This window comes from Medicago sativa, chromosome 7 (genome assembly GCF_051527215.1).
Source record: "Medicago sativa cultivar Bolivia chromosome 7, Bolivia_mono, whole genome shotgun sequence".
NCBI classification, from domain to species: Eukaryota; Viridiplantae; Streptophyta; class Magnoliopsida; order Fabales; family Fabaceae; genus Medicago; species Medicago sativa.
This window is the reverse complement of record NC_140755.1, coordinates 49,520,317-49,592,405: the sequence shown is the minus strand read 5'-3', so window position 1 is coordinate 49,592,405 and position 72,089 is coordinate 49,520,317. Positions and strand designations below refer to the sequence as shown.

Here is a 72,089-nt window from a genome sequence, read left to right as displayed (position 1 = left end):
TGTATTGAAAATATTATGATAGGGAGTGTGTTGTAATCATTTCTTTTTAATGAGTCCTTAAAACTCATAAAATCTTTTGAAATCTTACAAATTCATGAAATCCTTTAAAATCTTATGATGTAATTCCATTGAAATCCATATTGAAAATCCTGATAGTCTTTTAAAATCATGAAAGTCGTTAAAATCCTACAAAATCTTTGAGATTTTTTTAAGCAAAAATTGTCCTTCAAAATCCTTATCCAATACACCCCCCGTAATAACTATGTAACGTGTACATGAACAATATTTTTTTTTTACTGGAACATGGACAACAACGTTGAGACTCGAGAAACAACTTCTGTAAAAAAGAAAATAACGAGAAGCAACTAAAAAAAATCTCAAGGCTGTGTGGGAGACAAAAAAGTCTCAAGGCTAGGTGTGAGATTGTTGGTAGGTACATTTTACACTAAAAAGTCTCACAAAATCCATTATTCACAACAATCCATTAAAATCCTTAGAATTTTGAATACCAATAGACAATTTTTAAGTTGTGTAAAATCTCAATTGAATACCACTGGATTTTATTGAACTCATTGAAAAATCCTAAAAATCCTAATTGAATACCACAAGAATGTTTTAGATTCCTTAAAAGTCTTGATTGAATACCTAAAGACTTTTTTAAAACAAAAATGTCTTTTAAAATCCTTTGAAATCTCATTTGAATACACCAATCCACTCTCATCATGCTACCATAAATTAAGCTACTTTCTCTTCCTTTATCTTTCAATCCCAATTACCCCCTTTTGGCTTGTGGGGCTTACAACACCAGATCAATTAAAAATACCTTTTTTTAGTGATCAACATGCATACATAACAATTAAAATGTTCATCTTAAAAAAAACAATTAAAATGTTAATTTTCCCTAAAAAATTTAAATGTTAATTTTTTATGTTAAATATAATTTAATTTATTATTATTTTATTGTAAGAACTTATTTAATTTATGAGTTAATTATATGGAATAAATAACACTCTACTTGCATATATCAATTAAAATTGATCATATGTTAGAGAATGTCCCTAGCCATGGTACTTATAAGACCTTTCTATTTCATCGATAAATCAAATTGATATTGGCGTGTTTGGCCCAACTTTTTTTATGGTTATAAGAACTTTAAAAATGAAGTAAAAGTTGTTTGGGAATTTTAGTTTTTTAAACTAAAATTATGCACTCCTTTTTTTTTTTTACAAAATGATATATTAAAAAAATTTCAAGAAATTGATTTGTGATAGAAACATTATATTTATGATAATTTATATCCATGCATTAAATTTTTATTTCATATTATAAATTCTTTTATGATCTATAAACAAATGAGTAAATAGTCAATTACCCCCCTGAAATTGTAAGTTTCGTCAATTACCCCCCTGAAATTAACAAAACTTCAATTACCCCTTGAAATTGCACGACGTTAATCAATTTACCCCTTCCGTCAAATTTTTTTGTTAGTCAACATGACGTTTTGCAAATACCCCCTAAAGTTTTGCACTTATATGCAAAATGCCCCCTAAACTTGAAAATTTATATTTTTTTTTCTTATCCTTAAAAGTGATTGCATTAACACTGAATTGTGGAGTATATTAGCTAAGTTTTAACGATATACAACCATATATTGACAGTATGGTAGAACAAATTGACAGTATTTGGTAAACCCTACAATAATGTTCAAAACACAAGAATATTTACAAAACAAACATAAAAGTATTTCTTTGTTCCAACATCAAATGTTGTTTTTTCTTTTTCAAGTTGTCCTTCACCCCATTAGAGATCAAAAGGATGGTGGTTATCATGTTTTTTTATTCTCTTAAAAAAACATAATGAAATATACATAATATAATATTATTACCATTCATTTGAATCCTAACAGAGGAAGAAGACCATGATTCCTTCAAGATCCTTTATAAAGTAAGAGAAGTAACAAGTTTATGTATTTTTTCTTGAAAGTGAGAGAAGTGTGTTGGTGGTGTGCACTGCTCACAATATAAAGGAAGTGGAAATTTTTGGTGTGGTTAAAATTAGCAATAGCAAAGCCATATATTTTGACACCTTGGTAATTCTTGATTATGTCAATCATATATTATTTATGTGCTTCATTATGTATGACATATATTAGTTTTCCATCTGACAAGTGTGGCTGTACTTTACTATGCTGACTTTCATATCATTAGACTCAAATACATGGTTAATGTTTGATCATTTAAGGGAACATATATGGTTGTATACCATCAAAACTTAGTTAATATACTCCACAATTCAGTGATAATGCAGTCACTTTTAAGGATAAAAAAATATATAAATTTTCAAGTTCAGGGGGCATTTTGCACATAAGTGCAAAACTTCAGGGGGGTATTTGCAAAACGTCATGTTGACTAACAGAAAAATTTGATGGAGGGGGTAAATTGATTAACGTTGTGCAATTTCAGAGGGGTAATTGGAGTTTTGTTAATTTCAGGGGGGTAATTGACGAAACTTACAATTTCAGGGGGTAATTGACTATTTACTCATAAACAAATATCATGCCAAAATTATAGATTTAAATTAAAATATTTATTATTTGAGATGTCATAATCACTACAACTCTTCAATTAGAAAAAACAAATCGATAATTATATTGCCTGTCTTATAAAAATACAATTGACAAATTGAAACTGTCCAAAAAAAATATATATTTCTAACAACTGTTACGAGTCTAAAAAAATATAAAGAAACTTTGAATGTCAAACAAATAGCAAAAGAAGAAGAAAAATATGTTGCCAGCGGGAATCGAAGCATGAGTGGGAAATGGCAAGGCGCATAAGTTTGTCCAAAGTTCAATTTGCTGACTTCTCCTTTTTATGTTTTTCTTCTTTAATATTAAGTCACTTCTTTTTATTAGGAACTTAAAATGAAATGTGTTTGGCCCAGCTTCTTCTTTAAAGAAGAAGAGAAGTTAAGATTAAGTCAGACCAAACACTACCTAAATATGTCAAACTCTATATTTAATATCACGCTGAATATGATAGAATTACGACATCGTGATACCAAACATACACAAAATAGACGATATACCATTAGGTAAGATTGACGAGTTAAAATTCTAGCATGAGTTAGATTGTAAGAAAACAAGCTAAAAGCTCATATTTTTTCCGACACGGTTCAATTATGTTGAATAAAAAAATCGGTCAAAGTGGTCTTGTGCCATTAAACGTTAGCATAGACAAACTAGGGTTGGCCCGTTTTTGTCAAGTTTAGGCTCATTTGTTGGATTGAAGAATGCTAGGGACACTATCTTATTGAGTGAAATTAATGTATGTCCCACCACTTGAAACTCATTTCTAAAGTGTGAGATCCAACATGATTTAAATCAATAAAAAAGTGAGTATTTGAGAGAGTGTTCCTAGAACTACCCGGAATGTAGGGACACTCTCTTTTCAACACTTTATTAAACACTTATTCTCTTATTAGGTGAAATTAATGTATGTTACACGGGTAATCAAAACCTATTTACATAATGCTAAATCGTAGACATCGAAGGCAAGAGGATTAGACCACAGACAATTCTAGAAATTTTTTAAGCTGACAACTCTTTCAAAAATGGATGCAAGTTGCAAAAAAGTTTCTTAAACTTGATTTCAAAATTGTTTTTTGCTGTAGAACTAAAGTCAAAAAGGACGGAAAATAATTAGCAAAGCTCGTTTATTTTGAGTTTTTCTATAAGCAAAATGCATTATATAAGCATAAGGGATATTCAAAATCTATTTACAAAGTGTTAAATAGTACACATTAATCTTGACCAAAATAAATAGTACACATTGAAGGCACGTGGATTAGACCACTAAAGAAAAGAAAGATTCCATGTATGCAAGAGATAAAAAAAAAAAAAAAAAAAGACATTGATGATATCCATTATTTAAAAATAAAATAAAATTAGAGATTGATTTCATTTTTTATTTATATTTGATTAATGATTTAGTTTTTAAATTAGGGGTACAAAATTAGTTTTTTTAATCCTTCCAAAGAAGTAGCTTTTTCTATTTATATTGCCCTTACACTTTTTTGTCATACTATAGTGTTATCGTAGAAGGGTCAATTTAAGTTTTGGAAAAATAATGATAACATTGATAGAGTTGATGAGTTTACAAACTTACAATGAAAACGACAATTTAAAACTGATTCTCGACAGATGATAATGTTGTATGTTGGACGTGTTATTTATGTTGATCACACACACGTACATGGGTTCCACTTGTGTAACATAGTGGAATTTATGTTATGCAACATTGTTCAATCAGTGTGTGACAAGTGGATTTTGTCCTCCTAACCTTTTAAATCGGTTAAATAAAAAAGCGATTTTAAAAGACTTTAGTTTTTGGAAAAAAGATATTTTTACTTTCTTTTTTATTCTTATCTTCATCCCTTAGGATTTTATTACTGGCTCTGATACCAGATTGGACGCAGAATCGCCAGCGGAATTTTGTCGAACTTGATTTAACATTTGTTCGATTTTAATTAACCCTTGAAATGGTTTTAAGAGTGTTTTAGCTCTTTCTCTTTGGGTGTTAGTAAGATTTTCTAAATCTTCTATTTCTCTTAATAAATCATCAATATATTCTATATGATAAGCTACAAATTCTTTAGAATGAAAAAGAATCTGTCTTAAGATAATTTTTCTATGATAAAACTCTATATCAGAGACTATGTTCTCTAATCTTTCTTTAAAGAGTTTTAATTCTGTTATAAGACCCAAACCAGACATTATAGAATTTTTTCTAATGATTGTTCAAATTCAATTAGTTTTTGAGATGACCATAACAGGGTTGTGGCTCTTTCTTTTTGTGTAACAGAAATATTTCTTGTTCCTTCTAATTCTTCTATCATTTCATCTATATATGAAATTTGTAAAATCATTAAATCATGAATTCCCCAAATTGTGTTCTTCATTTCTATTCTTAAGAAATTTTCTTCTATTTTGTTAACTAGGCTATCTAGTTTTATTCTGAATAACCTTAATTCATTTTTTATTGTTATTCCTGGCATTATAATTTTCTATTAATGCTAAAAGTTCAGTTTTTATTTCTGATAAGGTTTTGTCAAGCCTTCTCTTTTCATTACTATCTAATGAAGTTCTTGCTGGCAGAATCCTTGATTCACTAGTATTTTCTTCTTGTCTTAGAAGAGGTGTTCTCTCTATTGTCATAATAAATTTTGATCTTTTTAATGGTTTTAGAATTGGTGATTCTAATTTTATTAGTGGTGCAAATAGCTCATCTATTTGTATCTTTTCTTTTCCACTAAACTCTACACTATAATGAGAGTTACTTAATGCATAGTTCATTTTATAACTTATACTGAAAGGATGATTTCCTGGTCTCATAAGGTTTTGATCCTTAAGTTTATAATGAATTACTAAAGATCTGTTCAGATCTATATCATTTAGACTCAAGCCTATTGTTATACCCTAATTTTGGACCTAAAAAATACTTGTCCAGAATGTTTTTTCATCTCTGATATGTGTCTATTACTCTTGAAAGATTGTCAATTTGCTATTGTTTTACACTGATATTTTACCCTGCTTTATCTGCCAATTTTGCTATCTTTGTTTTGAAAATCTTTTCAATTGTGATTTTGTCTATGTTTTCTTGCATTTAAAAACCATCCAAAATGTTTTCCTTGCATTGCAAGTCATTGGAAAGTCCCTCTGATCAATTGCATATTTCTCTGCATTTTATTTCAATGTTATTTGCAAAAATTCATGAAAAAGGGCGTTTTAGTCATTTCCTGCATTCAAACTCATTTTAGTCCTTGGAAATTGTCTCTGAGTCTTTTTCAATTAGTTTGAATAAATCCCTGCTTTAATTCCATGTTAAAATCCATTTCAAAAATTGCATTTGAGTCATTTTGAGTCAGTTTAGTCCCTAGGGGCATTTTGGTCATTTCACATGCAATTTTGACAGAGAGGGGTTACTTTAAAGTACCTCATTTTGTAGTTGGTTCATTTTAGTCCTTTTTGTGTTTTTTTAATTGTTTCACTTTACGTTATTTTCCATTTTACATTTTTTACCCAATTTTATTTTTAATTTGCATTTTAGTCCTTCAAAGTTTTAAAAAAAATTGCATTTAAGTCCTTTTGGTTTGAAAATTGCTTTTTTGGTCCTTTTTCTTAATAGCAGAACAGTCCCTATTTGTGTCAAGTTTATTTTTTAGTCCTTTTTTTTAAATTGCAGTTTGGTCCTTGTACTTTCAAGAATTGCAGACTAGTCCCAAAGTTCCAAAAATTGCAGAGAGGTCCCTAAGGCAAGAAACTCAGCAAGGCCGAGTCTGTTAAGGTCCAAGCACAGGTGTCAAGTTTCTATTGGTCCAATGGTACACATGTCAGCTATATAAAGGATCCAATCATCACAATTCCAGGGAGATTTTCGCCAACTCATCAAAATCACAGAAACAGAATCACACTTTCTCTCTCTTGACAGTTACGATAAAAAACACAAAGAAACCCAGAAATTCATCCCCAATTCGAAAACCCTAAATCTCCAGAAACAACAATTCACAACAAATTCGATGAATCTTTCACAGTTCTCAGTGATTCAAGCATGAATCATCATCATTGAACCGTTTTTTCTGCAATTCAAGCACAAATTCGCCACTGTGAGTGACGAATTCATACGATCACAGAAAGGATCGAAGTTGAGAAGAAGAAAGATCGAAGAAGAAGAATCAAACCAGAGAAGAATAGGAAGAACTTCACCGATTTATTTTCGGTCTTCAACAACAACAAATCACTTACCAGAGGCTCAGAGAAGATTCACGAAGTTTTCCATCATCTTCTCGTTCGAATCTCCATTTCAATTCAGGTAACCATAAAAAACCTTCTCGTTTTCATTGCAAAAAGCTCAACGAAGGTCTGTAAGTACGAATAAACGATGAATCAAAGTAGATCGGTGACTTAGGAACCTTTTCCTTCGAAAAAGCTTTGAAAAGATTGAAAAAGATTTGAAACTGTAACTTCAAATGTAGATCTACAACGTTTCACCGTTTATTTTGCAAAACTAAGTTCATATTCGTAATCAGTGTGAAAAATAGAGTAAGTTAGGGTTTAGATCCATGTAGATCGGTGTTGTTAGGACTCGCCGGAATCTGGAATTCACGGCTGCGTTGATGAAGATTCCGATGAATCTTCATCTTCTCCAGCCGTTTCATTCCAGAAACCGGCGGCGAAGGATGAACGGGGAGGAGAGAGGTGAGAGCTTCTCTCACTAGGAGAGAAGTTAGAGAGAGAAAGAAGAGAGGAAAGTGAGGAAAACGGTGAAGTGAGGCTTATATAGACCTCTAGGATGTGCCTTCACCGTTGGATCTAGGTTTAGATGGAGCTGGATCAATCCAACGCTCCTGATGCGTTTGGATAGTCCAGATCCATCAAGGATCTTGGGCTTGGGCTTTTTTGTGCTGAATTTCGTCTTCTTGTTATATTTTTGCTATTTTAACACTGTTTCTTGATAATTACACCCCTGTGATACCAAAAACCTTTTAAAAAATTCCTAAAAAATGTTCGATCATTTTCTTGATATTTTTTGATGAATCTTGATGTGTTTACATGTTAAGCATTGATCAAAGATATGAGGAAATGATTTGTTCTTTGTTAATTCAATTCTTTTTCATTTTTAGTTAAAAATCTTGTTAAAAATTTCTAAAAAATCTTGTGAACTTTCTTGCAACTACTTTTGATACTTAAGACTTGTTTCTCATAATATTTTGACATGTTAAAAAAATGGATAAAAATATAGGTGGATTTGCTTGTGATTTTTGGTGCCTTTTGTTAATGTTTGTGAAGTTTTTTTTGTATGTTTTGATTCCAATATTTTGTCTCATGATGATTGATACTTGATGAATAAATTTTGTGATATGTTTGTCTTTAGTTTAGTGTATTTGGTACTATTTGTGATGTATGGTATTAGTTTCTTGTTTTACAAGTCATGTAAATAATTGTTTGTGAAAATAAAGTGCCAAATGTATCTAAAAAATGTATCATAACTCTTGACTTGAATATGTTCTTATAATTCTCGCATTATTGCTGTAATAAAACCTTTGGAAAATTGTCATGATATGAGGGTTATAGGTCATATGCTTGTTTGGATATTATGATAAATTTTAGGTATATTTTGCCACCTTTATGTTAAGAGTTTTGTTACTTTTTTGTCAAGTTTTTGCTACTTTGTTTAGTGTTCCTTTTGCTTATAATTTCTATCCTATTGTGCCTTATGCTACTAACCCTTTCATTTCATGTTTCATTCATCCATAAGCATCTCATCCTCCATCTTATATTCTTAGCTTTTATTTCTTGCACTTTGAATTTTGCCAAAGACTTAGCATGTAAAAACTTAGGGATTTTGTAATTCTCTTTATGCTTTTAAATTCTTGCAAGACCATAGCATGTAAACTAGGGCCTATGTAACGGACAATGGACTCTAATGATGTACACCGACACAAGCACTAACACATGCACACACATCACATGGATACTTTAGATGTATGCTTAGGGAATGTATGCCTTAGATGTATGCTTAGGAATCATGATACTTAGAAAAATCCTTTTTCCAAAAAATGTGAACAACTTCACTCAAATAATTTTCCAAAGAAACCTTGGGATCAAAATCCCATTGAATTTTCCCTTTTATTTTCTTAATAAATGATAAAACAATTGCTAAATACTTAGACCTTTTTTGCAAAGTAACTAATCACGCCTCACATTTTCCAAATCTTATGCCCTTGAGGCCTCTCTCCCTTATTCTTCAAAATTCCATTTTCAAAATTAAAATCAACCAACAAAAACAAAAACATTTTTTGGAAGAGAACTACATGGATTTTGATCCCTTAAAAGGGTATGTAGGCAAGAAGTCAAAACTTCTCCAATTCCAATAAAACAAAATTCAAACACCTTCTTCTCCCTCCAATTCTTAACCTAGCAAACCCTTAGGTGTAAATAACACTTTCAAATAGCATTTAGAAATAAAGTGCGCGCGTAGAAAGTAAAGACGGTTCCTATAGGATACTATAGTCGTTGTGGGTGCCTAACACCTTCCCATGACGAAAGCAACTCCCGGACCTCGATTCTCAAGGGTTTTTCTTATTTTTCCCTTCCCAAGAAAAAATGAGATATCAAAGGTTAAAAAGGTTCAAACTTAATCAATGTTTGACACCCGAAAAACCAAGATAAAACACCTATTTGCAGATTTATATCAAATTTTATTTTTCCACCTATTAAATTTCCTTCACCTTTGGTTATTAGTGAATGTTTTTTATCCATCCTAGCATCTTCTATAAGAAGTTCTAGTTCTGAGTTTATTCCTTTCATGAAGGTACTTTTTATTATTATTTGGATAGTTGATATATGAATATATCCTATCTTTTGTCTTTTTTCTAACGATAGATGTTTTAATCTATTACTAATTTGTTCTTCGTCTATTATAGATATTACAACAGATCCATCTGTTGATTCCATTGGTATAGGTATTTCTCCTACCATAATTCCATATTTTAATATATTTTTTCTGGATAATTTTTCTTTTATTAAAGAAAAAAATATTCTTTTGTTTGAAATTTTCTTCTGGTTTTAAGGTAAAATCTACCTTTTCTATATGATCTATTAATACATCTGCCATAAAACCAGATGAATCTTCTTTTTTCATGCTAAATTCCATTATGAAATGTAAATATTATAAAGTATTTAAAATTATACCTGACTTTGTCTTGGGTTTTCGATGATTCTGATCTTCCGATCTTTTGGACTTTGAAATAATCTTTCGATTATTGATATTGAAAACTTTAAAAATCTTTCGATTTGGTAATGACAACCTCAAATCCTGCGAAGCCCTTTCCCAACAATGTTTACAAACGAAGGTACTTACTTCATTGATTTAAGTTGTAATTTACAAGTGAGCATCGAGGCTCTTATTTATAGGCAGATGAGACTCACAAGTTGGTCACATGTCTCTATCTTGCCAGCTAAAAAGAAAAACAAGCAAAACACGCAAAGGAAAAAGTATGAGCATTATCACATAAGGTGATAAGATTTTCTATCTAAATGGACCCCATCTGACTCAGATGATAAGGTTCCATTATTACAATCTTGTTCCTACGGTCATCTACATGACGCGTGTTTAGGCTTTTTCTTTTGCCTTATCTTTGATTGTCGATATTTTGTCTTCTTCTGCCGACACTTTGTCATTTGCACACCATTTACAGATATGCCCTTTGTAGGTTGAGAAGTATTGGCAACACTCCTGTTGTACTTCATCTGGAATCCGGTAGAGACCATTTTCGAATCCTGAAAATAACTCTTCAAATTGAAGTGTTTGTTTGAGGTGCTCTGTAGAGACCTTTTTTCTTTGAATCACAGACCATGAAACAATAATCTGATACATATAAAACCTTGTAATTAATAATGGATGACCCATATTTAATTAAATAATCATAGAAACGCTTCATTTGTTGAACAAATGAGATTAGTGTCCATCCAACACTTGTTGCATTTGGTTCCAGATAGTTCTTGTTTGAAATTCCTACCTTTATGACTGTTCTTGGCTTTGCAGCCATCTGGTTGGTTTCTTCTTCGAACCATGGATATGTTTGTTCGAATTGGAGAAATATTTCTCTTCCTTTGGCAAGGAAATCATTAAATCTTTTTGCTGTATCACCAATCTCTTTTGGAAGATCAGCGAGTTCTTGAAATCTACAACCTTCTTTTTCCTCAAGATATACAGTCCTGAGCATTCCATAGTCATAGAATTCTTTAAGAAATTCCTTGGATATTCCAGGAACTGTATTAGCTTTTACCCCATATTTGGTATTAACTGGATAAAAACATTCAAGTGCTAGTTCTTCTTTAAAGTTTGCTAGCCATCTCCATTTTCCCATGAAGTCATCAATGGTTTTTGGCTTATTCCTCTCTTTTTGGAGATTTATAATAGAGCCTACTGAAACTTTCTTTTTAGACTCCATTTTTGATGGTTGACCAATATCTTTTGCTATGGTCATTTCCTTGTAGGAAGCCTTATAAGCTTCTTTTGCTTCTTCTATGGTTGGATAAGCTTTATGTCTGACATTTTTGCCATTAATGTGAAGACTTGCAATTGCCCAATTGCTGTAGATGCCTTTCATTGGGCCATCAAAGATGACATGTACTTTTTTCCCTAGTTGTTCGTTGACTGGATCGACGACAACGTTTGGTTGGTCTGAACCATTTTTTGGCTCTTCATTTTCTTCTTCGACCTTGTCTGCCCATGACTTTTTTGTATCTTCTTCTGATATAGAATCTGCTGAAGATATTGATGAAAAACTTTGTTGTTCATTCAAAGTCTTTTTTGTTGGATCTTCGCCTGTTGTTATTGTTGTTGTTGGTGGTGTTTCAACATTTACGAACTTAGTTAGTTCTTCAATCATTTTAATCATCTCCCCCCTCTCTAAAGAGAGCTGATTTATCTTTTGTTGATGAAGCTGGATCTGCTCATCTTTCTGTTTTAGGCTATTTTGAAGTACTTTTAGAGCTTGCTCCATTCTCTTGTCAGTGTATCTGCAAAACAGTTGTTTTCTGATTTTATTAGTTGAATATAAGGATAGAATTGTTGGATGCGCATTTGCCATCGAACAAGTCTTCCTTGTTTATGATCAACTTTTAAATTGTAGCGCCAAAATCCGCTAACATAAGTTGAATCTGTTCTTAATAAAAATCTTGATGGAATTAAATCCATTTTTCATTTTTCTAAAACTTTTAAACAAGAAAGGGTTTCTTTCTCGTTAATATGATATCTGGTTTCAGCATCTTTAAAAGATCCTGAAATATATCTACATAGTAGAAGTTCTTTATCCTTAAATCGGATGTTATTACTTGAATAATCAAGCCTTGAATCAGTCGAAACTGATTTTATATTTGATCGCCCTTTGGGGATATCTGATTTTAACTGATGGGTTTCGCCATCAATGATATAGGATTGTTGTGGGGTTGTGCCCTCAACATATCCATTGAGATCTAGTCCCAATTTTTGTTTACCATTAGGTAGAGCTCGTAAAACTCCTCCCCAAGTAAACTGATCTGCGTCCACTTCTACAACCAAAAAATCATTTTCTGTTGGGTTGTATAATTGTGGTAAAACTTTTAGTTTTTCTTTTATTGATTTTACAGCCTCAGTATCTTCTGGTGTCCATTTCCATGGTACCTTTTCAAATATCTTTTTCTGTAAAATTCTTCTGTCGTCTGCTAGACCTTTGTAGAATCCTTCATTAGCAATATAATTTAAACATCCCAAAAATCTTTGGATTTGTTTTCTATCCACCAATTGGTCTGGAAAAAGTTGAAGTTTTTCTTTTACATGTGGTGATAGATCAAGTTTTCCTCCTTCTCTTATAATAAGACCAAGGAATTCAATTTCTTGTTTTAAAAGTATTGATTTCTTTTCTGACAAAATAATACATTTGTCTTTAATTCTATTTAAAACAGTTATAACATCCTTAATATGTTGTTCCTTGCTTCCTTTGGTAAAAATTAAAATATCAGCGATATATACAAAACAAATATGATCAAGACCCTTAAGAGTATTGTCCATAAATCTTTGATATATTGATGGTGCTTTTTTTAAACCAAATGGTAAAACATTCCATTCAAAATGTCTTTCTGGACAAGTAAAAGCTGTTAAAGACTTAGTTTCTTCTGAAAGTCTTAACTGCCAATATCCAGATTTTGCATCTAAAGATGAAAACCAATTACATCCTTTAATTTTTTCGAAAACATAATCTTTTCGAGGTAGTTTATAAGAATCTCCAATGGTTGATTCGTTAAGCTTCTTATAATTTATTACCATTCTTGCTTTACCTCTTTTTATTTCACTGTGATTTCTGACATAAAAAGCTGGAGCTGAATGTGGACTAATTGAAGGTGTTATTAAACCCTTATCTAACAGTTCTGCAATTTCTTTTTTAAATTCCTCTTTGTCTTCTGGGGAATATGGCATTTTGTATAAAACTTTAACTTCTTTCTTTGGATCTTTAAGCTTTATTGTTATCAAATCATGTATTCTATTTTTTATGGAATCCAGAGGATTATCAGAACATACTTGTTTTAAATTTTGTTCTACCGTTAGGTAAAATCTTCTTTTTTCCCATATATTTCTTAATACATTTAGATTTCCTGAAATTGCTTTTAAAATTTCATTTTTGGTTATTATTTTTGTGGTAATAACTTCTCTTTCTTCTGGATTATTGACATTAAACCATGTTAATGATATTGTGTCAATTTTTTGGATAAATGGATTATATAACTTTAAAAAGTTATTTCCAATTATCAAATCTAATCCTGAATCAAGATTATATATTGATTTAACATAGAAACTTTTATGTTCAATTTTTATAAATACATTTTTCAAAACCTACCAAATTTTGTGTTTTGTTTTATCAACAATGATAAATTCTTTTGGTTTTTTAAGTTTTATCCATTGTTTGGAAATGGATGTTCTTCCAAAACATAGAGTTGCACCGGTATCGACCTAACCCATTATCTTCTTTTTATCAAGCGTTACTTGAATAAGAGTTGCATTAGGATTTCCGTTTTTAAGAATTTTTCTACTCATTCTTCTTCAGTAGTGTATTCATAAATACTCTCTGAGTCGGAATTTGAGTCTAAATCTGATTCTATAGGTTCTAAACCTAATTCCCATATTAATTTTAAGGTCTCCTTTTTCATGACATAGCCAACATGTACATGTTTTCTTTCCCTTTGGACAAGAATTTTTCTTTGGAAATTTCTTTTGCTTCCTAAAATATTTTTGTTTTCTGAATTTTTTAGGATACTTTCTTTTTCTCTTATATTCTGATCGATCAATTTTTCTAAAAATTTTCTTTTTTCGTCGTCCTTTTGGTTTATTACAACCATAGTTTCCTATTTTATCTTGAAGTTTGTCACAACAAAGGTTTATTTTTGCTTCTCTTTTAGCAATTTTGTTCATACATTGTTCAGACACCCATTGTCTTAATGTAGTTATTCTAGCTCCTAAGGTATTTTCCAATCCCATTTTGTTATTGGTTTTTTCACTGAAAATTTTTTGCATTTCTATTCCTAATCCTCTTGGGAGTTTATTATAGAATAGATTTAATAGATTATATTCTATCCTTTTTGTTGGATGAATACCATAGTAGTATTCTTCAAATTCACATATAAATGGATCTACCTTACACATATCACAAATTTTCAAATTAAAAATTTTATGAATTAATGTATCTTTTAATTCTTTCTTAGCATCGATACTTTCATATCCTATGAATTCTGCTCTTTAAATCTGGTATATATAATCTACAGTTTCATTTCCCGTAGATGGTAATTCTGAATCCGGGTATTCATGTATAAATTTCATAGCATTTCCATATGTTTTAGTTTTAAGATAATTGAAAATATCTTTTGGGCTGAAGGCTTTTAATTGGACATCTATTTGAACATTTATTTTATGTTTTCGATACCATTCTCTTAATTCTTTTCCTTTATCTGTAATACAATCAAGATTGAGAACATCATCCTCTTTTTGTGAATTTACAATTGGAATATATTTTGATGGTATACTTTTATATTTTCTTTCATTTATTTTTTCTTGTATTATCATTTGTTCGTTAAATTTTTCTTTTTCTTGTCTTTTTCTTTTAGCTCCTGCTTCTGAGGTTTCTGGTTGATCTGTTTTGACCAATCCTATTTGTGGTTCATCTTCATTACTAAAGGAACTTTCTGAATCAAAATCGTAGACAATTTTGTTTTCTTCGTCTGATTCTTCTATTGTTTTTTGTTTTTCATTAATGTCTAGTGTCGCCATTAATGTTTGTAATTCACTAAGCTGATTAGCTATTTCTTCTTCTGTCTCGTCCATTTTAGTATTTAGGGACAAAGAATTGTATTTGTTGTGAGGTTTTTTCTTTTACTTCTTCATCTTCCTCCCCCTTAAAAAGGAGTTGGAGATCCTCCAAAGTTAGACTTTTGTCTTTTTTAGGTAAAAGACTTATTAGATCTATTAGATCGTCTATCTTCATACAGAGTTTTTCATCTAACCCTTTCTGATTATCTTCTAAACTAGATAATCTTTCGTCGAGTTTTTCTTTAAACTCTTTGTTATCTATCCAATATTCTGTTGAAGTTTCTATGAAAGAAACTATTTTCTCTAGTCGTTCTTGCAAAACAACTATTTTTTCATAAATATCTTGTATTTTTTCTCCTAGTCCTTTATTAGTCATGTAGAAATTTTTGTATTTTTATGCTTAAAAGATTTGCAAAATTTTCATACTCCCAGTATGTAGAATAATCATTTTCAATTATTAGAAACCAATATGCTGTTTCTCTTAACCAATTAATTTGGTTTCTCATTCTAATTATATTATTATAATTAGGTTCTAATATGAATGGTTGAGGTATTATTTTTCCAAATGGATTTATTAGTCCATCCATAAATTATCTGACTAATTTTTTAAGGTTTTCTCTTAACGAATCAGCTAATTCTATATTTTCTTTAAAGAGAAAATAATCAAAATCTTCTCTTAGATAATATTGAGCTGTTTCTTCGCACCAATTAATTTGTGCTTTTACCTGAGTAATATCCTGATAATTTGGATTTAAAATAAAAGGTAATAAAATCATTTTTCCTCTTGGATTTATTTTATATATTCTTAACCTTCTAAGTCGGTTTTTGTGAAAACTGGTTTTAAAAGATTTTGACATGTGTCAAAATTTGACTGGCCAACGGTACAATGATACCCAACTGCTATGGTACGTAAGTATTTTCCCACGTACATAATTAACGATAGTAACGTCGACCATGCATATCAACAATATAGATATACGTGGCATAGTGGGGTTGGAACTTGATGAATGACATATCACGTGCGATAATTTTGTTGGTTTGCAAAGAAATGGAAGGAATCTTGAGAGAGAAACACTTGTGTGGACCAGGACCAAGAATTTTGGTTTGGTCACACACAAAGAGAGAAGAGAGAAGAGAGAGAAAATGGAGAAGAGAGAAGAGAAGAGAGAGAAGGCAAATTCTTGTGTGTGACCAAACCAAAATTCTTGGTCCTGGTCCACACAAGATTTTCTCATCTTGAGATGACGGGATTGGGACATGGGTGAGCCAAACAGAACGCAAAAACAAGAAATGTGTGTAAGTGGCAATGCAAAGAGAGTACGTTTTTATAACAACCAAACAAAGCAAGTAAGAATGGGTAACAAATGGTGTTAATGTATCCTACACAAGATGCAATAAGATCTCTTCTTTTGGTCAAAGAAAGAAGTAGTAAAACCCATCATTTCGTACTTTCTTTTTTACCTCAGAAAATAATAAAGGTTTTCCTTTGAATTTGACCTTTGTAACTGTGTTTGTTTCAGTCTCATGCATTTCGTGTGGTTTTACTTTTACAGCTAGCTTCTCTTGTCTAAAATGCATATACTTGAGGTCATATATATTATAATTACGGTTGGTTAAACAAACATGTTTTTACTCTTAACCAAGAAATTATAATTACCAAGGGTCTCCCTAATTAATAAACACCATTATACTAAATCACATGCACGCCTTAAACATCATGAAAGGGAGAAAAGAAAACAACTAAAAGCTAGGGCTACTATAACAAGAAGGAAAGGAGCAGTTAGTAATTATGTTAATTAAAAATAAACAAAGGTCTTTTTATTTTGATTGACCTTTTCATATTACTTTTTTTCACTTGAGAAGTTTGAAATTGGGAAAGGATCAAATTCATTGATAGCTTCCAAAATTATTTAGGGTAGTGTTAACTTGTGCCCTTAGGGCACATGTTAAGAAATCAAAAAAAAAAAATATTTTATTAAACTTTGTGCATTAAATTCATTAAAACATTAAATATTAAATTTAATGCACGCATTCCAATACATTATTTTTACATTTGGCTTCTAAACTTGTGCTTTAAAGGCACAAGTTAACATTTCCCAATTATTTATTCACAGAAAAGAGAATGATGGAATCAGTTGATGGATTTGTTTTGTTACATGTATACATGAGATCTTTGTTATGCACATAACCACCCTTTTTTATATTATAGTACTCCATAGAAAACTAACATCATTAATTATGTGATATATTCCTTACTTCAAAGTGATCAATTCAATAATTCCAGCATAAGCTGATAATATATTTATTTTTTATCTTAATTTGCATGATTAAGAGCATGTATCAGTCCTTGTTGTCATGCTACCTACTACAAGCCCTTCGTGCGCGTGCAGATAAATTGAGTTTCATACATATCAAGAAAGAATACATGTTTTTTTGTTTAATTGCATATCAAGAATATATGTCACACAAGAGTTCAATATAATAAGTTTATGTATCAAAGTGGCTCGATATGTACAATAAGTTTAATAATATTATTGTATAGTTTGAATAGGTTCTGCTTGGTACATATATAAACTTTTTAAAAATTTTGTCTCAACCGACGGCATTAAAGTACAAGCTTACGGCATTATTAGAATAGTTAATTTGGTCAGAATTTCCATTAGCACGTGATCATCTATTTTAATTTGGAAGAAAGAAGCTAAGTGCGGCCAATTTATAAAAAAGTCCAAGAAAACTTAATTTTATATATATTTTAGTTTACATTTACGCACAAAATTATCGTAATGTATAACAAACATATCTAGTTTCAACGTTCCTTTGAACCAATGCAAATATCAAGTTACATTTTCCAAAATGTAGGTTAGACTTTCAACTCAAAAAATTGTTCATATATTTAGTGTTTATGATTGCAAAAAGTTTAGATGAGTTTGATTTCAAAGGCTCGTCATAGTTGGAACAAATCTAAAGGTTCAAAGAACACATACATAGATGCATACAAATCATTTATCGAAGAAGTCATCAAATCGACAACTGAAACCGAATCAACGACATTGTAGAAGCCAATATTCATGAGTTAATTAAGTGTCAATGTTAATAAAAAGTATATGAAAAATGTTAAATGCATGTTAAGTAATTTATTTTAAAGAGAAGATATTGGTTGAGGGGTAAACAAAGATTGTAGAAAGACGTGAGGGACAGGTGGTGAGATTGATGGATGGTTTTAACTTTGTTTGTTAGCTTTCAAAATCATATGTTTTCCGTTCCCTTTGAAAAAGCAAAAAAAGGACTAAACAAAAAGACAAACAGATTCTGTTTTTCAGCCCAAACCCCGAGTGAGTGTGTGTGCAAGCACATCCAGCAAGAAAAAAAAAACAGTAATACTCAAAACACCATATGCATTTGTTTTGTTTTGTTTTGTTTTGTTTTTGTGACAACCCACACGAGCGGTTCTCGAACTGTATGTACCATAGTTTTAAAAATCGGATCGGCCAGTTGAACCGGTCCGACCGAGAACTTGTGGGGTGACCGGTTCGATTTGATTATTGGATCGGACATGTAATCAAACCGGCGAAAACCGATGAACCGGACGTTTTGATGAACCGGACCGGGTCAATGCCAGACTTATTTAAAAATTTAATCCGAAAAATAAAAAATCAGATTGAAGAAATTAGAAAGGATAGATGGAAAGATCTGCTGAATCTTGAAGTTTTTCGGGTCAATGCCAGACTTATTTAAAAATTTAATCCGAAAAATAAAAAATCAGATTGAAGAAATTAGAAAGGATAGATGGAAAGATCTGCTGAATCTTGAAGTTTTTGTTTGAATTTGGGTAGAACTGCACTCAAATCATGACTCTATCGCGATTCATTCTTTGTTCTTTCTCATTTCATGAATGCTGCGATTCATTCTTTTTGCATTCATATTGCAGTTTTTGTTCTTTCTCATTTCATGTAAAGAAGAAAAGAAAAGAAGAGTGGTGCTATTGTGTGTTGTGTTTGTTGGTGCGGCAGACATAGAATGCAACTAGGGTTTGTTTGCCTCTCTTAAGAGTGAAAATTGTTTTTCTGACATAAAAAACTTCACAATGACACAAGTAAAATACTAAAATGCCCCTAGCGGTAGTTAACTACTGTTGAGAACCCTGCAGCAGTTAACTACCGCTGGCCCCAGCGGTAGTTAACTACCCCTTAAATCTGTTCTTCAATTCACACTACACAGCACTCCATCTTCTCCATCTTCTTTGCTCTCTTTCCCAACCGTTCCATTACTGCTAGCATCAATTATACATCATAGTTTCACTACAATACTCTTGTTTCACCAATTATACAGCTTCACCAATTTTTTTCGTCATCAATCTGTTGAAGAATTGCCTCTTTCTCCATGGCCAAGCTTTTTTTTTTTTCCTTCATATCCATAAATAACAAAAACATTGGACTTTTGTTTTGAGGTCATCTTTTCATTTGTATGTTGCAGCAATTCATATCCTCCAAATTTTGACAAGTAAATAACATAAGTTTTTGAGTAATTAATTTATGATTGTTTTTCAACAAATCAACAAAGATGAAAAACATTTTTGAGAAATTGAGAAATTTATGAGTAATCAAGTTGTTTTGGAAGTTGTTAATCTGCTCTAGCTCCTAGCTTCAAGAAATTGCTATAAGACTTCAAGCATCAGGTAAGAATTTTATTTGGGTAGTGAAGAAAAGCAACAAAGATGGAGAAGAAGTGTTTTGTAGTGTGAATTGAAGAAAAGATTTTAGCGGTAGTTAACTACCGCTGGCACCAGCGGTAGTTAACTACCGCTGGAACCAGCGGCAGTTACTCACCGCCGATTTTCCCAATAGTAGTTAACTACCGTTGGGGGCATTTTAGTATTTTACTTGTGTCATTGTGAAGTTTTTTATGTCAAAAAAAACAATTTTCCTTAAGAGTTGGGTGATGGGTTATCCAAGCCCATTAATTTTGTTTTTGGTAGAAAGCCCAATTATCTAATTCAAATTGTTTTACTAACTCAAACAGTCATAAAACAAAAGTTTCACGATACCTTTTTTATTCTCTAATATATTAATTCAATTGTTTTTTTTTTAACAATTAATTCCAATTGTTTTACTAAGTTGATTATTATTTATTTAGATAAATCATTTTTAAATAAATAATCTTACCAAATTATGTTAATTTATTTGGTAATTTTTTAGATGTTGTGTTATTTTTTTATTTTTTTTTTTTATAAAAAGAAAAGGTATTGTGTTTTCTTTATAGATTTTTTAGAGTCCGAGTCATTCGATTTTATCCGGCTAAATGTTTGTAAAGCCTTGTTGTAAACACCGAGTTATATGACCGAGTCATCTGGTTTAATCCGATTCAGTCATGCGGTTCAACCACTGACTCATTGGTTCGACTAATGACCTAGTGACCTAGTAACCTTACCGAGTCAATGTCCGGTCCGGTTTTTAAAAGTGTGATATGTACTGTGTACATCAACCAACACTTTTCCAGTGACACAAACCAAAGCCCCATTCAACACTACTTTTATTGTTTAATTTTACACCATCAAATATTGTTGGGTGGAACAATTTTTAGCCCTCGACTAAATATTCGATTAACACGATTCATATTTTTAGCAACCAAGAGTTAACACTAAAAATTGTGAGTGAGTTAGACAAAATGTTAGCGACAACTTAATTTTGCGAAGCTCTAGAATATAGATTTTGTTAAAATGAAGATTACTCATTATAATTGAACTTCATAAAACCACTATCAATATGTTTAGTTTGACGGTGTGTTTTTCAAACTCATGGTTTATAGATGTAAAAAAAGGAGAAGCTCCAAAAGTAACTTTCACCTTAACGCAAATTTCTGTCGCGTTTTCACCAACTCTACTCCATGCCAAATACATGCTATATGTCATCAAAATTTTGTCAAACTCGTCACAAATTTAAACATGTATTAAGTTATTACAAAATTAGATATGCAATAAATGTGAGCATTGTTAATTTTTACTAGTTTAAACAATACTAAAATTTATGAAATCCTTTTTAAATATATTTTTTTCTTTTGTTGTTTACGTATGTTTCCTCCATTGCGATCTTTAAACACACATTTCTTTATTCGAACTTTAATTCGTCACAATCAAAAATTAATTATAAACGATTTTAACTAAATGATTTGAAGAAGCTAAATGAGTCTACTAAAATTGACGATTTCAACTATTAATCTTTTAATCTAATGGTCGAGATCTATGACTACACATAAAACAACAACAGCTTCATCACTTTAGCACACCTTGTGCGGGGTGAATCACCTTGCTTTTGAGCAATATATTCCATTTTGATTTGTTCAAAAAAAAAAAAAACAACAATTTCTTCATCACCATCAACAATTTCTTCATTACCATCAACCTTTTTAACAACCACAAACATCCCAATCTCAATTTCAACAACAACAATAAATTTTACAAGCAGCAGCAACAATAAAAACAACAAGCTTAACATCAAAATTTTCATTAATCAATCTCTTCACACCATATTCATCCATCTAAAAATCAAAAAATCAAAAATAAAAGATGAAAACCTAGAAATAATCATTAATCAGTCTCTTCACACCATATTCACCCATCGAAAAATAAAAAAAATCAAAAATAAAATATGAAAACCTAGAAATAAAAACCCAGAAATAACAAAAATACAAAACTCCATCTTCATCTTCTTCTCATATATATTTTCTTCTCGTTCTTGTTCTTCCATGGTTTGATGATTTTCTTTCTTGTTCTTCCACTACAACATTGTGTGTTGTGTTGCGTAGATGATATGTGGGTGAGGGATGATGAAGCTAGTTTTTTTGTGGTTGAAGGTGATGAATTGATGATGCAGTTGTTGATTTGAAGAATAAGTTAAATAAAAACCAAAGATCAGGTTGTTGTTGTTATTGTTGCCGCTGTCGACAGTATGCCATGTGTGAAGAATTGAAGATGGGAAGAATGGAGTAATTGTATGCTTCTGGGTTCATAAATTGTTTTGAGTTTTTGCAGAAATTAAGCGGTGGTAGCCGACGCGGTTGCAACAGTTTCCGGCTTGGTGGTCGCCGGTGAAAGTTCTCCAATCCCAAAATAAATATATGGTTTTGTTGCAGACATCATGGGGAAGAAGAAAATCATATTAGTTTTTAAAATGGAGATTTGTGGTGGCCTGAAAGTAGGAGAGAAGGTGGTGGTTAGGAATGATATTTTTATTTATTTATGAAAAAAATAAATATTGCGTTGAAGATTGAGTTGCAATGCCCGTACCCCAAAAGGCATATATAACCACGTAATTATATCTATTATTACAGGATAATTATATCTATTAGTTAAATTATAATAAATTATAAAAGATAAAAATGGAAGAAATATTGATAAGCTATAAGCTATAAGTTCAAACACTACTTGAAATAACGTCTAAAAAATAAGCTATAAACTCCTTACAAAAAGACGGTTACCGAACGAAGCTACGAACTTATAAGTTATCCGCCTGTAAGTTATAAGTTAACTTATTGGCTTTGCCAAACATAGTCTAAAACGATGAAAATTAGAGTTTTTCTATTTGGGAATTTGACGTTGTTGGAATCCATGCTATGTTGATTGAATTTCGGTTTTTATGCGTTGATACAAATATTTGGATTTTTTTAGTTTCTGGATTTTTTATGAAGTTTTATTAATTTTTGGATATTTTCTAGAAACGTAATGCTCCCACGGTGACGGATAGTAGTTTTAAAAATGTAATGCTCCCAACTGCGAAGATTTAGGCTTTGTTTGGTAAAAATTAGCTTATAGGGGCAGAGGAGGCCGCGAGCAATATGGTCGTGGTCGTGGATTTGGGAGTAGTAATATGCTACCTCAACCTGAAAACAACATTCCCTTAATAGGGGATTGGACAACAGTTCATCGTAAAGGAAGGCAAATGCCTTTACCTTCAAAGAAAGATGAAGCATCTTCTTCATCTTCTACAAGTAAGATAATATCTTACAAACAAATTGCACTTGAGGAATCTCCTCAAGAAAAAATTTCTGAATTTTTTGAAAGTCCTGTTACAGAAGATGTCATGTATATTGATGACGAAGATTTATCCTTGACCAATAATGATAGCTGGTCAATTAAAGAAAGATATCTTGAATCTAGAGGATATCCTGGTCTCTCTGGTAAAGCTAGACCAAATTTAGAATTATTGTTATCTGTTACTGGATCAGTGACAATTACTCATAATCACCATAACAATAATCCAGGAAACTTTATAAGTTTCTCAAAGTATCATATTAATAAAATTTTATTACCAAGTGATTGGGGTCTTAATCCAAATGGTGATAAAGCCATTAAAATTGATGAAGGTAAATATATCTACTTTAATTATTGGAATTATATCCAGGCCTTTACCCAGGCTTTCTATTATCAAAACCCAAAAAATAAACATTCTTGGTTTTTCTCTATTAATCCTGAGATTGTAGAAAAACCCATACCAAATTGGTTTTATGATTGGTGGTTAAAATTTGGACCATCTCTTGAAATCTTACTAGAAGAGATACAAAATTTGTACACTTCTTGGTGTAAGAATAGTCCCTTAATTGCTAAAATAGCATCTAATAAAATGATTTCTGGACAATGTCCATGTTTATATTTCATCAAATTTCAAATACCTTGGATTTGGAGATGGATAATTGTTATCTCAAAAACCCAGCGTAATATTCATGTTTTACAAAGAAACTTTTTCTTCAAATGGTGGACAAATATGGGTCCTGAGGACATTAAAGCAATAGCTGCAAATATTTCAAACACCATCAAAATTGATGAGAAAAGTTCCATTAAGAAACAAAGCTCTCAGAGCTTTTCTTTAGAAGAAATGAAGAAATATTATCAGAGGAAATATCCTCAAGAAAGTGAAGATCAAATTATGATCCGAGTTATAGATTACATGAAAGAACAATTTTTAAGTTCTTTCCCAGCAAAAACTACATCCAATGAAGATAAAATGTCTACTTCATCCTTAGGATCAAAGGATTATTTTGAAGAAGATATCGCAAGAGAATCTCAGCCAGAAGATGAACCAATTTCAGAAGAGTTTTGGGACTCTTTGAAAGCTCACGTAGCAAAATAATTTGAGCAATAATAGAGTGCTAAGGTACACCATAATGAATTGTTATGTCACCAAGAGAAAATCTCTGCAACAATATCAATTATCAAAAGGAATCCTTCTTTGGTCAAAATAAAAGTAGTGACATAATAATGGAGAAGACATAGTGGAACATCAATAATAATGGTGTAGACAAAACATTATTGGTGGTAATGAGTCACAAAGACCAATAATTTTGGTAAAACAATTAGTCACCGAAGAATCTTTTCTTTACTTTTTCTTTTTTGAATTTTGTAAAAGTTTTTTGTTTTGTTGTGATCATTGTAAAAGTAACGATGGGGCCCACAGCGTACTTAGCTTAAACAACGATTTTGTCGTGTTGTAATTATTTAGTTGACCGGCTACCGGATTATACAGTAGCCTTTTACCGGTTCAAATAGTGAACCATATTTCTCTATATAAGGGAAATTAGTTTTCTTTTAGAGGTACGCTTTTCTTTCACTAGTTTTATTATCCTCTCTTGTATTCTACCTGTAACCTCTCTTTCATATATATATATATATATATATATATATATATATATATATATATATATATATATATATATATATATGAGGTTTGCTACAATAGACCCACTCATTTTTATGAAGGTCTATTTTAACAAGGTGCACCTTTTCTTTTGGACCAAAAGACCCAATATTTGCTTTTTGAAAAAATCAAAACACAAGGATAAAACTGTAATTTATGTTTGATCATTAATTTTTTTTTATTTTCTTTTTTTTCTTTCATGACCACTATTATTGCTATCTTCTCTCTCACCGATTCTCTTTCTTCCATGGACTCTTTCCATTTTCTTCATATCTGGTGCAGAAGAATCAAACATAAACTTGCAGCTAGTTTCGAATTTTTTCCCAAACTTTTATCATGTCGTTGAAATAGAATTTGCATAAGATTTTACATATATCCTGATTAAAAGGGTCAAATCTAAACAGGCAACTACTAATTAGATGAACATAATTAAGTTATTTGCCAACAAATTCTATGCTTCCACTCATCAACGTTCGCCAAAAGTATGTTTATATTAGTAATTTTGTTTGGAACCTAAATTCAAAACATAATTTTGGAATTATAAAGTTTGAGCACAAGGAAAATAGAAGACAAAAAGATACAATAAGAACAGCTTCTGCAATAAAAAAAGAGTTGTTGTAACGGTGCAACAAGTATTACTTAAGAGTGAGAATCGGTGAAGAAACTAAAATGAATAAGCAAAGGTTTGTGGTTTCTGCACTTGATTTGAAGAGAATGGAAGAACGGGAGAGAGGACCTGGGATCAGGGGGTTCAAACTTTTAAAACTTTAATTAATAATTATAATTATAATAATATATATTACAATGTACTAAAAAAATTAGATATGTATTTGACAATTGTTCTCTACACAATTTACTTTTCACAATCTTCATGCATTAGTAAGGGTTAAGTTTTAAAATCATAAACTTTGTTAATTTACCCTTCATGAGAGAATTGATTTATTTTTATTATTCATTACAAGATAAATATAAATATGTAACAAAGTTACAAATACATAGATTTTAAACTGGCAATGGTTTTGTTTCATTTCCCTACATAACCTAACCTGGTTCAACTCCCACAAGTCGATTTTAAATTACAACTTATGAATTAATTACTCTAAATATTATAGTAAATTGCAACTTATGAATTAATTAATATTATAAATAGTTGTAGTCTGTCATTGGACAGCGCTGCTGTAATGTCAGTGAGCTTTATCGGAGCCAGCGTACTAACTAGCTTTATCGGAGCTTTATCGGAGTAGTAACTAGCAACCACAAAGTGAAAGGAGAGGTGTGGTGCAATGTTGAAATTTAAGGGGGTTCATTATGAAAAAGCATAAAATTTTGAACTTAAATTTAAGAAGTGAGGGGGTTCACTTGAACACCCTGACCCCTACGTGAGTCCACCACTGAGAGAGAGCATTAGCAAAGGTGAGAGAATAAGTGGGACCAAAAAGCATAAATTTAGAAATAAAAATAAATGTTTAAACATCAATTACAATTGTATACTTTAGTTTGTTCTTTTTCAAAAAAATAGCATAAGGATCTTTTTATCTAGAAAAACCCTTTTATCTAAAGTAAAAAGTGCACCTTACTAAAATAGACCTTCATAAAAATGAGTTAGTCTATTGTACAAACCCATATATATATATATATATATATATATATATATATATATATATATATATATATATATATATATAGGGAATGCTAATGCGCACACACTCAAAAATTAGAAGGTGTATATTAGCAATGTACACATTTTATATTTGGTCTAAAAACCCACACTTTTACTTTTAAAAGCCATAAAACTCAATGGGTGTTATGGTAATTTCGATTTTTTGTCTCTCTCCTTTGCAGTTAATGAATCATCCCTTAGTCAACCCTTTTATCTCTCATGGCTTTTCGACCAAAAAAAAAAAAGACTTTCATAGCTGCAAAAAATTCATGTGCTCATTTTCTTCCATTGATAGTACGGCCAAGGTTAACGTTTTACTCTAGAAGATTTAGATTAATTGGGATACAATTTTAGTCTTACTAACGCTGCAAGGCCACATCAAATGGTTATGATATATTTTTCCTTCAACTGAAATTGAACAAAAAAAACAGGTGCAATTGAGGGAGGTACGAAGATGATGGTCTTTTTTATATAGTGCCAAAGATATTGTTATTCCTATTAAAAAAAAAAAAACTGGACAACCATGATGAACGAACAGACACACAGTTATTAGTAATTTGTGTTAAACAAAGATGATTCATTAATTGCAAGGAGAGAGACAAAAAATTAAAATTACCATAACACCCATTGAGTTTAGTGGCTTTTAAAAGTAAAAGTGTGGGTTTTTGGACCAAATATAAAATGTGTACACCCTCCAGTCACTATTATAAGCAAAAAAAATATTGTAGGTTCATTCATTTAATGATGTATGTGGTCTTTATTATAGACCAAATACATCATTAAATGAATGAATCCAAAATGTTGATTTTTGCTTATAATAGTGACCGGAAGGTGTACATTGTTAATATACACCTTCTAATTTTTGAGTGTGTGCGCATTAGCATTCCCCTACTATATATGTATATATGTGTGTATATATATATATATATATATATATATATATATATATATATATATATATATATATATATATAATACTAAGCAAAGCAACATAAATAAAACCCCAAGCATGGCTATGCACACAAAGGCCTTACTTAAAAAGCAAACATACATATAACAAACACACAACACTCTAAACCTCCTGAGCTTCTTGGTATCATGCACAACAGAATCCTCAAAGGCATCAATAAGCTTCCTCTTAACAGAACTGTCATCATATTTCAGACTGGATCGACCATCAATTGAAGTTGAGTATTCACCAACAATGTTGGTGTCATCACCCAAATTAATAAGACCAGGATCGGTGTCACCATCCCCATAATCACTATCATCATCTTTATAATCACTATCCTCGTTAAGATCACAGTTGGAGTTGCCAACATCCACACCTTTTAACCTCTGTACCATTAGCCTTTTCAACAAACACCTAGGCAATTCCTATGCAATGGAAGAAAGTAACCACATTAAGCAAACCAATCAATCAATCATACGTAGATCACTATACCATATAAAATTACCTCGGTGGAAGCATAGTCAGCAGCCGGTGGATCAACAACGACATTGGAAACAAAGGACTCAACATCCAAGCCTTCTCCAACATCCACACCAACCTTAACTTCTGCAACATCAGACTTTTCACCAAACATCTTGGAAGATTGATACGCAATGGAAGAAACTAAACACATTAAGCAAACCAAACATTCAATCATTTATAGATAACCATACAATATAAACTTACTTTAACAGAGGCACAGTCAACGAATTGAAGACAAAAAGCATCAATAATATCTTTTTCCTTGCACATTTTCACTCTAAAGGAATCATCAAACAAAACACTTAATTCAATAGACTTCTCAACTCTGAATAAAAGCCTCATACCCTTCAGGCCAGACACGAGGACAAAATCCATCATTTTCAGCCTACAATGTGTTCATTATCATTGTCATAAACCAATATATTTACAAATAAATCTCAAAACAAAAATCAACTCAATAACAAAGTGACAATAATTATAACCCAGTTCAAACTACTCATACCTTTGCAGCAGATACCAATACAAAAGATTGCTTGTCAATAAGATAATTGACATCATTGTCAAAAAGAACAAAGACAACTTCATCAGCTGCATCACTTACATGAACTCACCTTATACACATAACTATCATTCCAAAAACAAAGCCACAAAGACTATAATCCACACAACCTTGGAACCATGTGAAAAACATGTTTTACACAACCTTTACAATATTATGAGCCAGAATCAGAAGTAACACTCACGTGACACTTGCATGTAGGATACCACCACTCTTCTCCTTCAACAACACCATCAGTAACACCTAAAAACAACATAGGTACCATCCTCAACCAAATCCTTCACTCAACAATTTTTTTACTTGTATAGGTACGAAGAAAATCCTCCTCCTCTGAAAGCCCTATACGTGAACTAAGTATGGGTATAGGTGCAGAAGATTCCACTCCAAGTGTTGCAAACCTACAAAATTAGGCAATCATGCAATGTGAATTCACCCTGAAATTAATAAGTCAACCTATTCTCAATCTAAATACCAAACTGCCAACCTAGCCTTGAGATCAAGAGCCTCTTTTATACCTGGGTTACATGATCCTGATAGTTTTCATTACATTATGCGATGAAACCCTCTTTGTAATAAAATAAGAAAACAAAAGAGCAAGAACATAAACATACAACAAAACAAAGAAACTATAACAGTCTCACTATCCTAAACAACAATTACCTCTGAAGATCTTCACATTTACAAACTGAGCAACAACCACAGAAAATCCATCAACTGATTTTCCCGCCAACTTTTGCATGATATCCACATAATCACCAAACAACGCAACCTCGCACTTACCACTGCATAACATCAAAATGATCATCCCAAGTAGAAAACATCAAATAAAAATTGCAATTACTTGTATCAAACTCTTATGTGTGATCAGTCAACTCAATAACAATCATCTGAAATACCAGTCAATAAACCAACCACAACTGAAAAACATAGTCAACCATGGTATTGTGGTTGTAGCGTGGAAAGATACATGCCACTATTAGGAAGCAACTTCTCCATCTTTTCCAGGAAAATTGACAAAGGGGGAGGTTTACATGATGTTTTTCTTTGTTGTTGCTCCAAGCTCTGGCTCTTACCATACTACTCTGGTTTCACCTTATGGATTGTCCTTCACAAATATTGCTGATGTTTGCAGTGATGTTGTCAATTCTGATTTCTTAGTTAAGATTTATTAAATAGGACCCATGAAAAATGAAGAGAGAGAGGGTGCTTCCATAGCCACCCCCCTTCTCCATAGCCACCCATATATTATACTCCACAATGGGTGCCTATTTAATATGGTGATAAATAGATGAAGCATCCACCATTGTGGATGGTCTTGGTCCACACACAACAAAAATTTGAATTTTCCCTCTCACTGAACAGTTAACACAAATGGCATAGAGGGTATCAATCAATAGAAAACATTGTTCACCACACGCTATACGCCACGAATTGCACACAAATTGATTGTTGGCGGCGGAAAATAGAAATAAAGAAAGGCACGTACAGAATCCAAGCATTAAAATTTAAATCAAAAACCAAACAAATTTTAGAGACAATCTGCAGTGGTTTTTTTAAGGTCCCCTTTTGTAAGTAGTATAGATAAAGTACAATATCTTATATAGGTAAAGTTAATCTAGATCATTCCTAACAAACTAGTGAGTCGCCAATCTTCAAGAACCGATAAGTCACTCCTAAATGGCAACATAGTCATTCCACTTCTTGTATGTAGTTAGATCATATTGGGTCTCCCTAGTTCATTGCACCATATCCTTGCTCGTACCAATACCGACCCCATCAAGACTAACATTGCCCTCAAGGTTGTAAAAATTACACCCTAAAATAAATTTATCACAATACAATTGCTTGAACTTGAGGGACCAAGATGTTGCATTGTGACATTGTCTAAAAATTGTGCAAGACAAACTATTAACAACGCCACCACCTTAAAACATGCAATTATGTTCCAGAATGGTTTAAGTTTCATGTTAGCTTCTATTCTACTATGATTAATTTGAGTTATTAGTGTAATGGATTGGTTAAATTTGCTCTTGGTCAATTTGATTTTTTTCTTAAAAATTGGTATTACCCATTTTTATGTTAAAATTTGGACTTTTTGTTAAGTCTGGTCTTAAAAGCGATTTTACAAGAGAAATAACCAACATTAAACCATTTAATTATATATGGTAAAAACAGAGTTGAAATAAAAGTAGAATTAAAGATTACAAACTATAAGTTATAATCTTAAACGCTGTTTATAATAACGTGAAGATAAATAAGTTCCAAGCTAAAAATAAACTACAAGCTCATGATAAATTATAAGTTAAAAATAAACATAAGATCATGATAAAAACGGTTACCAACACAGGTCTATTTTTTGTCATATGATCTTTTAAGTTATAAACTATAAAAGATAAGCTAGCTTATTTGTGTTACCAACAGACCCACAATCAAATAATAACTTCATGTCTATTTCTACAATGATTCCTTCATATAAATAAAAACACAGAAAAAATAAAAGTAAATATTGTAATTCATAAATAAAGTAAATTGTACAGTTTTTACGAAAAGTTTATTACAAATAATAATAGTAGTAAAAACTCATAAATAGAAAAAATGACACTACAAAATTATAAGCTGAAATTGTTCATTTACTTCATCCTTAAGCATCTCGTGAATGACATTCTTTCCTAACCAACAATCACCGCCACAGGCATTAAAATAAGTTGTCCATCTTCCACCTCCAAGATAGACTCTGTCACTAAAACGGAAAGTCATTTTCTTAAGCGAATTTGCACTCCTCAATAGGTGAGTAGCCAAGTCAAAAACATTTATGGAGCAAACACAGCCGCGAAACTCCACATATTTCAAATTATGATGAAAAACCCCCGCATATTTGCTTTTTTGCCTCTTAAATCCAACCATATGTGAATGTTCCGCATGTAGATTTTTAATCTGAAAATTAAAAATAACGACAATAATATTACATTTATGAGAATTTTAAAATTCCATTAGCATATAAAACTAATCCAGGATTTACTCATTATTTTAACTGAAATAAGATGTTTATTATGATAGAGATTATGTTTGACAAGGTCAATAAGTTAGCTTATAAGACAAATGCACTTGTGGTTTCCATGTTTTAGAAAAAATGGAGTTTTGGTCCCCAATTTTAAAATCCAACTTTTTGGTCTCTCAAATTTATGAGTTTCGGTCCCTCACCCATTTTGAGGCCAATTATGGTAACGTGACCTTGCCAATAATGATGTGGCAGCACTTGCGTAGATACATTTAATATCTATGTCAGAACTAATTTGATAATTTCATAATACTTTATGGCTGAAAATTGCGCCAATGCTTAAAAAGTTTAAAATTACCATTTATGTTAGCATGACCCCCTCGATTATATATGGTTGAAAATACTCCCTCCGTCTCTGAATATAACCCCTTAAGCTTTTTTCATATTTCTTAAGAAAAAATGTTAAGTGTAATTAATGTGTCTAATTAAAATGTTAGTTTAATATCTTTTCCTAAGTATATTAATTAGGGGTATGTTTAGGAAAAAAATAATTAATCTAGTAATTTGAAAGGGGGTTTACATTTAGGGACAAATTTTTAGTCAAATAGGTGCTTACATATAGGGACGGAGAGAGTAAATAAAAAGAGGGTCATGCTAACATAAATGGTAATTTTAAACTTTTTAAGCATTGGCGCAATTTTCAACATCATAGTACTAACATCATAGCTAAATAAACAGATTAGTGTATTGGAATAATACCTGTTTATTTAGCTACGATGTTAGTACTATTAGTACTACTGGTTCTCCACTCTCAGTTATTCTTTCACGTACTCATTCCACACTAGAAGAAAAAAAATAGAGAAACCGAAGTTAAAGACTAGCCCTTAGACTTCAAGTAAAAATATTTTAAACTCTTATATTATTAATTTATGGTTGGAAATCAGTTTTTTGTTTATGAAAATAGTAACACCAAATTAAGGAAGTGGACTTTTGCCCCTTTTTTATTCCATTAATTTATTTTAATATAATAATATCCTATTTTTTTCGCACTTTCTCGATTCAATAAATTTAAAGTGTTAATTTTTCTTATAACAAACAATTGATAACTACTCTCTTTTTATCAAACAAATTTCTATTTTTTTACACACTCTATTTCTATCTCATCTTGTAACAAACAATTGTCATACATCTAAATATTATACGCATCTTTTTTCATAACTGTAAAGCAAAATAAAAATTATTCTAACTTCACATTAATCAAAAGAAAAGTTAAGAATAATTTAACTTTTTCATTCAAAAAAAATGATTAAATTTCCTTCAACTTTAATCAAATATTTTATTGATGTTGAAGATGACATCAATATTCATGGAACCACTATATACGTAACAAAATTTTGTTTGATATTTGAAGATAATAAAATACAAATTTGTTTTAAAAAAATAAAAGTTTAATTTTTCAAATATATATCATTAATTTTATTGAATGAGACAAGGGTGATTGAGAACAGGTCATTAATTTTATTGAATGAGATAAGGGTAATTGAGAACAGGTCTAATTTACAAATTATGTCCTTAATCTACCAAAATGACAGTTAAATAGGGATTGGAAATAGGAATCCAATCAAACGACACTAAAAAAGGAAGATAGTGAATAATAGAGTATATGCAGGTTGTCTTTTAGAAATTATAAATAAAATTTTGAGAGATCTTGAGTCGAACATTAAGTTGAAGTGAAGACCTATTTACGGATTTAATTCTTGTATTCACTAACTGGAATATGTATGAGCTTCGATTTTTTTTTTACAGTGGGAATTTAACATCAATAATTCTTTATTTCATATGTCAACTTGGATTTATTAGGAAACTGTAAGTTTTCTTTTTCGTTAAAAATAATTATTTTTGAACACAAAAAACAAATAGATGCATTAGACATATAATTTATGACATTGATTTATGACATAAAGGACCGTAACTCCTGATTGGACATATAATTTGACCATATTCTATCTTTACTTCTCTAGCTAGTTTTCGATTTTAAAATAAAAGGTTCCGTCTTATCAATGTTTTAAGGACTAATATATACATGAATTTATATCTTAGTTAATAAATTCGGTAACTTCATATTTTATCGGGTGAGTATGATTACTTCATAAATTAAAAACGTTTTATTTTGATTAAATGATTGAATAGGTAGGGATGGCAAATGGACCCAAATCCAATGGAACCCGCAAAAAATACCCGTTATAGGTAGGGTAGAACCCAGCTTTAATGGGTCTGAGGGCACTGTACTACCCAGCCCCGCAACCGCATTTATGTATTTATATAATATGATAAATAATTTATTTATTTTTGGTGTACAATTAATTCATTTATTTAACTATTTTAGCATAAACCTAAACCTATAATAGCTTAATAAAGTAACCCTTTGGGGGGGTTTGTTTCAGAGATAAAAAATGCATTCCTGGGAATAGAGAATGGGAAATGAGTATTCCTGTGTTTGGTATGAAGGAACAAAATCAACATGCCTAGGAATAAATAATACCCAGGAATCCATTTTACCCATGTTCTAACCATTTTTATTCCCAAGAGAGAGAGGGATGGGAAAATTTTATTCCAAGGAATATGAACCCACGTTTTGTATCCAATCACTTCTACTTCAATGTAAATTAGTTAATTGATGATTTTTCTTTTCTTTTTTTATTTATAAAACAAGTATATATTTTGACAGCTACCCAGGAGTTTAAATTAGTAAACAAACACATTTTTGAAATATTCCTAGGAATAAAATTCTCATTATTGTATCCCTGGGAAAGTTATTCCAAGGAATGAATTTTACATCCATGAAACAAACACCCCCTTTGGATCATAGTTTTATTTCAATTGTGGTGTTTTTTTAGTTTTTTCATAGTTAAAATGCAGGTAAAGGGCACTAAAGTTGTAGCCCATGAGGGTACAGGCATTTTTTATAAACGCGGGTATGGGGATGATTACTATAGTACCCTGCCCATTGGGTACCCATTGTCATCCCTAAATAGGAGTCATTTGTAAATTTTAAAGTTAATAAATATTTTGGTTTATCTAAACATTGAGATTCCCCCTTCTAATTTCAAAATTCTTTACATTTAGATTTCCATGCATATGACCGTGTATAATTGCTTAGTTTTAAAATTCTTTACATTTAGATTTCCATGCATATGACCGTGTATAATTGCTTAGTTTTAAAATAAACTTCTAGTACCATTCAAGGCCAAAAAAAAAAAAAACGTTGGTTGAATGACTTACACTCAAAGTAAGTTTTTGGAGATGTTGAGAATTTGTTGCAATATCTAAAAGCCAAAAGAAGTCCATACTAGGATCACATGCTCCATCAATACGTAACTCCAATTGTCTAAGATTTTGAAACTGAACCAAGACTTTCGCTAATTCCTTTACCTGTTTACAACAATGATAATTAATTGAATTAGAAGCAACTAGTGAACAACGTAATGGAAAGAATACAAGGCAGTGCTGGAATGCACAATGTCGTCGAGTGACTCACTTGTGAAGTGCCGACAATCAAAGCTAAATTCTCAATATGTGGTAAACTTGCAATTGGATCAAAAAGGTGTGGAGTATTCCCTCTATCTGATGTATCCAAGAAAACCTTCGATAACCTTGGAGCCGTAAAAGAAATTATCCGTGTGGTGTACCCAGTATATTCAAAGGATAAAAGATTTAATGCATCAATAGATATCTCAATAGGAGAGTCATTCGACTGACCACAATCAAGTATGATCAACTGACGTAACTTCGAACTTGTAATTTTTATTGAACTTATGTGCAAGCAGTTCTTAAAGGTGACATCTTCTAGTTGAAGACATTCAGAAAACAGAGTAGGCAAGATGTGCGTGGATAGATTTTCAAGTAGTATTGCATCAAACATAATTGTTGTTATGTTCTTCAATGCAAATAACCTTATACGCTCTGAAAACATACAACCTCTAAAGCTAAACTTGGATAACATAGGAGCTTGAATGTTCATTGGGTGTGGAGTAAAATGATGAACAGAAGAATGTTCGAAGGATAAGAGACTTGATGCAATGATAGTTATAAGCTTTCGACGGTAAAACCCACAGTTAACAATGCTCATACGAAGCAATGATTGACTAATTATTGTCAACTTGGAAGTGATCTTACAATCATCAAAGGTGAAGTCTACAAGATGGCTGCAATTTGAACACAAAGTCTGAACGAGTGTGTTCTTCACATCAATTTGTTGTAACACAAGAGTTCTCAAATTTTTTAATCCAAAGAAGTCCCTGGGTTCATCTAAGACGCATTTTTGGAGGTGCAAATAGGTCAAAGAATCATTGTTGGGTAAGAGAACAAGGGAAAATTTGTATGGCATATTAGAAATAGTAGTATCACTTGTTTCAGAAGTTGTTTCAGAAGAGAAGAGAAGTTCAATATGTTTGGCACCCTTGGCAATTCCTTTGGATATCAATCTATCAATGACATCCCTATGTTCATCACCTAATGGAAATTTTACTCGAATGGAACGGATCATGGCACCTTTATAATGGAGCATAAATTGATCCAATCTTGTGGCAAATTCAGATTGAAAGTGAAACTTTTGAGAGAGAGGAAGGATTTGTGGTAAGTCTTGATTTGTGTTATAGTCAAACATGGTATAGAGATCAAAGTTAAGGTCCATCCTTAATCCCCATTCGTGAATCCATTGTTTGGACAATGCACTGGTTTTCACCAAATCCTTCAAAGCTAACTTGGAAAAGATACAAGATATAATTTGATCAGGCAACTCATTCTCAAGCTTTTCACAGCTCTTCATTGTTGCTGCAAGCAATATGATAATTCAAGTTAAAAGCATTATCATTCTATCGAAGCTTAAAAAAAAAAAAAAAAAAAAAAAAAAAAAAAAAAAACAAACAGGAAACTTCTTTTAAAAACAAAGGCTTAATTGCACTTTTCACCCCTAACTAATTGCACTTAACCCACAAAGATGCCAACTATGAAATTTTTTAATTATATTTTTTTGTTAAAAATATCACAAGAACAATATTATAAACAATCTAATACCATAACTATTTTCTGGGACAAGGATGGCGTGATTTATTGTGTTGTTCCTATTCTTTTTTATTTCTTTTTTTTTTCATTTATTTTATTTTATTCATTTTTGTTAGCTGACATCTTTTTATTTTTTAATTAAAAATTCAGACAGCTAACATCTTTGTGGGTTAAGTGGCAATACACATAGGCTTAACTAAGTCAAAATTGGGGTTTGGCAAAAGGGGCAAAACAAAAACATTAGGGTGGACTTTGGCTTTTTTATTTATTGGGGACTAAAATTGCTACGTTTTAAAAATTAAGAGGTGAAAAATGTGTTTAAGTATATTTTAAATGGTAAATGTAAGTTGTTACGTTAGTATTTTGTCCCTTGTCAAGACTCAGGGGCAGATTCAGATGTATTATTTTAGTGTGGCTAAATTATGAATGAAACTATAAACTAATTATACAAAAAATAAATAACATTGGTGAAGACAAATTAGTTTGATGCAATGCAAATCATCTACCATCCATTTGTTATTTGTTGTAAGCACAGTTGGTTGAATACTTGTAGCCATACTCATTACCATGTGATATCATATTCTTTATAGGGATCATATGATAAAGAAAATTAGCTTATGAATTGATAAATTCATGCTTGGATACAGAAGTCCAAAATCATGGTTACATATGCATAACAAAGAATGAATAATAGAAATATTTGTTCACCCCCAAGAGTAGGAAATATCTAAATACCCAAGCAAGCACACCAAAAAGATTAGGTGACACATTATAGATTAATTTGCCACAAATTATCTTATTGTTGGGTCTCTAACAGTTACACACAAATTCAACAAAAGAAAAGCTATTGATAAAAGCAACTTATATAAAGAAGCACAACAAACAATTGCAATAACAGATTCAATAAGCAATTAATAAAATCAATAAATTCACCCGAGTAAAGGGGTAAATACACACATATATGTGTGTGTGTGTGTGGGTGGGGGGTTGCTAACTTACTTCCAACCAAAAACATGAAGGAGTGAGTTAGGAACCCATCTCACACTTACTTTTTAATAAATTAAAAAAAAAAATGTTTCCTTAATATTTGTTTGTGTGCTAAACGATTCTGTTTTATTTTTATTTTTTTACAAAAAAAAGCTCAATCTTTTTTTTTAGGAAGAAAAAGACTACAATGTTGTTAACCTAATCAATAAAATATTTTTTTACAAAAAAAGCTTAATCTTTTTTTTTTTTTTTAGGAAAAAAAAAACACTACAGTGTTGTTAACGTAATTAAGTCTTCACCCACATACATTATACCACACAGAAAAAAAAAAAAAAAAACAGGAAAATCAAGCAATAAATATTGAATATAAAGTAATTTTTTGACGAAATAAAATGTTACAAAGGAAACATCTACTATTTCTTGATCGAGAAAAATTAAGTTGCAAAATCCTTCTTTCAAAAGAAAAAGAACTATGCATAGTCCAGGAAAAAAAATAAAGGAAAGATTTGGGTTATGTGTTGCTAACTTACTCTACAAGTTTTATTTTTGTAGCCAATTTTAATATTTTTTTATTTTCTTAGCCTAAAGGACCCTGAAATCTTCATCAAACTTAATTAGTAAACATAAACGCGCATAGCAAACAGCCGGCGTAGCATAATCAAGAAAACAGCAGATCTGGCCAGAAAACTAAGATATTTGTGTCCGGAAAGGGGAAAAGGTAGATCTGACCAATCGGACCGAAAACGTGCCAGTTTCTATGTTGAGTCTCTAACAGTTAAAGGATCAAAATTGAATAAATTTATCATATTCAAAGTAGAATCTATAAAAGAAATTTAATCAGAGAGAGAGTAGAAGAAACAACGGGTACCTGCGAGTTTCAATCGGCCGAGGATTGAGATGCTTATTGTGCTGCGATAAAGAAGATGACGACGGCTTGGATGAAAAGTTCGAGTGAGTTAGCATTAGGATTACTCCAGGTTTATTTATTTATTTATAGTCGTGTTGCCTATGTTTAACTCTAATGGGCCTCCTTTTTGAAGAATCTAACTGGGCCTCCTTGTGCGTTTGTTTTGAACATTGCTTTATCGGCCCCCCCGAATATCCTATTTTGCGAGTACCGTACTAAGTAGTATGTGTGAAAATGCATTTCAGTTTAGCTTTCGCGTATGCAGCAATGACACCAATCGAAGGTTGAAAATGGCAATAGCTTCAAGTATTTCAATTCTTCTCATGTTGTTATACCCTAATTTTGGACCTAAAAATACTTATTCAAAATATTTCTTCTATCTTGAATATATGTCTATTACTCTTGAAGAATTGCCAATTTGCTATTGTTTACACTGACATTTTACTCTGCTTTATCTCTCAATTTAGCTCTAAAAATCTTTTCAACTGTGTATCTGTCTATGTTTTCTTGCATTTCAAGTCATCCAAAAATATTTTCCTTGCATTTTAAGTCATTTGAATTTGTCTCTGATCAATTGCATATTTCTCTGCATTTTATTTCAATGTTACTTGCAAAATTCATGAAAAAGGGTATTTTAGTCATTTCCTGCATTCAAACTCATTTTAGTCCTTGAAATTTGTTTTGAGTCTTTTCAATTGGTTTGTATAAATCCTTATTTCAATTCCATGTTAAAATCCATTTCAAAAATTACATTTAAAGTCATTTTGAGTCAGTTTAGCCCCTAGGGGCATTTTAGTCATTTCCAGTGTTAAAATTCTGTTTAATCTCTAAAAATTGTCTCTGAGTCCCTTCAATTAGTTTAAATAAGTCCCTGCTTGAATTCCCTGTTAAAAACCATTTTAAAATTGCATTTGAGTCATTTTGAGTCATTTTAGTCCCTGGGGGGCATTTTGGTCATTTCCCACAGAATTTTGGCAGAGAGAGGTTACTTTGAAGTACCTCATTCATGTAGTTGGTTCATTTTAGTCCTTTTGTTGATTTTTTTTTTAATCAATTTGTTGCAACACAAGAGTTCTCAAATTTTTTAATCTAAAGAAGTCCCTTGGTTCATCTAAGACGCATTTTTGGAGGTGCAAATAGGTCAAAGAATCATTGTTGGGTAAGAGAACAAGGGAAAATTTGTATGGCATATTAGAAATAGTAGTATCACTTGTTTCAGAAGTTGTTTCAGAAGAGAAGAGAAGTTCAATATGTTTGGCACCCTTGGCAATTCCTTTGGATATCAATCTATCAATGACATCCCTATGTTCATCACCTAATGGAAATTTTACTCGAATGGAACGGATCATGGCACCTTTATAATGGAGCATAAATTGATCCAATCTTGTGGCAAATTCAGATTGAAAGTGAAACTTTTGAGAGAGAGGAAGGATTTGTGGTAAGTCTTGATTTGTGTTATAGTCAAACATGGTATAGAGATCAAAGTTAAGGTCCATCCTTAATCCCCATTCGTGAATCCATTGTTTGGACAATGCACTGGTTTTCACCAAATCCTTCAAAGCTAACTTGGAAAAGATACAAGATATAATTTGATCAGGCAACTCATTCTCAAGCTTTTCACAGCTCTTCATTGTTGCTGCAAGCAAGCAATATGATAATTCAAGTTAAAAGCATTATCATTCTATCGAAGCTTTAAAAAAAAAAAAAAAAAAAAAACAGGAAACTTCTTTTAAAAACAAAGGCTTAATTGCACTTTTCACCCCTAACTAATTGCACTTAACCCACAAAGATGCCAACTATGAAATTTTTTAATTACATTTTTTTGTTAAAAATATCACAAGAACAATATTATAAACAATCTAATACCATAACTATTTTCTGGGATAAGGATGGCGTGTGATTTATTGTGTTGTTCCTATTCTTTTTTATTTCTTTTTTTTTTCATTTATTTTATTTTATTCATTTTTGTTAGCTGACATCTTTTTATTTTTTAATTAAAAACTAGACTATAACCCGTGCGATGCACGGGTATATATTTTTTTGAATGGTTTTTTAGAGTTTCATGTATAGTTATCAAATTGACTATATTATTAGAAACATTTAATGGAATACAATAGTGTTTTAAAAAAACTAAAGCGATTCATTAATTGACTGTATGATGTATATACTCCATAAAAAAAATAAAGAATAAAAATGAAATCAAACATTCCTTCAAAAAAAAAATGAAATCAGACATATATATATATATTCCCTAATTTGAAATGAGACATATATATTGCTTATAGAAATGTTATAAGTGGCTATATTAAAATAATGATTAATAACGTAGACAATTTGTCAAAAAGTTCAGTCATGCATTAAGGTTAGTGGACGGGGTTTAGTGGTAAGTTATGATGTTGATAATAATAACCGTGTGGGTAGATATTAATAAGTGGTTAGTGAGTTACGGATAATGTGATAGTGGGATATTGGATATCAATTAATGGAAACAAAATTAAATCAAAAAAATTGTTAGTGGCTTAGTGGTCAAAATGTTGAGGAGAAGCTATTGGGCTATTGGTCTTGTGTTCGATTCTCAGGGATTAGGGTTACTCAGGGCTACTTGCAGACTGTCTAACATTTATGTCTAACATTTATATATATAAAGATTGAGACAGCTAACATCTTTGTGGGTTAAGTGGCAATACACATAGGCTTAACTAAGTCAAAATTGGGGTTTGGCAAAAGGGGCAAAACAAAAACATTAGGGTGGACTTTGGCTTTTTTTTTTATAGGGGACTAAAATTGCTACGTTTTAAAAATTAAGCGGTGAAAAATGTGTTTAAGTATATTTTAAATGGTAAATGTAAGTTGTTACGTTAGTATTTTGTCCCTTGTCAAGACTCGGGCAGATTCAGATATACTATTTTAGTGTGGCTAAATTATGAATGAAACTATAAACTAATTATACAAAAAATAAATAACATTGGTGAAGACAAATTAGTTTGATGCAATGCAAATCATCTACCATCCATTTGTTATTACCATGTGATATCATATTCTTTATAGGGATCATATGATAAAGAAAATTAGCTTATGAATTGATAAATTCATGCTTGGATACAGAAGTCCAAAATCACGGTTACATGAATGCATAACAAAGAATAATAGGAATATTTGTTCACCCCCAAGAGTAGGAAATATCTAAATACCCAAGCAAGCACACCAAAAAGATTAAGTGACACATTATAGATTAATTTGCCACAAATTATCTTATTGTTGGGTCTCTTAACAGTTACACACAAATTCAACAAAAGAAAAGCTATTGATAAAAGCAACTTATATAAAGAAGCACAACAAACAATTGCATAAAAAGGAGAATTTTCTTAGAACAGAATTGTAACAAAGCAATAACAAATTCAATAAGCAGTTAATAAAAGTAAAGGGGTGAAACAAATAGCAGCGGCCAAACAGCCAGCGTAGCATAATCAGGAAAACATATATCTTCCAACACATAAACAATTATTTGTGGATCAAAATTGAATAAATTTATCATATTCAAAGTAGAATCTATAAAAGAAATTTAATCAGAGAGAGAGAGAGTAGAAGAAACAACGGGTACCTGCGAGTTTCAATCGGCCGAGGATTGAGATGCTTATTGTGTTGCGATAAAGAAGATGACGACGGATGAAAAGTTCGAGTGAGTGAGTATTAGAATTACTCCAGGTTTATTTATTTTTACCAAAAATAACTCCAGGTTTATTTATTGAAAATTGTTGTTCACACGATTGAGAAAGCTGTGGCACACATGTAAAATACGTTTTTGCCCCCTCGGCAGTTAACTACCGAGTAATTCAAACATCCGGCTGCAGTTAACTGCCGAGGAAAACATTAATGCAGACAGCAGGTTCTGCATTAATGCTAAGCATTTCCAAGCCATTTTTGGGCCAGTTTTTACCTGTAATTTTACCAGAGCATTTCCAAAGGCAATTCAAATTATACAACAATGAAACTCGGTCATAAACAAGAAAAATACAATATCTTTTACATTTGTTCATAATTAAATCAAACCGACATTTGGTTCAAACCACACAAAAGTTTGAAATTCATCAAAACGGAACATAGTGTCCATAATCAAACAACACATTACAACTCATTACACATCATTAAATTAAATCCCTACTTACATTCATCACAATTGCATATGGAACGAACATATATATATAATACATTATTTTCCATCTTATTCCTAAACATAAATCCGACGTCGCTATCGTCTTTAATAAGCCAAGGCATATAGCTTGTCGTTTTCCATGCGAATTCATCTCTATCTTCTCCTAGGTCTATGCATGGCATTAGAGCAGACAAGTGACGTGTATATTGATTTTCACCAAGATGCTCAAAATAAGTGTTAAGTTGTGTCTTCAAATCATCAAGAGAGTCCGTTGGTGTTATCATAACCTTAACCGTCTTCTTAAACGCGCAGTACCTAACACGCCCTTCAATTCTTGCAACCTCAGACATGTTTCACTTGACAAAAGCTTTAACAAAATAATCATAGATTAGAACAAAATTAAATGGAATGTAATTACGAATAAATCAAATGCGTAAACATTAATAAGCTATAAATAAGTATTGCACTAGTTTCAAGTCAATAAAAGTCATATTATCATATATATCAATATAAATTACATAATGTTACTTATATATTGGCCACAAAAAATTGGCATTACAATTTTGACCCAAAAATATACGTCGATGTAATTTCTACCAAAAAAAAAGGACTAACACCGACAAAAAAATCACTCGTTAAAGGCCAAGTGATTGGAGAAGATCAAGTGACATAAAATCTTCCTCATCTTCCGCAATAACTTCAAATTGTTGCTTTGGTTTTTCGGGAGTGTCCAACAAAATAGGCGCCGCTTTGTTTGATTCCTTTTGTGGTTTCGGCAGTTTGTTTCCACTTTCAATAGCCATGAGCTTTCGGAACAACTCATGTTGATCCAAATACTCTTCTTCCCAAGTCACCGCATCTTGTTTCTTGTGATTGTGCCACTCCGTAGATGATGGAGGTAGTGGACAACCATTCTTCAAGTAAATAAGCACAAAGTGATTCGGAATTACCCCAAGGCACATGATGGGAGTTTTTTGCTTACCCAGCGGTGGTGGCCCTCTTAGTGGGAAAAAAGATTCTGAGTTACCAACTTCAAGATTTGTCAACACGACCACACACCTTTTGTAATAATTAGCAACAATGTGCCCCATGTCCGGAAAAGTCAACCACTTATCAACAAGATGTGCACAACTTTTTGTATTTGCGGGAGGATGTAAGCCATTTAAAATGTAGTTATAACGATCCTCACCCGCAAATACTTCAACATAATCATCTCTATGATCTTTCAATTCTTGAATAAGATGTGTACGAATCATGCGATGATTTTGTTCGGTTAAGCCCATGAACTCGGCTATAGCTCGGAATCCACAATGTCCATTGTAACACCCACTTTTTCATAATTATTATTTGAGTGAATTATTGCATTTTATTAGAATATTATTATTATTATTATTATTATTATTATTATTATTATTATTATTATTATTATTATTATTATTGTTTGTTATTATATTTATATTGGTGGGATATATGTTAATAGTTGATAATATAAGTATTATTCTTAAGTGGGGGAGAAATATTATTATTAGTAGAAATAATTAATTAATAGGAGAAAGAGTAGGATTGTGGTGAGAAGAGCAATTAGGGAAATAATAAAATCTGTAAGTGAGAAAGGAAAATTAGAACGCGTACAGCTGAGAAAAGAGGAAAGAAAGAAGAGAAGTCAGAGAGAACCGTAAGAACGAAGAACGCGGCTGTTGGATTTCAGAAAGATAATCTAAGGTAAGGGTGGGACTAACTCTCATTATTAACAAGTTTTGATTCATAGAAATTGGTCAATTGTTGTAGGGTTAAGGAAAATGGGATTAGGTCAAGAATCATTAGAAATTGGAATATTTTAAGTGAACTTTGTGTAATTTGATGTAGTAGGATGTTAATTAGCCATAGAAAACGTTTAGACGTTGATTCCTGATGATTTAGAGACTTGGGTAGTGATTTTTGAATGTCTGAGACGTGAAAACAGAAGCCTACGACAGACTGTTCTGTCATCGCTCGCAACTGCGAGCAGTTTAGCTCGCCACTGCGAGTAACCTTCCCGCTCGCAACTGCGAGTAGTTTTTCTCCCCACTGCGAGTACTCCTTTAGCTCGCCACTGCGAGCAATGTTGTGCGCAACTGCGAGCTTCCCTGATGAGCTCGCCCTTGCGAGTAGAGTAGCCCGCCACTGCGAGTTAGTGCAGTACATACCTGCTGTTTCGTAAATTGTGGCAGTTTTGACTTGTTTCTTGATAGGATAGGTTCTGATGTATAAATGAAATATGTTGTTGATTTAATTGTTGTTCTAGTAGATGCTGTTTGATGTGAAAAAATCCTTGTGAGTAATTATTAATGAATTTAACATGAAAAATGAAGTTGTTGCATTTAGAGTCGAGTTGATGCATAGTCAGCGATGGGGGCTTAATGCCCGACAAGTTCTTTATGATCTTAGCGATGGGGGCTTAATGCCCGACAGGTCCAAATATGACCTTAGCGAAGGGGGCTTAATGCCCTGGTGGTACCACATGCATGTTGAACTTGTCTAAGTTGTTGTTGGAGTTGTTGTTGCATTGTAGAGTCATTATAACTTAAAATAAATGATGAATGCTATGATGATGTTGCTGTCTTGCCGTTGTTGTTGCTGTCCTAACGTTAATAAATGATATAAATGATGAGTTATAAGAATGAATATGTTGCTTTTGGTAACTATGAAGTTGTTGACTACTTAGCTTTGTTAAATGATGTTAAAATGATGATATTAATGTTAGATATATGCTGTTGGTTATCTTTTTATGAATTATTATTTGTTAATTAATGAATGTGAAATCTCACCCCTTCTGCTTGATAATGTTGCCCTTCGTATGGGTAACTTGCAGGTAACCAGGACTAGCTGTGTTCGTGAGTAGACTCCTCACATTGTGTCTAGGATGCTCTGATACGTAACGGGATGGGGATTGTCTGATGCTTGTTTTTCCTTGTTACGTATTTTATTTTAATAATAATGTTGAAGTATTTTATGAAGACTAATTGAGATGTTAAGTTGTGGCCTTTTAATGCCAAGGATTTTATGAGATGATGTAAACTAAATTCCGCTGCATTTGATTATTGAATTTTATAAGACAGGTTGCTTTAATAAATAGTATTCCTATTACTATAATTGTTGGAAATGATGTATGTGATGCTCCGTTATGATGATAAACTCTGATAATTTTTATGAAATTTTTAAGTTAGGAAAACGGGGTGTTACAATTGGTATCAGAGCAGGTCGGTCCGTCCGGCCAAGTAGAGAGTCGAGTTGTGTCTTTTAGCAGTTGGAATACCAATATTACGTTATTTTAATTGTTGTGTGTTGCGCAGAGTAGAGACCTGGAGGCTGCAAACCTTATCTGTTATAAGAGGACTAGAATGGCTGGGAGAAATGATGCTGCGATTGCTGCTGCTTTGGAAGCTGTAGCCCAAGCTGTGGGACAACATCCAAATGCTGGTGCTGGTGTGAATGCTGATGTGAGAATGTTGGAGACCTTTCTGAGGAATCATCCTCCTACTTTCAAACGAAGATACGACCCTGATGGAGCACAGACGTGGCTCAAAGAGGTTGAAAGAATTTTCAGAGTTATGCAATGTACTGATGATCAGAAGGTGCGTTTTGGTACGCACATGCTGGCCGAGGAAGCTGATGAGTGGTGGGTGAGCGTTCAACCTACCCTAGAGCAGAATGATGCGGTTATTACTTGGGCTGTATTTAGGGAAGAGTTCCAAAACAGATATTTTCCTGAAGATGTTCGCGGAAGGAAAGAGATCGAGTTCCTTGAGCTGAAGCAAGGAAACATGTCGGTGACAGAGTATGCAGCGAAGTTTGTGGAGCTGGCTCAGTTCTATCCACACTATACCGGAGACAATGCTGAGTTTTCTAAGTGTATCAAGTTTGAGAATGGTTTGCGTGCTGATATTAAGTGAGCCATTGGTTACCAACAAATCCGTGACTTTTCTGCTTTGGTGAGCAGATGTAGAATCTATAAAGATGATTCAAAGGCTCATTATAAGATTATGACTGAGAGGAGGGGTAAGCAGCAACAGAATCGTGGGAAGCCTTATAGTGCTCCAGCTGATAAGGGCAAGAAAAGGGTGAATGATGAGGGAAGACCTAAGAAGAATGAGACTCCTGCTGGGATTGTTTGTTTCAAATGTGGAGAAAAAGGTCACAAGAGTAATGCTTATGGTGCTAATGAGGTAAAATGGTGCTTCCGTTGTGGCGTCAAAGGGCATACGGTTTCAGAATGCAGGCACAACGACATTATTTGTTTCAATTGTGGTGGAAATCTGAACCAAAGAAGGTCCCGACCAAGGGTAAAGTGTTTGCTTTAGCTGGTACTCAGACAGCTAGTGAGGACCGTTTGATCAGAGGTACTTGTTTCATTAATAATATTCCTTTAATTGCTATCATAGATACTGGTGTCACACATTGTTTTATTGCTACTGATTGTGCTTCGAGGTTGAGTCTTGATGTGTCACCAATGAATGGAGAGATGGTTGTCGAAACCCCATCTAATGGTTCGGTAACTACCTCTCGAGTATGTTTGAGTTGTCCTTTGTCTATATTTGGTAGAGATTTTGCTATGAATCTAATTTGTTTGCCATTGAAAGGAATGGATGTAATTCTTGGTATGAATTGGTTAGAGTATAATTACGCTCACATAAATTGTTTCAACAAGACGGTGCGGTTTTCTTCTCCAGAAGAGGAAGCGGAGACCGAATTTATAACTACTAAGCAGTTGAAGCAGCTGATGCTTGATGGAAGTCAATTGTTTTCTTTGATGGCGTCCTTGTCCATTGAGAACCAGGCGAAGATTGATAAGTTGCAAGTTGTGTGTGAATTTCCAGAAGTATTTCCTGATGAAATTCCTGACGTGCCGCCAGAGAGAGAAGTTGAATTTACTATTGATCTTGTTCCTGGAACGAAGCCTGTGTCTATGACGCCTTATCATATGTCAGCTTCAGAGTTAGCAGAATTAAAGAAGCAGTTAGAAGAATTGTTAGACAAGAAGTTTATAAGACCAAGTGTATCACCTTGGGGAGCACCAGTGTTGCTAGTAAAGAAGAAGGATGGAAGTATGAGATTGTGCATTGACTATCGTCAGTTGAACAAAGTAACGATAAAGAATAGATACCCCCTCCCTAGAATTGATGGTTTGATGGATCAGCTAGTGGGTGCACGTGTATTTAGCAAAATTGACTTGAGGTCAGGTTATCATCAGATTAAAGTGAAGGATGAAGATATTCAGAAGACGGCCTTTAGGACGCGTTACGGGCATTATGAATATTCTGTAATGCCGTTCGGAGTATCTAACGCACCAGGTGTGTTTATGGAGTACATGAATCGCATTTTTCATGACTATTTGGATCATTTCTTGGTTGTATTCATAGATGATATTTTGATATATTCGAAGTCTGAAGAAGAGCATGCTGAACATTTGAAGATCGTCCTGCAAGTATTGAAAGAAAAGAAGTTATATGCCAAGTTATCTAAATGTGAATTCTGGTTGAAAGAAGTAAGTTTTCTTGGCCATATTATCTCTAGTAGTGGTATTGCAGTAGATCCATCCAAAGTTGATGCAGTATCAAGATGGGAGACTCCAAAGTCAGTTACCAAAGTTAGAAGCTTTTTGGGGCTAGCAGGTTATTACCGAAGATTTATAGAAGGATTTTCTAAGTTAGCACTTCTGTTAACACAGTTGACGTGTAAAGGCAAAACCTTTGTGTGGGATGTTCAGTGTGAGAACGGTTTTAATGAGTTGAAGAAACGTTTGACGACGGCTCCAGATTTAATTTTGCCAAAACCAGATGAACCTTTTGTGGTGTATTGTGATGCGTCCAAGTTGGGCTTAGGTGGTGTGCTTATGCAAGATGGCAAGGTAGTGGCTTATGCTTCGAGACAGTTGAGGATACATGAGAAGAACTATCCTACACATGATTTAGAGTTGGCTGATGTGGTTTTTTTGTTGAAAATTTGGAGACACTATTTGTACGGTTCCAGATTTGAGGTGTTTAGTGATCATAAAAGTCTAAAATATTTATTTGATCAAAAGGAGTTGAACATGAGGCAGAGGAGATGGCTCGAGTTACTAAAGGACTATGATTTTGGGTTGAATTATCATCCTGGAAAAGCTAATGTTGTTGCAGATGCATTAAGTAGGAAGACTTTACACTTGTCGGCGATGATGGTTAAAGAGATGGAATTGCTTGAACAGTTCAGAGACATGAGTTTGGTTTGTGAAGTGTCGCCAAAGAGTGTGAAATTGGGGATGTTGAAGATCAACAATGAATTTCTGGATAGTATCAGAGAGGCACAGAAAGTAGATGTGAAGTTGGTAGATTTAATGGTTGCAAGCGATCCTGCTGTAGACAGTGACTTTAAGGTTGATGAGCAAGGAGTGTTGAGGTTTCGATGAAGAATTTGTATTCCTGATAATGATGAGATGAAGAAGATGATCCTTGAAGAAGGCCATAGAAGCAGTTTGAGTATTCATCCAGGAGCTGCTAAAATGTATCAAGATTTGAAGAGAATGTTTTGGTGGTCTGGTTTGAAGCACGACGTGGCACAATTTGTGTATGCATGTTTGACTTGTCAGAAGTCGAAAGTTGAGCATCATAAATTTGCTGGATTATTGACACCGCTAGAGATTCCGGAATGGAAATGGGATAGTGTATCCATGGATTTTGTGACGAGTTTGCCGAATACCAACAAAGGGAATGATGCAATTTGGGTGATCGTAGATAGATTGACGAAGTCGGCTCATTTCATTCCAATTAATATTATTTTTCCTGTGTCCCAGTTAGCAGAGATTTATATTAGAGATGTTATGAAGCTACATGGTGTCCCATCGAGCATTGTGTCAGATAGAGATCCGAGGTTTACGTCGAGGTTCTGGAAGAGTTTGCATGAGGCTTTGGGTACTAATTTGAAGTTGAGTTCAGCGTACCACCCACAGACAGATGGACAGTCGGAAAGGACAATTCAGTCGCTGGAAGATTTATTGAGGGTTTGTGTGCTTGAGCAAGGTGGAACTTGGGATAGTTATCTACCTCTGATAGAGTTCACTTACAACAACAGTCACCATGCTAGTATTGGAATGGCACCCTTCGTGGCTTTGTATGGTCGGAGGTGTAGGACTCCGTTGTGTTGGTTTGAAATAGGTGAGAGTGTGGTATTGGGACCAGAAATTGTCCAACAGACTACCGAGAAGGTAAAGTTAATTAGAGAAAAGATGAAAGAGTCACAGGATAGGCAGAAAAGTTATCATGATAAGCACAGAAAGGATCTTGAGTTCCAAGAAGGAGACCATGTAATTTTGAGAGTCACTTCGGTGACGGGTGTTGGACGTGCATTGAAGTCAAAGAAGTTGACTCCGAGATTTATTGGTCCGTATCAGATTTCAGAAAGGATTGGAACGGTTGCTTATAGGGTGGGTTTGCCACCACATCTTTCGAACTTGCATGATGTGTTCCATGTATCGCAACTTCGGAAGTATGTGCCGGATCCATCCCATGTGATTCCAAGAGATGATGTGCAAGTAAGGGACAACCTTACCATCGAGACCTTACCAGCAAGAATAGAAGATCGTCAAGTGAAGAGGCTGAGAGGCAAGGAAATATCTCTTGTAAAAGTAGTTTGGGAAGGAGCAGCTGGTGAAAGTTTGACGTGGGAATTGGAGAGTAAGATGCGAGAATCTTACCCAGTGTTGTTTGAACAAGGTACATTTACGAGGACGTAAATATTCTAAGTGGGGGAGAGTTGTAACGCCCACTTTTTCATAATTATTATTTGAGTGAATTATTGCATTTTATTAGAATATTATTATTATTATTATTATTATTATTATTATTATTATTATTATTATTATTATTATTATTATTATTATTATTATTATTATTATTATGATTATTATTGTTATTATATTTATATTGGTGGGATATATGTTAATAGTTGATAATATAAGTATTATTCTTAAGTGGGGGAGAAATATTATTAGTAGAAATAATTAATTAATAGGGGAAAGAGTAGGATTGTGGTGAGAAAAGCAATTAGGGAAAGAATAAAATCTGTAAGTGAGAAAGAAAAATTAGAACGCGTACAACTGAGAAAAGAGGAGAGAAACAAGAGAAGTCAGAGAGAACCTTAAGAACGAAGAACGTGGCTGTTGGATTTCAGAAAGATATTCTAAGGTAAGGGTGGGACTAACTCTCATTATTAACAAGTTTTGATTCATAGAAATTGGTCAACTGTTGTAGGGTTAAGGAAAATGGGATTAGGTCAAGAATCATTAGAAATTGGAATATTTTAAGTGAACTTTGTGTAATTTGATGTAGTAGGATGTTAATTAGCCATAGAAAACGTTTAGACGTTGATTCCTGATGATTTAGAGACTTGGGTAGTGATTTTTGAATGTCTGAGACGTGAAAACAGAAGCCTGCGACAGACTGTTCTGTCATCGCTCGCAACTGCGAGCAGTTTAGCTCGCCACTGCGAGTAACCTTCCCGCTCGCAACTGCGAGTAGTTTTTCTCCCCACTGCGAGTACCCCTTTTAGCTCGTCACTGCGAGCAATGTTGTGCGCAACTGCGAGCTTCCCTGATGAGCTCGCCATTGCGAGTAGAGTAGCCCGCCACTGCGAGTTAGTGCAGTACATACCTGCTGTTTCGCAAATTGTGGCAGTTTTGACTTGTTTCTTGATAGGATAGGTTCTGATGTATAAATGAAATCTGTTGTTGATTTAATTGTTGTTCCAGTAGATGCTGTTTGATGTGATGAAATCCATGTGAGTAATTATTAATGAATTTAACATGAAAAATGAAGTTGTTGCATTTAGAGTCGAGTTGATGCATAGTCAGCGATGGTGGCTTAATGCCCGACATGTTCTTTATGACCTTAGCGATGGGGGCTTAATGCCCGACAGGTCCAAATATGACCTTAGCGAAGGGGGCTTAATTCCCTGGTGGTACCACATGCATGTTGAAGTTGTCTAAGTTGTTGTTGGAGTTGTTGTTGCATTGTAGAGTCATCATAACTTAAAATAAATGATGAATGCTGTGATGATGTTGCTGTCATGCCGTTGTTGTTGCTGTCCTAACGTTAATAAATGATATAAATGATGAGTTATAAGAATGAATATGTTGCTTTTGGTAACTATGAAGTTGTTGACTACTTAGCTTTGTTAAATGATGTTAAAATGATGATATTAATGTTAGATATATGCTGTTGGTTATCTTTTTATGAATTATTATTTGTTAATTAATGAATTTGAAATCTCACCCCTTCTGCTTGAAAATGTTGCCCTTCGTATGGGTAACTTGCAGGTAACCAGGACTAGCTGTGTTCGTGAGTAGACTCCTCACATCGTGTCTAGGATGCTCTGATACGTAACGGGATGGGGATTGTCTGATGCTTGTTTTTATTTGTTACGTATTTTATTTTAATAATGTTGAAGTATTTTATGAAGACTAATTGAGATGTTAAGTTGTGGCCTTTTAATGCCAAGGATTTTATGAGATGATGTAAACTAAATTCCGCTGCATTTGATTATTGAATTTTGTAAGACAGGTTGCTTAAATAAATAGTATTCCTATTACTATAATTGTTGGAAATGATGTATGTGATGCTCCGTTATGATGATAAACTCTGATAATTTTTATGAAATTTTTAAGTTGGGAAAACGGGGTGTTACATCCATCGCCAATAACATCCACCACTTTTTCAATAAATGGAAGCATGAAGCGTGGCATATAATCAATAGGCCTCATAACTGGGATAGCATTAGGCTTTGGATACCGAGAAGGTGGTGGAAGTGGGGAAATTGATGCTTTACCAAGACGAGCACCTTTTTTCCTTTTATATGATGATGTTGTTGGTGATGGTGACGGTTGACTTTCTGGATTTTGGGAATCAACAGCCTCCCAAGAAGAAGGGATCCGACTAGTCGATGTAATTCTTCCTTTAGACCTCGCAATGTCCACTTTTTTCTTGGCTCCCTTGGTTGTTGCTTTTTGTGGTGGTGGATACATCATGGTGGTTTCAGGAAATGCCAATTGCCGGAGTTTCTTGAGACGTTCTACAATACCCTTCAACTCATCATCGACAGAAAAACCAAGTTCATTACTTTCTTCACCCATGTGTAACCTTCGCCAATGGTGGTGTATCTCATCCAATAAAATTGGCTTTTCTTCAAGGAGTTTAGTTGCAATTTCGCATGCACATGGTAGGCCGTAAGATGTCCTTTGAACACAACCACAAATTTCCTTTTCCATGCACAACGTTTCCCTACAACGTGACTCTTCCATAGCAATGTTGTCCAAAGCATATCTAGACATATGACCACCTAAGCCGGAGTACAAAGTGACATCTTTGAATCTATGTTCCAACACGGTAACGCTCTGACCAAAGGTTGTTTGTATCGCAGTGTGTTGAAGCAACAACATGTCATGTATTTTCTCCCAACAAGTACCTAAATCACCCACACTATTATCCAAATATTTCTTCACCAAAGCATTAGCCGATTCTACCCTATTGGTGGATCTACAACCAAGATGCAACACACGGTCTGTCCATGCTCTCACTATTTTCTCCTTCACTTCATTCAAGGTGGTCATGGCATAGGCTAGGAAAGGTGGGAAATCACTACAAGCATCTTGGAACTCCACTAATGCATTTGCATATAACTCTTGAGTGGGTGATTCAACCATAGCTTTCCATGCCCTCATGATCGTCTTGACAACATCGCGATTACTCACCTCTTTCCCATCCTTTTTTCCCAAAGGATATTTACAATCTAAGACGCACCTTTGTTTAACATTTGCTTGAACATGAAAGTAACAATTCATAGCATAACTTTCTGGGAAAACAATTCCAACCGCTTTCATCAAAGACCCATCCCTGTCGGTAACAATCACCTTAGGCATATTCATCTTTGAAGTAAGAAGTTTACACAACATTTTAAAACCCAAACAAAGTTTTCCTCTTTCTCATGCATCAAGAATCCAAACCCAACCGAATATGTCAAATCGGTCGAAGTTACCCCAACTACCTCAAACATTGGCATCTTATACATGTTGGTTTTGTAGGTGGAGTCCATAACCAAAACCGTTGGAAAATTGTTAAACAACTTAACGGATGTTGGATGAGCCCAAAAGATATCCTCGATTGTAGTACTTTCACTTTGTGTTCTTGGGTAATAAGTATAGTTGTGCTCCTCCAACTTTGAGATTAGATATTGCAACAGCTTCTTGTCACCTCTATTTGCCTTCCATATTTTATGACGTTCATTGTACACTTGCTTCACATTTGTCATGCAATGTGGTCTTTTGTTCTTCAAGTGTATCAAAATATTTCTTGGAAGCATCTTGCTCTTGGTCAAGTCACGTACAATCTTCTTGTCGTCCTCCTTTAATCTACTGGCAAGAATGTGTCCTTCTAAAGCCGGCTCCATCGCATGGTTGTGAACTCCATTAAGAATGTTCAATCCCCTTTGTTTGCGTATTTTGATATCCACTAATCATGAACAAGCACCCGCATTTTCTTGAGCCCGTTGTCACATGCTTCGGTTTTTTTTAGGCACTTTGTGAGCTCCACTCCTTTCACGCACTAGGCGCAAAATTGGATGGATCAAGCTTGATCTTTGTGTAACAATTGTAAATCTCGTCTTATTTGCTTGACAACGTACCCACCCAAGCAATTCTTCTCTATCTTGAAATTTAACGTCGTCAGAAAAAAACCTAGCCGTGTCAACTTCGTAGGCTTGAAGTGGGACGACACCGGGGTTAACATATTTAGAAGCTTCAACATGGACGGAAGCTCCATCAATGTTTGGTTTGACTTCAACCTTAGGCGGTTTGACATCTCCGGAAATTTGGACAAAATTACGTTTTGTCTCTCCCGAAACATCTTCCGCGTTCTCGGTCATTACTATAATTAAACAACACAAAAATATAAATTAACAACTAAATAATGCATAAACATCAATGCGATAATGAACTAAAACAAAAAAAACAAAAAAAAAACAATTTTTTTTTTTTTTGGAAAAATGGCAGTAGTTGCCATTTTCGGTTGTGAAATTTTTTTTCACAAGTGTTCCTCGGTAGTTAAGTACCGAGGTTTACCTCGGCAGTAAGCTACCGAGGCTTTCCTCGGCAGTAAGCTACCGAGATTCTCCATAACAGGGTTCTACGTAACTTACGTAGAAACCCATTGCAGAACCAAAAAATAAACCGAAAAAAATGCAAAATACCTGTTTTTTTACGTCAAAAGTGTGTTGATACATCCTATGCTTGATGGTTGATTCATTTTGGAGCAAGATTTGATGGAAAAAAATTTAGGATTTGGGGATTGGATTGGAGTTGTATGGAAGTTGATGAGAAAATAGTGTGTAGGGGGAGCAGGTGACTGTTTCATCTGATGAAACAGTTTTTCTCGGCAGTTAACTGCAGCCGGATGTTTGAATTACTCGGTAGTTAACTGCCGAGGGGGCAAAAGCGTATTTTACATGTGTGCCACAGCTTTCTCAAATGTGTGAACATCAATTTTCTTATTTATTTATTTATAGTCGTGTTGCCTAGGTTTAACTCTAATGGGCCTCCTTTTTGAAGAATCTAACTGGGCCTCCGTGTGCGTTTGTTTTGAACATTGCTTTATCGGCCCCCCCAAATCTTTTGTGCCCCGAATATCCTATTTTGCGAGTACCGTACTAAGTAGTCTGTGTGAAAATGCATTTCAGTTTAGCTTTCATCATATGCAGCAATAACACCAATCGAAGGTTGAAAATGGCAATAGCTTCAAGTATTTCAATTCTTCTCACGTATATCATTTTATCTCAGTTCTTCTCCTCTTTTCAGTTCTTCTCCTCTTCTCACTGACGATTCACTCGCCTCACCCTACCGTCTCTATTATCTCGTCCTTGTGTTTCCTCTCCCGCTGGATTCTCTCGTCTCTCTCACCTTTTGTTGTTAGATAAGCTAAGGTAAGCCAATTGGTTCTCTAATTTCTCATTTCTTCTCCAGTTTCTTGTTGTAGGGTTTCAGAAATGTGAATTGTTAATTGAAAAATTGCTTATCCTGAAGCTTTATGGGAAAAATTGAATGATTTATATTTGTGTGAGTGTTGTCCTGTTTCCTTATCATGATGCTTAATTGGAAAGTTGAATCTAATAAGAAGTGATGTTATGTAGAGTGATTAATATGTTTTCGTTTTATAACATTAAGATGGCCATTTTTCTTAAAACTAACTTCAATAATTTGCACCGTACTTTCAATGATTTTTCAGTATGCACTATGCACAGGTTTGATGCCTTATTATATTTGAATTGAATTCAAGTATTTTGTTTTAATGTGCTCCAAGCGTTCAACAAAATGCCTGAATGAGTAAATTTCGTTTTTCTTTGTAGTAGATATGGATAATGAAGATGTTGGTAGGACACGAAATGGTAAGAAGTCATTGGATGCTTCCGTCCGCATAGAGCGAGTGGCAAACACTCAGGCAAGGACACGCAGAGCGGACATGGTCATGGACGTGGTCGGAGCGAGGGACCAAAAGGCTCTTGTTCACAGTCTCGGGATGATATTGAGATACCATCTTCGCAGGTAGCATCTGGTTCACAACCTCCTTCTGTAGGAGTGGTTCAGGAGCGCTATGGTGGGGGACCTTCTGACACGTCTTTGTTACCGAGTTTTGGCCAACATATTGCAGCAAAGATTTGGAATGGAGAGATAAAAATTTCTTTTGGATTGGTAAAGAAATAGTTAACATAGTTAAAAATTGTTATTTTTTCAAATGACATCAATGTGTGACGCATGACAGAAAATATTAAGTGACATAAAGTTCATTCTATGAAAATTAATATTGGATTCCTCGACTTTGTTTCTTTTTAATACCATTTGTACATGAGTACAAGTTTACAACTTATGCATTGGTATACCATATATGATAATAAGGATCCTGCATTGCACGGGTGCGGGTGCGGTACCGTGTGCGGGTACGGGATACGACATTTCTTAAAAAACAAAGGTACAGGTATGTTAGGATTTTTTTTTTAAAATTTAAAATAACATTGCATGAGAAAATTATATTGCTCAAATGAAAGGTGGGGCATTTAGTAGGAAGCAACAGTTCTAGAACATTTTTTTTTGCTAAGCAGGGACACAGACAGACATCAGGAGGCAACACCGACATCCCAACGATGTTGGCACCCCGGGACGCCTCCGTCCTATGCCTTCTAATCTCTAAAGTTTATTCCAGAACATAGGAAATGGTTGTTGTGCCTCTTAAACCTCTTGAACCGTTTGAATTTTATTAAGAAACAAAAAAAACTATAATGATATTAATTCTCATAAAAGGGCGCTCTTTTTCTCCAAGAAAAAGAGGATGTGCGTACAGTTCAAGTTTGAGTTTTATAAAAAAACTATAATTGCTATTAATTCTCATGAAAAACCCAATTTTCTCCAAAAAAAAAAAAGAGGATATGCGTACCCTTCCAGTACCACTGCAGTACCGCAACCGTACCCAACCTTTAAAAAAGAAAAAAAAATTGGTGCTTCATGGGTGCGTACAGTACGCGTACAGTACGTGTACCAATACCCGCGCAGTACCCGGTAAGGGTACATTTAAATGGAGTACCCATGCTTCAGAGTAAGGATCAGAATCGCAAAACTAGCTATCACCACTGTTGCAGTTTTCACCTTCCTGTAGGTGAAATGACCATCGCCTTGGATGACGTCTCTTGCTTGCTGCATATACCTGTTGGAGGTAATCCGCTATTCCATGAGACCTTGACTACTAATCAGGGGATAGAGTATTTGGTTGACTACTTAGGATTGGATCGAGCGGAGAGTGCCGCGGAGATCGAATGTATGAATTCAACTTGTATCACATATGATTGGCTTCTGAATATTTACATGAAATAATTGAACAAAGCGAATACGTATGCGAATTAGGGAGGAAGTAACATTGGAATGGTACCAGACTCGATGCATTAGAGTTTTCCTGCTCTATCTAGTTGGCTGCACATTGTTTAGTGATAAGATCGGTAGTGGTTGTTGTGTTGTTTACTTGAAATACTTTGACGATCTGACTACAGTTAACCAATGGTCATGGGGTGCCGCTGCTCTTGCTTTCCTATACGATTATCTATGTAAGATGACTAAACCCAAATGTGCGTCCTTGTTTGGCTACACTTGTTTGATGCAGGTAAAATTTTATATCTTAAATTGTTAAATTTATAATATTTATCAGATTTTCGCACATCATGTTTATTGATAAAATTTTGATTTTCACACATCATGTTTAATGATATAATTTATTTATTTATTTATTTAGGCATGTATATATGAACACTTTCTAAGAATTTGTCCGAGGGATATTGATATGAGTTATAGAGAGGGTCATCCATGCGCTTGTGGGTTCATGAATAAAAAGGGCATTGTTGTGGAGTATTGTTACAGGGCGGCATTGGATCGTCTTTTGGTTGATGGCATCATTTTCTATCCGTATGATAGTCATCGAGAGAGTCACCCGTTAGATGACATCATTTTGTTTTCAGGGTGGATAATGTGTGGCATGTCATGTTTTCGAACACACTTGTCATAGTGTGTACTGAGGCAATTTAGATATGTTCAAACTATTCCTAGAAATCCTGTTATTGCCGCACTGCACACATTGAGAATTCATCAGAAGGCAGAGGCTTTCCAGGATTATAATCTGCATCTGATTTCTGAAGAAGACCGTGGGATAGTTGTGGACAATGATTGGGATTCTGAGAATGGATACTTGGTGTGGTTCTACAAGGTCTCGTGCCCTTTATTGATACCTAATGTTCCTAATAATCCGCCGAGGCATGCTAATTTAGAGGTTTTCTTAGAGGAGGAACATGTGATAAGTCATTAATTAGCTAGTTTTTATATAATATTTAGTTTCGTTTTATTTAGATTTAAGTTTATTTATTTAAGTATTATTTCCTTTTTGAGCTACTTTACTTCAACTGCATATTATTATATTTCATGAACAAATATTTGATAGATTGAGCCTTGGAGCAAAAGAAAGAGGATTAGGAGCTGATTCGGGTGAAAAATACAAAGATTGAAGACAGAAATATAATTCCGCAAAGTCAGAAGCTTGGCATGGGCAGTGCCAACAATTGGCACGGCCGTGCCACCCTCTAATGCCACTTTTGCTGCTTTTGCTTCATGTGCAAGCTACCTGTTTTGACCGAAAAGCTCGTGGTTTCTTGTGGAACATTCTACTAAATAGTTGATTATGTTTTAAGTTGACAATAAGACTATAAATAGAGTAGCCATCTATCATTAACATTCATCTTTTGTTCTCTGAAATAATAAGTGACAATTGTTTCTTTGAATAAAAGTTCACCTTTATTTTATGTTCTTCTTCTTCTTCTTCTTCTTCTCTTCTATGTCTACAATGAACGTTAGTGAGTAGACTTCTCTTGTCTTGGGATTGTTGGATAAGTCTAATGACATAATCCTAATCAAACCAAGCCTTAAACCTTAATTTTATGTAACCCTAATTTCTAATCTAAATTCACTGTTTTAACATGAATTAACCATTATCAAACTGTAGAAGCGAAAGTGGAGGGTTTGATAATTGTTAATTCATTATCCCAAATATCAATTCATAAAACGAAAATGGAGTTTTGATATTCGAACAAGTGAATTTAGACATGGATTGCGAAACATGAAAATAGTCTAGCAAACCTTGAGACACATAAAGTTTCGAGCTTCAAGGATTCCAAAGGCAATCACCCATGAAAATAGGCGTGGTTGTTGGAGGAACATGCTCACTTAGACCGAAAGGAGAAACTTGTCTTTAGAAATTAGATCTAACATAAAATTATAAGTTTAAGGGGTTGTTTGTGAAGGATTCGTCATTATGATGAACCAATAATCCCAAGGCTCTTTTATTTTACTTTTGTTATTTTCTTTTAATTAAACAAAAATAAAACTTTCTACCTTTTAAACTTTCAATCTAATCATTGGTTAAAAGTTAATTGAATTCATAACTCCCTGTCGAAACGATATCTTTTTATTACTACATCGGTAAACCGTGCACTTACGGTTTATCCTATCAACATGGTGTTGAGCCACTGTCTGACATCTGCAGGATCAGGGCCCTGGCAATGAATTCCATTGAACAGAATATGGAGTATGCAGACACTTTTTTATACATGGCTGTGAAATAGATTGTAGCTCAGGCCACGCCTGTGACTCAGTACCAGTCATTGAAGCGTAAGCGGAGAAATGTCAGGCAATATAGTTCACAACATGAGCGATGTCTGTATATTGCTTTGAGTTTTATGTTTTAAGTTGAATGTGAACCTATGTAGTTGGTCCTTATGAACCTATATACTTGGTCGTTATGACATTTGAATGGATATATGAAATTTTGTAATTCCAGTTCTCAGATTTCATACTTTTGATGCTTATTTCAATCAATATTACTACTACTATTCCATATAAATTCCCTGAGTGCTGCTATTCTCCTATTTACTGCTATTCCATTAATTTAAAAAAAGATCTCAATTCATTACTTTGTTGCTATGAGTGCTACTTGTTCCTGTTTTAAGTTAAATTCCAATTCTGATTCATTACTGTGCTACTGTTGGTGTCTTGAACCTTTGTGAATGTTGCGTGGCTGACTTATCCAACAATGTCGTGCTAATTTCATCAAAACTAATTCAACCTTTGTGACAAGGAACCAGGAAGCATAAAGTACAGAGAGGCTTTGCAAAGTAACTACATGCTTGTCAAACACCAATACCAAATGAACACGTTAATACAGAACTAATCCCCTGCTCCCCATGAAATATATTCCAAACTAAATATCTAAAATTATCAGTAATAATAAACTGTTATTGTCACTGCCAGAGTTATTTTATGGTCACAACTTTCATTCTGTTTTATGTAATTATGTCTTTGTACGATTCACATATCTTTAAATTTATTTCTATTGCTAATTAACATGATGTTTATGTCATGTTTAGCAAATGAATTGCTTTCTGAAAATATTAAAAAAAAGTCTTGTTCTTATAATTAAGCATGTGTTCATGTCAAAGGAATTAAAATTATGCAGACTTTCTATGTGATATGAAGAAATATGATTTACCTTTTTTTTGAAGGAAAATATGATTTACCTGTTAATTGATTACAATTAAATGAAGTGTTAACTAGTATGATTGTTATGGAAAAATCGCAAAGTTTAAAATAAAATTCAAGTGAAGTGCAAAAGAGGAAATAAGAGAATCAAAATTGGGTTCTGTCTTATATAATTGGCGTCTTGTAACCAAAAAAAAATATAACTGGTGTCTTTTATAATAATTGTTGTAAAACACTGCAATTTCCGTAACATGTCGTTCTGAAGTTATCTCCCCAACGAATCCGGATAATATCTCTCTAACATGCCGTTCTGAAGTTATATTCCTAACTTGTTCGGTATATATATACTTATGTTGTATAAAAGGGCAAAATCTGTATTTTAGGGGCCTTTGGAGATTTTAGGGGGCTTAAAAAGCAATGTTCGTTGGTTTTTCACCACAAATATTACTTTTTCTATTTGATAGGTTTCTCACGCGCTCTATTTTTTTTTCCTTCAAAAATACCCTTCGAGTTTTATAATCCAAAAACAATCGGTTTACAATAAAACTGGACAGAAGTGCATGTCTTTGTGGATTTATCATTTTTTTTTCAAAATACAAATTATGTAAAAGACAAATAAGGTTAAAATTATATCAAAAAATCGTTATATTTATATATATCATTATACCAAAAAATTTAATTTATATCATTACACATTTTACCTAATGATATATATTTCAACTAATGATATACATTTAATCTAATCCACCCTAAGATCTATACTAACATTATCAAGATTAAAGCTTTCATCCTTTTCCATCTTCACATCATCTTTCACTTTCTTCTCAACAACTACCTTCTCTTCAGGATCAAGATTTTCAATAATGTACAAACCTTCTTCATCTCCTATCACCTCAAAACTACCATTGACCTCTACGGTAGTTAACTAATGTTTGGTTAGATACGCTTCCGACGGAGTTGCATCGAGATTTCTTTCGTGATAGAGTTAGTTTGCCTAACTACAAGTTTCCTTAGTTCACGGTAGTCTGCTTCAATTTAATTTTGTTTATTTTCTTCTGAGCAGAATAGCCGTTTTCAAGTAGTGTTCACTCGATTTCAAGTAGTGTTCGATCGATTACATATGACTGCATATTCGATTGGTTGGTTTGAGGTTATTGACAAAAAAGATTTGTCTAACTCACTTCCTTTTTTCTTTGTGAGTTTCGGTAATATCCCCGTTCATAGGTCCGAGATCCACATCTATGAATTGAAACGTCCGAATGATCCACTCGGGAATCAGTTGTTAGAATCAATAGGTCTTCAAATCGTTCATTTGAAAAAAAAGGAAACCCTTCTTATTGGATGACTTTTATGCTTCTAAAAAATCAAAATTATCCTTCAATAAAGGAACAATATCACCATTTTTGTTCAATAAGAGACAAAATTGGATATCATTCCATACTAGAAAGAAGAAAAAGAAATAAGAAGAGAAGAAGAAGCACATGAAATCTTTTTATAACATGAAATCTTTTTATAACATGGATTTCTCAATGCTATCCCACGATCAAGAGAATTGGCGGAATCCCCTGAAACCATTTCATAGAAGTTCATTGATATCCTCTTTTTAAAAGCACATCGACTTCGATTCTTTAATAATCAATATGCGGGAAGGTCCTGTAATTATGATTTTCTTAAGTATGCTCTTACTGGAATCGATGATTCAGAAGGGAAGAACCATGAGTATTTCAAATTAAAGTCACTGATGATGGATTTGTTTTATAATCGATATTGGATTCATACTCAATATTCTGAGAAAAATTTTTCTGAGAAATATTTATGATCCGAAAAGACGAAAAAACACAGTCCTTGTTTAACAAAATGCTTTGAAAAAGGGCCGATGTATAGAAACTATCAAAGAAATAGTGTTTTTTCAACTCTCTCAAAATTGAAGCAATTCCAATCATATATAATACAATTGTTACTTACCCGGACAGGACACGAATATCTATATTTAATATTTTTAGATACTTTTTTAGACCTATTGGCGATACTACGTAGGAGTCCTAAATTTAAATAATTTGTATCCATTTTTCATGATATTAGGGATGGATCCAAGCGAATTTTTCAGGAAAAATTGTGTCTTTCACCACGGAATACTATAAGTGAGATTTCGAGTAAGTGTTTACATAATTTTCTTGTGCACGTGTGCGAAGATATTTTGGAAAATGAGTCACCATTGATATCGACACATTTGAGGGAGTTCTTCATTTTAATCCTTATCCTTCTTCTTGTTACCGGATATCTCGTTCAGACACATCTTTTCTTTGTTTCTCAATTCTCTAAAGAGTTACAGATAGAGTTCGAAGAAGTCATATCTTTGATGATTCCATCATACATGATTGAGTTGGAAAAACTTCTGGATAGGTATCCTATATCAGAACTGAATTCTTTCGGGTTAAAGGATATGTTTCTCGTTGCTCTGAAACAATTAGGAAATTTTCTAGAAGAAAGACGAGTTTCAGCTTCTGCTGGCAACATGCCAAGGGGTGGTGGTCCCGCTTATGGGGTCAAATCCATACGTTCGAAGAAGAAAGATTTGAATCTCATCGATCTCATAAGGATTATACCAAATCCCATCAACCGAATCACGTTTTTGAGAAATACTAGACATTTAAGTCCTACAAGTAAAACGATCTATACCTTGATAAGAAAAAGAAAAAATGTGAATAGTGATTCGATTGATGATAAAATAGAATCCTGGATCTTGAACAGTAATTTCATTGCTGATAAAGAAAGGGAATTCATGGTTCAGTTCTCTACCTTAACGACAGAAAAAAGGATTGATCAAATTTTATTGAGTCTGACTAATAGTGATCGTTTATCAAAGAATAACTCTGGTTATCAAATGATTGAGCAACCGGGAACAATTTACTTACAAAATTTAATTGACATTCATAAAAAATATCTACTAAATTATGAGTTCAATACATCCTACTTAGCAGAAAGACGGATATTCCTCGCTCATTATCAGACAATGACTTATTCAGAAACCCCATGTGGGGCTAATCGTTTGGATTTCCCATCTCATGGAAAACCCTTTTCGCTTCGCTTAGCCCTATCCCCTCCTAGGGGTATTTTAGTGATAGGTTCTATAGGAACTGGATGATCCTATTTGGTCAAATATCTAGCGACAAACTCCTATGTTCCTTTCATTACAGTATCTCTAAACAAGTTCATGGATAACTATCCTAAAGGTTTTGATATTAATGATCTTTTTGATGATGATGATGATAATGATCTTTTTAATGAGAGAGAGGGTACCATTTACAGTCTTTTACCTAGGAACAAGGATAGTTGCTATAATTTGGATAGGTATGATAGTGACTATCTCGACCATAACTATGATAGCCTTTTGGAGTTTCTAAGTATGGAGTATCTGATACCTCAGGATATCATACCGGAAATAGACCTATTTTTTATCACGCTTCAATTCGAATTAGCAAAAGCAATGTCTCCTTGCATAATTTGGATTCCGAACATTCATGATCTGGATGGGAATGAGTCAAATGCCTTATCCCTGGGTATATTAGTGAACTCCCTTTCCAGAGATTCTGAAAAATCTTCTACTAGAAATATTCTTTTTATTGCTTCGATTCATATTCCCCAAAAAGTGGATCCCGCTCTAATAGCTCCGAATAAATTAAATACGTGTATTAAAATACGAAGGCTTCTTATTCCACAACAAAGAAAGCACTTTTTCAGTCTTGCTCGTACGCGGGGTTTTCACTTGGAAAAGAAAATATTCGATACTAATGGATGCGGGTCCATAACCCTGGGTTCTAATGTACGAGATCTTGTAGCACTTACCAATGAGGCGCTATCGATTAGTATTATACAAAAAAAATCCATTATAGACACTAATATAATTAGATCCGCTCTTCATAGACAAACTTGGGATTTTAGATCTCAGATAAGATCGGTTCAGGATCATGGTATACTTTTCTATCAGATAGGAAGGGCTGTTTCACAAAATCTACTTCTAATGTAACGTGGGGGATTCTGATTTGTACAAATGGTACTTGGAACTTGGAACAAGCATGAAGAAATTAACGATACTTCTTTATCTTTTGAGTTGTTCTGCCGGATCCGTCGCTCAAAACCTTTGGTCTCTAACCGGACCTAATTAAAAAAATGCTGGTATCACTTCTTATAGACTCCTTTATAATGATTCTGATCTAGTTCATGGCCTATTAGAAGTAGAAGGTGCTCTGCTGGGATCCTCACAGACAGGAAGTCTGTTTGATAATGATGGAGTAACATTTCTTCTTAGGCCCGAACCATGGAATCCCATAAATATGATTCAAAATGGATCTCGTTCTATCCTTGATCATAGATTTCTCTATGAAAAATATGAATCGGGGTTCGAAGAAGGGGAAGGAGGCATCGACCCGCTAGAGGAGGATTTATTCAATCACATAGTTTGGGCTCCTAGAATATGGCGCCCTTGGGAATTTCTATTTGATGATTGTATCGAAAGGTCCAATGAATTCGGATTTCCCTATTAGGAAAGGTCATTTTGGGACAAACAGATCATTTATGATGAAGAGGGTGAACTTAAAGAGAATGATTCGGAGTTCTTGGAGGATGGAACCATGGAGTACCAGACACAAAATAGATCTTTCAAAGAAGAAGGCGTTTTTCGAATAAGCCAATTCATTTGGGACCCCGCGGATCCACTCTTTTTGCTATTCCAAGATGATCCTTTTGTATCTGTGTTTTCACCAAGTAGAGATAGGAAAAAAAGGGATTTTCGCAGTTTGCGGATCAGTCGAATAAACGCAATAATTGTCCAAAATAAAAACAACGTATACTGTATTTATAGTAAATTAATGTATAATCTGTACAAGAGTCAATTGCTGCTTAATCATAAAATAGTTGCACAAATAGCTATATTGAAAGGGAATTGTCTTTTTATGATTGCTAACGAGATCATAAAAAAATAAAAATTCCCCGGAGACTCAACTCCGTGAAGGTGGTAGAATAAAAGAGATTTGTATGATAAAATAGAATTCATATGATAAAGTTATCAAAATAAATAAACAACCATGCTCAAAAAAATTATTTTTCTTCACCTATTATCTTTTTTATTACAACTCAACATCCTCAATAGGATTGTCGTATTTTTAATAAAAAAAATAAATATCAATCCGCATTGAATTTGAGTTTCGATTCAAAATAAAATTTACTTGAAGAGTAACTCTATTTTTTGTTTTTTTTAGAACAGTGTTAGGAGTTCTAGTGATCGACTCCTTTTTTCATATTATTTTTTTCATTATTAACAAAAGGTGACGAATTAACAAAAGGTAACAAAGATAAAATACAAGCTTGGTTTATAGCAATCGTAATTAATCGTTGTTGTTTTAAGGTTGATCTATTCACACGTCTAGATAATATTTTTCCATGTTGACTAATAAGTCGATAAAGTAAACTCATGTTTTTATAATCAATTCGATCCCCCGATTGGATCGGGGACAAACTCCTACGAAAAGATTGCTTAGATTTAAGAAAGAGTCGCTTAGATTTATCCATGGTTTGTTTATTCCTATACCGAAAATCCCATTTCTTATAAAAAAAGGATTTGTTTTATTTATATTCTTATTTTTTTTAATATATCTTATTTTTTTAATATATATTTATATTTGTTATATAAGGAAATTTATGCTATTTATAGATTGTTATATATATAATTTATATAATATAATTTATAGAATTTGCCTCCTAAGGGTGACACACAAACAATCCATTTTCTCTATTTCTTTATCTCGACGTGAATCGTATGTTTGCAACAAAAGGGACAAAATTTTCTCAATTCCAATCGACTAGGTGTATTGTGTCGATTCTTTTGAGTAATATATCTAGAAATACCCCTAGATTCCTTATTAACACTCTTTTTATCACAACTGCTACATTCCAAAATAACAGTTATTCGTATATCTTTACCCTTGGCCATGAACCTCCTTTGGTTTTTTTTTTGATTCACTTAACTCTTCTATTTTAAGATTCGAAGCGAAGAAGAAAAAAAGGAACGAAAAAAGTATAAGTTGATATCAAATTATGAAAGATTTTGTTCCAATTAACTTTATATAGTACAGTAATAATTCAGTAATACAATGATTTAGAACTATATTTCAAATCACAGTACAATATTTCATTTTTCATTTAAATATCTTATATGATATTATTGACCCGCCCAAGTATTCTATTACAATTCCATTTATGGTCTCACTCTATTATTAAATTAATAGCAATGGAATTGAATTAATACTTCAATTCCATTGAAACCTGAGAAAAACTACTAATTTCACTGAGGCCAAATCCACCTTTATTAAATTAATTTGCTATTTTTTTTTCGAACTTATTCTAGTCTAATTAGAAAAAAAAAGGAACAAATAGGGATTTAATCACAGATATTTTATTGGATCTCTAATCTTTGTCACCCTTGTCGTGCCGTGCCAATAACTACAATCAAAAAAAGGGGAATGTCAATGCATCCGAGAATAAACGATTGATTTCTATCAAGAGACCTGCTAGAACCGCGAACCATAGAGTACTTGCCACTGGTGCCACAGAGAGATATGTTTTTAGATCTCACATTTCAAATCCTCCTTCGTTTTTTTCTTGTAATTTGTAATACATAATAATACAGAATTACATATAGGAATATGATCAATAATTATACATTCTATTAAAAGAATATCTTTAATTTCTATTATTCTATTAAAAGAATATTTTAAATTATTATATTTTTTATATTTTTTATTATATTTTAATTCTATTATATATATATATATATATTATTATACTCTTTATGTTCTTGTTATTATACTCTTTATATTGTTAATATTTATATTATATATCCTATCTATTCTCCATTTTTAATTTAATTTAACAGAATTAAATTATTCGATAAGAATATTCGTATCGATATCTTATCTTATTTATACGATATAATAAAGTAAAAAAAAAACAGGATATATTCTATATATACATATAATGGAAAAATGTGGAAAATAAGACAAAAAGTCTTTACAATGACAATGGAAACCAATGTAAAGGTCAAGACGTAACCTCGACGGTTATGCCATGATGTCTTTAAGCCTATATGCGATAGATAGACTTCGGCAATCATGATATATTATATTTTATTCTTTGAACTTAATTTAAGTTCTTAAAAAAAAGAGATGAAATAATTAATTCCATAAAAAATAATTTTTTTTTCACAAGGTACGTATAGTTATAAATAAATATTTATTTGTTACTGAATTGACCATAGACCAATTCCCTTATTGATTTGGGAGTATTCAATACACCTATGAATTCTGAGCTTCATGTTACTCATCCCAAGAGACATGTCAGATAGAGGAAATTCCAATTTAATTGAATGGAATGACAGTTTATCATTTGAAATCTGTACAATAAGAATTTTTATCAAATTACACATCGCAATATACTAGACCTTCTAATTCTTTAATAGGTTTATCTAAAAGGCTCACAATATAACTAGGAAGACATTTCAAATACTACACATGGGTTACTGGACATGCTAGTTTTATATACCCCATTTGATATCTACGTACCCGAGAATCGACAAATTCTACTCCGCATTGTTCACAAAATTTGGGTTGGTCTTTTTTATATCCGATTACTCGATAATTTCCACAAGCACAAATCCCACTTTTTATAGGCCCAAAAATTCGTGCACAAAATAATCCATCTTTTTCAGGCTTATTGGTTTTGTAATGAAGAGTATAGGGTTTTGTTACCTCTCCAAAAATTTCTCCATTAGGTAGGATTTTTTTTGCCCAAGCACTTATTTGTTCAGGAGAAACTGATCCAATTCGAAGGTGTTGATGTTTATATCGATCAATCATAAAATAAAATTTATGATTCAGTCCAATTAAACTTCCTTCCTTTGAATCTGGAAGTCTTTCTCAGATACAAGGAAATGATTCAGTTCCAGAGCCAAAGATCGTAGTTCTCGAACGAGCAATCAAAAAGATTCTGGAGCATCCACAGGTTTAGGTATTGTTCCTCCAATAATCGTAGTTCCGAGTACTTCTTGACGAGCTTTAATATGATCAGATTTATAAGTCAGCATCTCTTGTAAAATATGAGCAACATCGAACCCCTCGAGCGCCCAAACCTCCATTTCGCCTACCCGTTGTCCTCCTTGTTTCGCCCTTCCTTTAAGGGGTTGTTGTGTAACAAGTGCATAATGTCCACTAGAACGTCCATGTATTTTATCATTAACTTGATGAATTAATTTCAAGATATAAGGTTTTCCTATTATAACAGGCTGTTCAAAAGGATTCCCTATTCTTCCATCAAATATTCCGCTCTTTCCCGGATACTCGGGTTCAAATATCCATGGATTTGATGTTTGTTTACTGGCTTCATATAATTCAGAAAACACAAGTTTTCTGGAAACCTCTTGTTCATATCTCTCATCAAAAGGTGCTATTCGATAATGTCTATTTAGCATACTCCCAGCTAATCCGAGTGAACATTCCAATATTTGTCCTACATTAATTCGCGAGGGTACCCCTAATGGGTTGAAGACCATATCAACGGGTCTTCCATCTTGCAAATAAGGCATATCCTGTCTAGACAAAATCTTTGAAACGGTACCTTTATTTCCATGTCTCCCGGCCACTTTATCACCTACTTCAATTTCATGTTTCTGTGAAATATATATATGAATCGTTTCTGGATTATAGCTAGAACCTGCTTTTTTTGGGATCCATCTCACATCAATAACTCGGCCCCTACCACCTATAGGTAGTTTTAGACAAGTTTCCTTTGAGGTCGATGATGGGATAAACCGCAAGTGCACGGTTTACCAATGTAGTAATAAAAAGATATCGTTCCGACAGGGAGTTATGAATTCAATTAACTTTAAATAATGATTAGATGGAAGTTTAAAAGGTAGAAAGTTGTATTTTTGTTTAATTAAAAGAAAATAACAAAAGTAAAATAAAAGAGCCTTGAGATTATTGGTTCATCATAATGACGAATCCTTCACAAACAAACCCTTAAACTTATAACTTTACGTTAGATCTAATTTCTAAAGACAAGTTTCTCTTTGGCCTATCAAATCTCCTTTCGGTCTCAGTGAGTGTGTTCCTCCAACAACCACGCCTATTTTCATGGGTGATTGCCTTTGGAATCCTTGAAGCTCGAAACTTTATGTGTCTCAAGGTTTGCTAGACTATTTTCATGTTTCGTGTAACGACATATTTCTATTAAAGCGATAAAACGCGAATATAGTGTTATACCCTAATTTTGGACCTAAAAATACTAACTCAATTCTTCTTTTCTTGCATTTCAAGTCATTTGATATGTCTTTGATCAGATTCCAATGTTATTTGCAAAATTCACATAGAAGGGTATTTTAGTCATTTCCTGCATTCAACTCATTTTAATCTTTGAAAATTGTTTAAGTCTTTTAATTTGGTTTGTATAAGTCCTTGTTTCAATCTCATGTCAAAATTCATTTCAAAAATATCAGTTGAGTCTTTTTTTTAGTCAGTTTAGCCCCTAGGGGCATTTTAGTCATTTCCTATGTTAAAATTTCTTTCAGTCTTTTAAAAAAAATTTGGTTGAGTCCTTTCAAATAGTTTGAATAAGTCTTTATTTCAATTCCCTGCCAAAGTACATTTTAAAATTTTTTTTTTTGCATTTGAAGTCATTTTGAGTCAGTTTTGCCCCTAGGGGCATTTTAGCCTTTTCAAGTGACAAAACTCAGTTCAAATCTTAAAAATTTGTCTCTGAGTCTTTTAGATTGGTTTAAATAAACTTTTGTTTCAATTCTCTGTTAAAAATCCATTTTTAATTTGCATTCGTAACCCTTGTTCTTCAGATTGAGTGCAGTATTTATAGAAGTCATGGGCCTGACCCATCAAAATCGCGCCGCGCCTTGTATAATGGCGTGCCGCGATTTCCTCTTTACAGGAAGTGTGTAATTTTGCTTCAAAAATCGCAGCACGGCTTGAAATTGGCGTGGCGCGATTTCCTTCGAACAGACTTCAAATTTTAAGCTTTTTGCACTCCAGAACAGTATAAATTGCATGAGAACTCTATCAAAATGTCACAATAAGTCCCTAATATTACGTAATGACAGGATGTCATCACAACCCCAAACTTAAACCATTCCTTGTCCTCAAGGAATTTGCTTGCAACAGTGACAAACGACAGTAAAATAACAGTTACCTGACAAAACGATAGTACCCAAAAGTTCATTCTCCTTCTAGCTAAAGATGAGCTAGTTTGACTTGTTCGCATCCACCAATTCACAACTCCACGCATCAATATGAAATAGGGTTCTACCAGTCGACATGCAGGTCTACATATTACCATATGCTTGAAAAGTTTCTAAACATCAATCAAAGTCAATATCATTACACACTTTTGAGGTCTTTAGGGTTATAACGGGGCTTAGGTGAAAGGTGGGATATATTTGGATAAGTAGGCTACACAAAATTTGAGTTAGGCATTCCTACGGAAATTAAAGCACAAAATTCAATCCTTCAATCATTCACCTTGTGGAATAACAATCAATGCAAAGGTACTAGAGAACATTTTTAACATTTAGGGACAATCGAGTTTGAAGTTACTCGGATTTTCAATGTTTTGTCCCTTTTTCATCATTCAATTTCTCTGTTTCTTTTTTTTATTTTTTTTGATACACCATTTTTGTGTGTATTTTGCATGACAATTTCATATTTCTTTCATTTTTGTTCTCTAATTCTCTAGTACCCCCACCCCAAACTTAGTTGGTTGCAAATTCCAATGGCAACCCCAAACTTAATCTTTAGCAACATACTACAATGCCTTAACTCAGAAAATACATTAAGGGACAAATCCTAAAAGTCTCTAGGCTTGTAATGTAGTTTGTCACCGAACAAAAAGTTCTAATCCTACCGGCTCACAATTGGTTAAGAAAGGATAAATTCAACAAATTAAAACAGGGTAGGCTTCAAAAAGGCTCACAGGACCAAGCACTTTTGCCTCAGTGTGTAATCGACAAAGACCAATCAATAATAGAGAAACAATGCAAGTTCTAGAAATGTAGTTGCATGGAAAACTAATCTAAATATAAGTAAATTGAAAAACAAAATTTGGCAATGAACCTTATGGCTGAGATTTCTGGGAGTATGTGACTACCTCGCAACGCCGTACACTTCGCCTTTGAATCAAGTCACCCCTCCTTTAGAACTTTTGGAATACCGTTTCATCAAACAACTGTTACTAAACTGGAATAGGTCACATGAAACAAAACAAATTCATTAATTAAACAAGTGCAGGAGCTATTACAATAGGGAAATAAGTTCAATGGACTTCGACATTAAAAAGAAAATAAAGAAAATACATCAAAAGAAAAATGACTGAAAATAAAATACAAAGCAGAAAATGCTAATCCATCAGTAGATCAGCCCATGTTCACATCATCATCCGAGTGTCCAGCCCCCGGTGTCCTCAATCCTTCAAAGATGCCATCCCCTTGATCTTGCTCGGTGATATTGAAATCATCAGTGATTTCCC

The 72,089-nt window shown here is 33.1% G+C and overlaps 5 protein-coding genes, 2 long non-coding RNA genes and 1 pseudogene across 12 annotated transcripts; 4 read left to right on the top strand and 4 right to left on the bottom strand.

Moving 5' to 3' along the window:
- The first annotated feature begins 21,849 nt into the window (after positions 1-21,849).
- LOC146906443 (uncharacterized) lies at positions 21,850-24,105 on the top strand. Its single transcript, XM_085728827.1, has 2 exons — positions 21,850-21,881; positions 22,708-24,105. The coding sequence occupies exons 1-2, from the start codon at positions 21,850-21,852 to the stop codon at positions 24,020-24,022; spliced, it is 1,347 nt and encodes a 448-aa protein (XP_085584953.1). The 3' UTR covers positions 24,023-24,105.
- Positions 24,106-26,250: 2,145 nt separating this feature from the next.
- Positions 26,251-27,112, top strand: LOC146906442 (uncharacterized). Its single transcript, XR_015019134.1, has 2 exons — positions 26,251-26,929; positions 27,078-27,112. It is a non-coding gene; the product is annotated as an uncharacterized LOC146906442 (long non-coding RNA).
- Positions 27,113-27,259: 147 nt separating this feature from the next.
- Positions 27,260-28,595, bottom strand: LOC146906441 (uncharacterized). Its single transcript, XM_085728826.1, has 5 exons — positions 28,464-28,595; positions 28,065-28,105; positions 27,704-27,861; positions 27,325-27,623; positions 27,260-27,275 (listed from the first exon to the last, which is right to left on the bottom strand). Exons 1-5 carry the CDS (start codon positions 28,511-28,513, stop codon positions 27,260-27,262), a joined length of 564 nt encoding a protein of 187 aa, XP_085584952.1. The 5' UTR covers positions 28,514-28,595.
- On the bottom strand, positions 28,098-41,927 carry LOC146906439 (uncharacterized). 6 transcript variants are annotated; one of them, XM_085730974.1, is made up of 7 exons: positions 41,837-41,927; positions 38,197-39,871; positions 34,816-36,110; positions 34,560-34,709; positions 28,940-29,054; positions 28,764-28,809; positions 28,098-28,677 (listed from the first exon to the last, which is right to left on the bottom strand). In XM_085730974.1, the coding sequence occupies exons 3-7, from the start codon at positions 36,103-36,105 to the stop codon at positions 28,560-28,562; spliced, it is 1,719 nt and encodes a 572-aa protein (XP_085587100.1). In that variant the 5' UTR covers positions 36,106-36,110; positions 38,197-39,871; positions 41,837-41,927; the 3' UTR covers positions 28,098-28,559. The 6 variants fall into 6 exon arrangements, 4 of the variants coding, with proteins under 4 accessions (XP_085587100.1, XP_085587101.1, XP_085587102.1 ...); XM_085730975.1 differs by having other exon boundaries at positions 28,795-28,809; XR_015020680.1 differs by lacking the exon at positions 28,764-28,809 and having other exon boundaries at positions 28,940-29,061.
- On the bottom strand, positions 39,282-39,866 carry LOC146906440 (FBD-associated F-box protein At3g49020-like). The gene has a single exon (XM_085728825.1). The coding sequence runs from the start codon at positions 39,864-39,866 to the stop codon at positions 39,282-39,284; it is 585 nt and encodes a 194-aa protein (XP_085584951.1).
- Positions 41,928-42,860: 933 nt separating the features above from the next.
- On the bottom strand, positions 42,861-54,601 carry LOC146906437 (uncharacterized; annotated as a pseudogene).
- LOC146906438 (uncharacterized) lies at positions 46,021-50,135 on the top strand. The gene is made up of 8 exons (XM_085724854.1): positions 46,021-46,115; positions 46,368-46,593; positions 46,698-46,767; positions 46,810-47,232; positions 47,356-47,602; positions 48,557-48,727; positions 48,815-49,830; positions 49,924-50,135. Exons 1-8 carry the CDS (start codon positions 46,021-46,023, stop codon positions 50,133-50,135), a joined length of 2,460 nt encoding a protein of 819 aa, XP_085580980.1.
- A 526-nt stretch (positions 54,602-55,127) lies between the features above and the next one.
- Positions 55,128-56,258, top strand: LOC146906436 (uncharacterized). Its single transcript, XR_015018832.1, has 2 exons — positions 55,128-55,369; positions 55,796-56,258. It is a non-coding gene; the product is annotated as an uncharacterized LOC146906436 (long non-coding RNA).
- The last annotated feature ends 15,831 nt before the right edge of the window (positions 56,259-72,089 follow it).

What these genes read in the sequence shown, in the direction of transcription:
- LOC146906441 (XM_085728826.1), bottom strand. Translation starts at nt 28,513, where the DNA reads ATGGTGTTGTTGAAGGAGAAGAGTGGTGGTATCCTACATGCAAGTGTC. An exon ending in CCTCGTGTCTGGCCTGAAGG is followed by an intron (nt 27,862 to 28,064) that starts GTATGAGGCTTT and finishes TAATGTGTTTAG; the next exon opens with TTTCTTCCATTGCGTATCAA. An exon ending in CTGACTATGCTTCCACCGAG is followed by an intron (nt 27,624 to 27,703) that starts GTAATTTTATAT and finishes TCCATTGCATAG; the next exon opens with GAATTGCCTAGGTGTTTGTT.
- LOC146906438 (XM_085724854.1), top strand. Translation starts at nt 46,021, where the DNA reads ATGCTGGCCGAGGAAGCTGATGAGTGGTGGGTGAGCGTTCAACCTACC. An exon ending in TGATAAGTTGCAAGTTGTGT is followed by an intron (nt 47,233 to 47,355) that starts GTGAATTTCCAG and finishes ATCATATGTCAG; the next exon opens with CTTCAGAGTTAGCAGAATTA. An exon ending in GCACAGAAAGTAGATGTGAA is followed by an intron (nt 48,728 to 48,814) that starts GTTGGTAGATTT and finishes GTTTCGATGAAG; the next exon opens with AATTTGTATTCCTGATAATG.
- LOC146906443 (XM_085728827.1), top strand. Translation starts at nt 21,850, where the DNA reads ATGTGTGAAGAATTGAAGATGGGAAGAATGGA. An exon ending in TTGAAGATGGGAAGAATGGA is followed by an intron (nt 21,882 to 22,707) that starts GTAATTGTATGC and finishes ATTAGCTTATAG; the next exon opens with GGGCAGAGGAGGCCGCGAGC.
- LOC146906439 (XM_085730973.1), bottom strand. Translation starts at nt 36,105, where the DNA reads ATGAAGAGCTGTGAAAAGCTTGAGAATGAGTTGCCTGATCAAATTATA. An exon ending in TGATTGTCGGCACTTCACAA is followed by an intron (nt 34,710 to 34,815) that starts GTGAGTCACTCG and finishes TGTTGTAAACAG; the next exon opens with GTAAAGGAATTAGCGAAAGT. An exon ending in TCCAAAAACTTACTTTGAGT is followed by an intron (nt 31,214 to 34,559) that starts GTAAGTCATTCA and finishes TTTAATTTTCAG; the next exon opens with ATTAAAAATCTACATGCGGA.
- LOC146906440 (XM_085728825.1), bottom strand. Translation starts at nt 39,866, where the DNA reads ATGAAGAGCTGTGAAAAGCTTGAGAATGAGTTGCCTGATCAAATTATA.